At 49.4% G+C, this 66,624-nt stretch overlaps 6 protein-coding genes across 11 annotated transcripts; all 6 read left to right on the forward strand.

The window, feature by feature from the left end:
* The first annotated feature begins 4,110 nt into the window (after positions 1-4,110).
* Positions 4,111-12,383, forward strand: KLK13 (kallikrein related peptidase 13). Of its 3 annotated transcripts, none has more exons than XM_044256772.1 (6): positions 4,111-4,216; positions 4,688-4,774; positions 8,629-8,818; positions 9,021-9,289; positions 10,366-10,502; positions 12,175-12,383. In XM_044256772.1, exons 2-6 carry the CDS (start codon positions 4,723-4,725, stop codon positions 12,361-12,363), a joined length of 837 nt encoding a protein of 278 aa, XP_044112707.1. In that variant the 5' UTR covers positions 4,111-4,216; positions 4,688-4,722; the 3' UTR covers positions 12,364-12,383. The 3 variants fall into 3 exon arrangements, with proteins under 3 accessions (XP_044112707.1, XP_044112705.1, XP_044112708.1); XM_044256770.1 differs by lacking the exon at positions 4,111-4,216 and adding an exon at positions 4,297-4,409; XM_044256773.1 differs by lacking the exons at positions 4,111-4,216; positions 4,688-4,774 and adding an exon at positions 5,837-5,987 and having other exon boundaries at positions 9,121-9,289.
* A 12,666-nt stretch (positions 12,384-25,049) lies between these two features.
* On the forward strand, positions 25,050-29,453 carry KLK12 (kallikrein related peptidase 12). The gene is made up of 6 exons (XM_044256776.1): positions 25,050-25,134; positions 25,304-25,359; positions 25,812-25,971; positions 26,953-27,212; positions 28,120-28,253; positions 29,146-29,453. Exons 1-6 carry the CDS (start codon positions 25,106-25,108, stop codon positions 29,299-29,301), a joined length of 795 nt encoding a protein of 264 aa, XP_044112711.1. The 5' UTR covers positions 25,050-25,105; the 3' UTR covers positions 29,302-29,453.
* A 911-nt stretch (positions 29,454-30,364) lies between these two features.
* Positions 30,365-34,891, forward strand: LOC122911767 (kallikrein-11). Of its 2 annotated transcripts, XM_044256774.1 has the most exons (7): positions 30,365-30,442; positions 31,205-31,256; positions 32,061-32,135; positions 32,595-32,751; positions 33,121-33,386; positions 33,931-34,067; positions 34,481-34,891. In XM_044256774.1, exons 3-7 carry the CDS (start codon positions 32,096-32,098, stop codon positions 34,631-34,633), a joined length of 753 nt encoding a protein of 250 aa, XP_044112709.1. In that variant the 5' UTR covers positions 30,365-30,442; positions 31,205-31,256; positions 32,061-32,095; the 3' UTR covers positions 34,634-34,891. The 2 variants fall into 2 exon arrangements, with proteins under 2 accessions (XP_044112709.1, XP_044112710.1); XM_044256775.1 differs by lacking the exon at positions 30,365-30,442 and having other exon boundaries at positions 30,900-31,256.
* Positions 34,892-36,778: 1,887 nt separating this feature from the next.
* On the forward strand, positions 36,779-40,667 carry KLK10 (kallikrein related peptidase 10). 2 transcript variants are annotated; one of them, XM_044256777.1, is made up of 6 exons: positions 36,779-36,902; positions 37,354-37,458; positions 38,150-38,333; positions 38,943-39,217; positions 39,371-39,504; positions 40,044-40,667. In XM_044256777.1, exons 2-6 carry the CDS (start codon positions 37,368-37,370, stop codon positions 40,194-40,196), a joined length of 837 nt encoding a protein of 278 aa, XP_044112712.1. In that variant the 5' UTR covers positions 36,779-36,902; positions 37,354-37,367; the 3' UTR covers positions 40,197-40,667. The 2 variants fall into 2 exon arrangements, with proteins under 2 accessions (XP_044112712.1, XP_044112713.1); XM_044256778.1 differs by lacking the exon at positions 36,779-36,902 and adding an exon at positions 37,210-37,274.
* Positions 40,668-44,764: 4,097 nt separating this feature from the next.
* On the forward strand, positions 44,765-50,747 carry LOC122911773 (kallikrein-9). Of its 2 annotated transcripts, none has more exons than XM_044256781.1 (5): positions 44,765-45,163; positions 45,335-45,491; positions 48,335-48,600; positions 49,941-50,077; positions 50,513-50,747. In XM_044256781.1, the coding sequence occupies exons 1-5, from the start codon at positions 45,121-45,123 to the stop codon at positions 50,663-50,665; spliced, it is 756 nt and encodes a 251-aa protein (XP_044112716.1). In that variant the 5' UTR covers positions 44,765-45,120; the 3' UTR covers positions 50,666-50,747. The 2 variants fall into 2 exon arrangements, with proteins under 2 accessions (XP_044112716.1, XP_044112717.1); XM_044256782.1 differs by lacking the exon at positions 44,765-45,163 and adding an exon at positions 45,241-45,259.
* Positions 50,748-52,170: 1,423 nt separating this feature from the next.
* LOC122911770 (kallikrein-8-like) lies at positions 52,171-58,102 on the forward strand. Its single transcript, XM_044256779.1, has 6 exons — positions 52,171-52,278; positions 52,706-52,783; positions 53,276-53,435; positions 53,592-53,851; positions 56,587-56,720; positions 57,896-58,102. The coding sequence occupies exons 2-6, from the start codon at positions 52,714-52,716 to the stop codon at positions 58,049-58,051; spliced, it is 780 nt and encodes a 259-aa protein (XP_044112714.1). The 5' UTR covers positions 52,171-52,278; positions 52,706-52,713; the 3' UTR covers positions 58,052-58,102.
* Positions 58,103-66,624: the final 8,522 nt, after the last annotated feature.

Raw genomic sequence — 66,624 nt, forward strand, 5'->3', positions numbered from 1 at the left:
GATTTGGAATCTATTTTGAAGGCAGAGGTGACGGGGTTCAATAATAAGATGGATGTGTGAGAAAAGGAATCCAAAGGAGAGACGAAGGTTTTCACTTCTGAGGACTGGAACAATGGAGAGACCACCGATGGAGAAGACCAAGACTGCTAGAGGAGCCTGCTTGGGTTTGGACCTGCAGATGTGAAGCAGACAGTTGTATGTCAGATTGAGAGTTCAGGAGCAAGGTCTGGCTGGAGACTTAAATTTGGGAGTCGTCAGCATGTAGATGGTATTTAAAACCACCAGGCCTGATGAGATCACCAAGGGAGTGAGTGTAGACAGAGGAGAGAAGAGGACCAAGTGCCGAGCCCTGCGATACTCCGCCATGTAGAGACAGGACAGGAGAAAGCAGCACCAGACGCGGGTGAGGAACAGCCACTAAGCTATGAGGAAGACCAGGAGGAGGGTGAAGTGTCCCAGAAGCCGAGGAAAAATCTCTCTGAAGGAACAGGGAGTGATCCACTTGTTAAACGCTGCTGATAACTCAAGTAAGATGGGTTCAGCAACACCAAAGTTACTGGCACTCTTGACATGGGTCTGGCTGGTGGAGTCGTGGGGGAGAAAGCCTGCATGGAGTGGGCTCAAGAGAGAGCAGGAGGACAGGAGTTGCAGACAGTGAGTGTAGCCAACTTTTTAGAAAAGAATTGTAGTCATGGGGAAAACGAAATGCAGCCAAAAAAAAAAAAAATGCTGAAGGAGAGCCTGAAGGTTGAGGTTTCCTTTCTTGTTCTTAATTCCTTTCATGAAACATGGGAGCAACTGCAGCATGTTCCTATGTTAATGAGACTGCTGGCTGGGGAAGAACAAAAGGGATGCAGACAAGGGAGCTCAGAAGAGCTGGCTGGAACAGTGTTCCCAGGGAGGTGAGAGGGAAGGGAGATCAGGCACAAGTGGACAAGTGGAGGGCTCTGTCTATAGGAGAGGAGGCAGAGGATGTGGGCACAGACACAGGTAGGTGGCAAGACTGACCTTTCTAGTTTTTGCTATTCTGATGGGTGAAAAGTGGTTTGCTGTTGCTACACAGGAAAGATGGTGACTAGGGTGACATCCTTCCCAGCATGGACCCAGCTCTAGAGAAGAATTCAAGGGTTTCCACTCCGTGTGCACCTTTCGCTCCAAGAGCGCAACTCCAGTTTCTCACCTGACTTCTCCATCTCTACATCTTCATGCCTCTCTCTCCCTCTGCATTCCCTCTGTCCTCTCCCACCCACCCTTTCTTTCTGTCTCTCTGTATTTATCCCTTAGTGTCTTTCTCTGTCTCCCCCTCCCTTCAGGTTTGCATCGGGGCCTCTCCTCTGAGCCTGGGTGTGGGACCAACTTTCTCATCCCAGCCAGCACTTCCAACCAGAACTTCCAGTCCTTGCTTGACAAAGAACCCCATTTTGAAGCCAAGCAAGGGTGGGGCCTCCAGAAACCTCAGGCTACCTCCATTTCCAGCTTTACTTAACAAGCACATTTGTGGCCCTTGGTCTGTGTCAGGCTCTCACCTAAGCACCTTCAAATATTAACTCATTTAACCCTCCTCAATGAGGCATGGAGATCCTATGCTGTTGATAGCGCCATTTTGCAAATGGGGACACTGAGGCACAGAGTGGCCATATCACTTTAATTCATGCCACTTAAACAGTCTAGCTCCAGTCTCAGTTCTGAACCACTAGGGACACTGCCTCTTTTTCTAGTCCTTTCTCCAGCTCTGCCCTCTGTTGGGGGAAAGACCCTGATCTATGAGCCAGTACACCTGCATTTGGTCTAGTTGTGTGATTTGGGCAGCTCATTGCCCTCCGTGGACTCCAGCTGCCTTACTGATCCAGTGAGGGGGTGGAATGCAGCCAACTCTTGGCGGACCAATGACTTCACTTCAATGTGAGTCAGCCAACCTAAGTCCAGGCCTAATGTCATCACTGACCTCATACTCATCCCAAAACAAACGCCAAAGCCAGCCACCCCCACTCCAGGTTTCCAGACCTTCCCAGCACAAAAGGCTTTTCTGAAGTGTGGACACAGGCCACAAGAGGGCATAAGTACCCTGACTTCCCACACAAGCTTGTCAGTCACCTCACTTAACCCACATCCTCTCCTCCTGCATCTTCCCTCCACCCAACCTGAACTCAACACTACTCAAAAAGAGTGAATTCGGTGCCCACTCTGGGGCCAACCTTGAGAGGTGGGGGGAATTTCAAGGTGGGGAAAGACAATGCTCTTTCTGTCACCTTGAAAGGAACTCAGAGCTATGAACCAGCCCACTCCCACCAAAACCCTATCCCTACACAGACACTCAACCTCACACCTAGTCCTCATTATTACCATCTCCCCCCCATACCAGCTCAGTCATATTTCAACACTTCCCTTCCAAATCCTCATTCTTAGCTCCATCTCTAACCCCAACCCAATAGGACTCCATCAACATTTTTATCCTCAGATCCTTCCCATCCAGAACTCCTATCCTCAAAACCAACTCCTTACCCCATCCTCTCCCTGTGCCTCTTCTCCCCAAGCTCACTTGCATTCCAAATGCTACCATCAGACCCATCCTAAACCTGTCCACAAACTTTTGTTCCTAATGTAGGGAAAAACATGAAAGACTTTGAGATGGACCCAACAGATGTCTCTGATGGAAAATTAAATGGGTTATCTGATTTTATGGGGTCTCTGCTTCTATTATTGTCTTTGAGCTACTTTACAACTCCATAAATCATAGACAGCTGATAGCAATGCAAATCATGCTTGTCCATACTGTGCAAATGAGTTTTGGCAGGTGGAAGTATAATCAATTTCCTTCCCCCCACCGATGTAGAATAAACCAGTTTTGTATCTATTTATAAATTCATTTCAGCATTCCTTATTGCCTCTACCTGTGTGGTTCTTTGTAATATCTTACCAGCTCAATTGTTTATTAATAAATCAAAATATTTGATGTTTATCATATATATATGTATATGAGAATCATGGTTAGATGCTTTTTAAAAGTTTATCTTTAAAAAAAAAAAAAAAAAAAAAACTTACTTTTGACACTAGATTTGGTCCCTAAATCCAAACTTAAATTCCTCCAGTATGGACTACACCAATTTTGATATGAACCCTCTCTCTGCCCATCTTAATCCCTTATCCTTATGACACCACAGCTCTCTCTCCAAACTTCATCTGATGCCCATCCCTGGCTTTCTTCCAAATTCTGACCCCACCTCTGCCCTCCTTAATCTTTAATCCTGCCCCCTCCACCCCCTAGGATTAATTCATGGCCCCACCCAGTCACAGTTCCAGGAGGCACCTACTCATTCCCAAAGCGCCACCTCTTCCTCCTTCCTCTTTCCCATCATCCTGACCCCTACAGCTTTCCGATTCCTGCTTCCTGTCCACCTACATCCCCATGGACTCCCTCACCCCAACTGGCCTGTTCCTAAAAGACCATTCACCCAAAATATTGCTTTCCCCAGGCCCCATCAAGTACAGTTGACGTTCTAACCACATATCTGAAAGATTCCCTTCTTGCCCCTGATGGTGGTGGGGGTGGGGTAGGAGAAGAGGAATAGTGGGAGTAAATTGAGGCATCCCTGAGTTTTTTCAGAAGGGCTGCAACATGGCTTTGGTGCTGGAGATGAATCTGGGAACTGCAATTTGGATGTGTTGGGTTTGGTGTCTGGATAAACTTGAGATAAGGCTATTGATGGTCTTGAGTTTGGGGAACAGGCTGACCGCAGGGTGTATGGTTAAAATGAGGGAGATAGGAATAAGGTAGAAAATGGCCATCTGGGAGCTGATGGATATAAGGACACGCACAGGGGTTGGAGAGATTAGAAAGTGGGATGAAAAAACAGATTGATGTTAGGGAAGAGTCATGGGAATTTCGGGTGGGTTTGAAGAAGGAAATAGCTTTTCCCTTTCCTCTGGGTGGGTTCTACTGCCCCAAAGTTCACAGTGGGTTCAACTGGGGCCTGGGCGGGGCCAGATCTGGGTCCTAGCTCGTCCTGGAAGCTCCGCCCCAAGCGGAAGGGCCATGCCCAGGCTTGGGGGGTGTCTGGCAGCAGCCTGCTGAGCCATTGGGGGTGGAGAGGGGGAGGCCAGTAACAGGGAAATGCTGAGGGCGCTGGGGGAGGGAATTCAGGGGTTAAAAGCCATGGGTCCGGGTGAAGTTGGAGGCAGCTGGCGGCGAAGCTCCGCACCCGGGCCTCTTACCGAGGTAGGGTCCGCCTGGGGCAGGGGCGGGAGCGTCAAAGGGGAGGAGTGGGGAGAGGAAGGAGAGGTGAGGAGGGAAAGGAGAAGAGGGAGAACAGCTGAGTCAGAGATGGAGAGGGAAGCCAGAGGTTCAGTTACAGAAATCTGCAGAGCTGGCGAGGGTGAACAGCGCTGAAAGATAAGCTGTTTGAGGCCAGGTGCGCGGGACGACCCTAAGAGGGTAGCGAGGGGGCGGAGAGCTGCGGGAGAGGGTACTGAGGCACCCGCTCGCTGGAGGGCACGGGTGAACGCGGGCGCACGCTGCGCTAGCCCCTCCTACCTCTCTACTGGGGCTCCCCACGGAGGATGGAAATTAGGGAAGGGGTGCAGATTTACAGGGCCAAGGTTCTTAGTGAAGGGGAAATTACAGGAGCAGAGGTGGGGCGGTCAGAGATGGGGGTTCAGCCAGCCCTTAACCACCCCCCCAACTTCTCAGGCCCCGCCCGCCCTGCTCCCCACCCCGGAGCTGCCATGTGGCCCCTGGCCGCTGTGATCGCCTTCTTGATGGTGGCCTTGTCAGGCGGTAAGAATGCGCGGGGGTGGAGGCGGGGTGGCCGCCGGAACAATGGTAGGAGGGGTCTGGCCAGGAGGAGGGGGCCTGGGAGCCCGGAGCTCCGCCCACCGCCCACTCGGGGCCGGGTCCTGCGGGGACAGCCCCCGAGAGCTTCCTGCTTGTCCCTGCTTGACCTGGTTTTCCCGACGGGGTGAGCCCACCATCCCTGGCTCCTTCCTGGGGCGTCCCAGCTCTGCAGGGGTGGGGGGGGCTGCTATGTATAAGTCTCCTGGATCTTCCCTACCAGCCCCTTTCCTGATTGCCCGCCTCTGCACTGGGAAGCCCACTCCCACCCGCATCCCTTGGTCCCTCAGCAGCCTCCCTCACATTCAAGGCCTTCCTGAGAGCGTGAGAAGAGTGAGATTCAGGTACAAATAAGCAATGAGCAAGTAAGTTAGCTTCTCTGTTTTTTTCATCTGTGAAATGAGAACATAGACATCCCCACTACAAAAGGTTGTTGTGAATATGAAAATAAGCTAGTGCACAGCAGATAGAAGGGCTGGCAAGTTAGCCTTGTTACTTTATTAGAAGTATTCACTCTTTCATTTTCAGCCCCTTCCAGAAACTTCCAGTTTGTCCTTCCTTTAAACATCGGAGTGACCCCATACCTGATTCTACCCTAAGTCAGTCCCAAAGATTTCTCCTCAGTTTAAGCGCCTTTTTGCAGGTATATTCTCTGGAAACCCGATTCAGGCATCATCAACTGTCCATCCATCCAGCCAACCAACCAGCCACTTAACCAATAGCTGTTGAACTAGGCACTGTGCTGGGTGTTATACAAGCACACACAGTTCCTGCTCTTAATACCCAGAGCCTAGCGGGGAAGGATGCACACATTATTCAAACAATTACCCAAATAATTAGTTAATAATTAGTTACAACTGTGACAGGAGGTGATGGCTTCAAGGAGCCAAGCCAGGAGCCTAGAGATACAATAAGCTCCTGGTCTGGAAGGCCCCACCCCAAAGAACTAGACCCCTGAACTGAGACCTGAAGGAGGGAGGAGTCCTCGGGCATCTGGCACTGGGCACGGGGCACCACCCTTGGCCTGAAGGTGGGGTGGTTTCTCTCCTTTGGTACCACTCCCAGGACTTGTGCCCAGTGTCCCAAGCCCCTCCTGGGTACCACGCCCTGGGCTAGGAGCTCCACATGCATCTTCTGGAACCCTCAACAGCCTTATGAGGTAGGAGTACTATAATTAACTTCAGTTTCACAGCTAAAAACCTGGGACTCTGAGACAGCAAGTCCTGCCCCAAAGACACTGGTGACGCCTGAGTCAGGATGGGCTCCATATTACTTGCCCTGTCTCCAGCATCCTAGACCAGGTTCTGGCAACCATCTTCATTATTTTAGATCTAATCGTCTGTTTAGAATCAACTTTTTTTTTTAAACTTACAGTATATTTAAGATTTTATTTATTTATTTGAGAGAGCAAGAACGAGCAGTAGGGAGGGGCAAAGAACCCTATGTGGGCTCAGTCCCAGGACCTGGAGATCATGACCTGAGCTGAAGACAGATGCTTAACCGACTGAGCCACCTAGGTGCCCCACATAACTTACAGTATACTGTAAGTAAAAATTTTATCATTATCCTAAATGGAGAAGAACCTTTGCTATAAGTAAAAGGTAAGAGGAAAAAATGCATGCTGCACAATGTAACAAAAACAATGTTTCTTGGGTTGGACCATCTGACATTTCCAGTCGTCAGTAGTGCCCCCTTTGGGAACCTCCCCCAAAACAGTGACTATAGATGGTTTGACTTAATAAATTTTAGGTTGCTGGGTAAAGGCTTCTGCTTCCTGGTTTTAGAGAGTTCAGGGGACGCCTGGGTGGCTCAGTCAGTTAAGCCTCTGCCTTCAGCTCAACTCAGGATCCCAGGGTCCTGGGATCGAGTTCCACATCGGGCTCCTTGCCTGGCAGGGAGCCTGCGTCTCTCTCTGCCTCTGCCTGCCACTCTGCCTGCTTGGGCGCATACTCTCACTCTCTCTCTCTCCAACAAATAAATGAATGAATGAGATCTTTAAAAAAAGGAAAGAAGGAAAGAAAGTGAGCTCAGCAAGGATTAGAGAGGTGGTAAAAGCAGAGTAGCCCCATCATGAGACTTTCTCAACAGACTCATACTGGAGGAGAATTGGACAGTGACTCTTATTCCCAAGGCTGCAATTTGATGTCACTCAGCCTCATCTCTCTACCCCCTAAAATGACCTTGTGCCCACCAATGACTCTTGTCCCCATTTGTGAGAACCACTGAGCTAATCCTTATGCAGGTGGGGCAGCTGGCCTAGAGAGGAGGAGAACCTGCTAGTCACGGAGCTGAGGACCTCCTGTTGTAGCTAATAATTAATAACAGTCCCTGCTTACTGAGTGTTTGCTTTATGCCAGGTACTGTGCCCAATGAGAGATGTTTTCTTTTCCCTTTTTTTTTTTTTAAGATTTTATTTATTTAAGAGAGAGCACAAGCAGAGGGAAAGGGAGAAGTAGGCTCCCCGCTGAGCAGGAAGCCCCTTGTGGGGCTCAATCCCAGGATCCTGGGATCATGACCTGAGCCGAAGGCAGACACTTAACCAACTGTGCCAACCAGGTGCTCTGAGAGATGTTTTCCTACTTTACAGCTGAGGAAGCTAAGTCTGGTGGTTTGTACAGGAGCACCCAGCCAGAAAATGGTACCTTTAGGATTGGGCTTTCTCTCTGGTTGTCAACTTCTGTGTCTCCTCCAATGCCAGACACTGTGCTTGGTCCTGGGGATATAGCTCTGAATAAAGCAGATAAGGTGCCTGTTGCTGATGGAGCTTACAGTCAAGCTGGGGAGATTTTTAAAAAAGTAAAGAGCCCCATGAATTGTAAACAAATATAAAGAGAAATGAAATGGCTAGTGACCATGGCTCTGATGAAAATCAGCTCAGGGGGATATAACAGGGAGTATCTAGTGGGCTAGGGAGGCCAATATTAGACCAGGTGGCCAGGAATCTGGGATGGCTTCTGTCTGAGCTGAGCTGAGCTCTCTGAGTCAAGAGGGACACAGACATGTAACCTATAGATTCTGAGTGCCATCAAGTAGAATATTTCCTGTATATGATGTCTTACATCTGCCCTGTCCAATATGGTAGCTTCTGGCCACGTGGGACTCTGCTGAGCATGTCCAATGTAACAGGTGTGGTTGAAGAACTGAATTTATTTCATTTGCATTAATTTAAATTTAAATATCCACATGGAGCTAGTGGCTGTCGTATTGAGCAGCACAGAACTAGATGAGTAACTGTGTCTGGAGAATGGGTCCATGAATCTGGAACACGGTGTATGAAGGGGAGAGGTCGGAGATGGGGGCAAAGGGGGTTTCAAGGGTCAGATGATAAGAGTCCTGCAAAGTTTGAATTTGAGCGGTTAGGTTATGGGTTGTGTTTCAAGCCATAGAGCTACCCATTAAATACATACTGAAAGGATGGATGGATGGAAGGATGGATACATACTTAGTGCCTATGTAGATGTGTAGGTCAGCCTCATTCTTACCTCCTGAAATCCATACCCATGGTGGGATGAAGAAATGCAGGTGAGGAGAAAGTCAGGCTTCTGCTTACCCATCAGAAGCTTCCTTGTTCAGGGAACTCTGAACCCCCAATGGAGTTAGCACCTACCCGGAAAAGGAATAAATCATCATCTCTCTGCCCTGACTCATCTCCATTACATGGAAGACGGCAACTTCCAGAGGCTGACAAATGAATCATCAGTTCCTGGTCATCCAGAGCAAAATTCTGACCCTCTCCCCAAGCCCAGTGCCTCCTTTCCCCTCTGGATCCCAATTCTCTAACATTTTCTCTTCTTTACCAGGCATCTCACAGGAATATCCCAAGATTCTCAACGGCACCAATGGGACCAGCGGGTTTCTCCCGGGTGGCTACACCTGCCGTCCCCACTCTCAGCCCTGGCAGGCAGCCCTGCTAGTGCAGGGGCGCCTGTTCTGTGGGGGAGTCCTGGTCCACCCCAAATGGGTTCTCACTGCAGCACACTGTCTGAAGGAGTATGTGGGGGTCAAGGCAGCATGAGGGTTGGGGCGAGAACGGGACTGGGGTGGGGGGGAGTGGATCTGGATAGAGGATGAGGTCAGAGTTAATGCTGGGGTTGGGAATGGGATTGGAGTTGAGGTGTGGAAGATGTCTGGAGAGGAGAAAGGTGGTGGAGATAGGCTTATCCTCTCTAATCACCCCTTCCTGCACCCACAGAGGGTACAGAGTTTACCTGGGCAAGCATGCCCTGGGGCGCGTGGAGGCCGGAGAGCAGGTGAGGGAGGTAGTCCGCTCTATCCCCCACCCTCAATACCAGATCAGCCCCACCCACCTGAACCATGACCATGACATCATGCTTCTGGAGCTGCAGTCCCCGGTCCAGCTCACGAGCCACATCCGTGTCCTGCCTCTCTCCCACAACGACTGTCTCCCCGCTGGTACCTGCTGTCGGGTGTCTGGCTGGGGCACCACCACCAGCCCCCAGGGTAGGCAGCCTCACAGGTGGCCTGAGGGGTCAGTGGGACAGAAATGGGAGGGAAGGCTGGAGGAGGATTCCTTTATAAATATAAATAACAACAGATATACAGTTATATGTTATATATCACATATATGTGTTATCTATATATATCTATATATATAAATATCATATAAATATAAATTTATAAATATAGTTATGTTACATATATCCTTTAAACAAATGTCTATTTATAAAGTTATATGTATAGATTATATAGTTCTATATCCTTTATAAATATATATAAATTTGTAAATATGTATAAAGTTACATTATATATCCCTTATATAAATGTACAGAGTTGTAAAGTCATAGATTATATATGTCATAGATACAACTATCATATAAACCTATATATCCTTTATCTAAATATATAAATTAATAAAAATATGGCAATATAAGCCATATTTTATATGTATATATAAATATATATCGCTATGCATTTGTATATACAGATTATACAGATTTTCTAATGTATTTAAATATGTTTGCATATAAATTTTGTATTATATAAATTATACATAAATATATTTAAATAAATATGTGACTTGCAAATTTTATATATCGGCAGGTATTGATCTGTTAAATGTAAGGAAATCTAGGTTTATCCTTTGTGTAAAAAGGACACATGCATGAATAGAAGGTTGATCCTTATAGCAACAAGGGCCCTTTGCATCTCCTTATTTGTGCCCAGGCTTCCTCCTGTCTCATTCCCTCTTCCTCCCTGACTTGTCATCTTTCTCCCCTGTTCTTCCCATCCCCAGCCCTCTGTCTCACCATCTCCCACCGTCCCTCTCCTCCGCTCCTGACTTTCTATGGCTTTTCCTTCCCAGTCTGCATGCATTCTTTCCATCTTTCCTTCCACTTCCCTCCTGTTTCTCTCCATACCTGCCTCCTCCATCACTTTACCCAGACACATGCTCCATCTCTCTACCTCTTCAACACCATCCCCTTTGCATCCATTTTCTACAGACTCTCCTGTTTAACTCCCACCTCATAGTCTGTCCTAGACAGACACCCTTAGACCCTCCTTTCTCTCCTCCCCAGTGACTTACCCCCAAACCTTACAATGTGCCAACATCCAGCTACGCTCAGATGAGGAGTGTCGTCAAGTCTACCCGGGGAAGATCACACCCAACATGCTGTGTGCGGGCTCAAAGGAGGGCGGCAAGGACTCCTGCGAGGTGAGAACAAGGGGGTAGTGGGTTGCCGTGGGCCAGGAGGATGGAGGTGGGGACAGATGCTGAGGGGAAAGGACTTGCTTCTAGCCTTAGGAGAAGCAATCTTTTTATTATTTTAATTTTTTTAAGATTTTATTTAGGGGCGCCTGGGTGGCTCAGTGGGTTAAGCCGCTGCCTTCAGCTCAGGTCATGATCTCAGAGTCCTGGGATCGAGCCCCGCATCGGGCTCTCTGCTCAGCAGGGAGCCTGCTTCCCTCTCTCTCTCTGCCTGCCTCTCTGCCTACTTGTGATTTCTCTCTGTCAAATAAATAAATAAAAAATCTTTAAAAAAAAAAAAAAAGATTTTATTTATTTATTTGACAGAGAGACAGCAAGAGAGGGAACACAAGCAGGGGAAGTGGAGAGGGAGAAGCAGGCTTCCCACTGAGCAGAGATCCCAGTGTGGGGCTCAGTCCTAGGACCCTGGGATCATGACCTGAGCCAAAGGCAGACACTTAATGACTGAGCCACCCAGATGCCCAGGCAGCAATCTTTTAAAATGGCATTTCCCCTCGCACTGAGGGTCAAGATAAAAAGAGAGTACCTGTGGCGGGAGAATAGAATTCACTGTAAGCCTCAGCTTTTGATGGACAGTGGCTGTCCAGATTCCTGTGTTGAGATTCATAAAGGCTGGCATTCTTTCAGTTACAAGTGACAGAAACCCATCCAACTAGCTTAAGCAAGACACGCTGGCTTTTGTAACGGAAAACTCCAGGTGTGTCTTGTTTCAGGTACAGATGGATCCAGGTGCACAAATAATGTGTTTAGGACTCTGTCTCTTTTCAACTCTGCTCTTCTCTCTTGTTTTTGTCTTTATTCTCAATTAAGCTTTTCCCATACAATAGCAAGATGGCCCCAGCAGCTTTGGGCTTACATTCCACCCTCCTACGCTACTTGACTAAAAAGAATTTTCCAGTGGTTTACATGAGCATTTTGAGTATGAATCTCACTAGTCTGACTCAGGTCATGTGTCCTGAACCGTCACTCTAACCAGGACTGTGCGATTCTCTGATGGACCAAGTCTGTCATGGGACTATGTGGGTCAGGAAGGGGCAGGGACAAACAAGTATTGAGGTAAAGGGAGGGGCCTTTCCCCAAAACAGAAAATCAGAAGGCAGTTACCAAAATAAGGGGAAATGATACTATATGGCTGAAAACCTCCACAAACACAAGAAACAAAAACTGTGTCCAATAGAGGAGGCTCCTGAGATTGAGTTTTGGGTCAGTAGGAAAGAATGATGAATGAATGATGTGTGCCTTGACTAATCAATAATGTCTGTCTTGGGTCCAGGGTGGAGAAGTGGAAGTACACGTGTCACATACAGACCTGGATGAGTTTACTCAGTAGTAAGATGGTGCCAGGGAACCATAAAGCCACAGCAGGGTGGGGGTGGGGTGGGGTAGGAGTGCCAGAGAGCCAGGAGTGGGTATTAAAGTGACGTGTCACCACTCTAACAGACTGAGAAGCAGAGAAAAACATGGAGAGAAGCCTCTTAATCTTGGTCTCCATGCACATCCAGCTCCATTTTTGTTTCTCTTTCGGTGTTATTCCATTCCTCCGTGTTTGTCGTCTTGTCTTCCCTGTTTCTCTCTCACTCCACCAAGGACCCCACCTCTCTCTCTTCCCCCCACTCAGGGCGACTCCGGGGGCCCCCTGATCTGTAACGGAACACTCCATGGCATCATCTCCTGGGGAGACTTCCCATGCGGGCAGCCCAACCGACCTGGTGTCTACACTCGAGTCTCTCAGTATGTTCTATGGATCCGAGACACAATTCGAAAACATAGAACTCAGGAGCAGAAATGGACGAAGAGCCCACAATAAAAGCCAGGTTGGCTCACCTGTCTCCTTCCTCCCTGCGTGCCTTCCTCACTCCTCTGCCCCATTAGCCCAGCCCTTCTCGGCCCCTCCCAAAGTTTCACTTAACCAGTGATCCGTGTTCTCAATGTGTCCGATCCCAGTGGATGTTTCGTGTTTCAGAAGCATCCAGTCACTCCCAGTATCATGGTGTCCCAGGTACTGCATCCTGAAATGCCTTGGTATCCTCAACATTCCAACCTGGACAATGTTCCACGACTCCTGCTGTCAGCATAACCCCAGATGGCCATCTGAATGTTCTGTCTTTGGGACACCCTTAATGCATGCATTGGCCCATTTCAACCATATTTCATGTCCTGTGAATGGAACGTCCTTGACAACATTCTACACCCCTTCAAATATTCATTTATTGCCAACATTCTAGACACTTCTCTGTTTGGTGCTCAAGAAGGTTCTAAACTTCCGTGATAGTTCATACTGAAAATATTCTCTTGTGTCCAGAATCTGCCCCAACAATATTCTAGGTGCATCTGAATGATTAATCACATCACAGCTAATATTAAATCCTCACAGAAGTTCATTATCACATAAATTGGGGTCTTCCAAGTGTCCCATCCCCCATTTTGCCAGTATTCCCTGTCCCTGAATCCCTATGCCTACAAAAAATCAATAGTACACAAGATTGGTGTTTTAGGGTTCAGTACCCAGGGGGCCTCCATGTCTAGACCCTATTATCTGCCAAGTACCCTGTCCTTTTATCTCCCCCACCAAGCACCTTTGTTCAGTGACCCCAAATGCAGTGATTAAATGCTCAAGTCACCAAGTCCCTGCTTTGAACAAAACAGAACTCAGCGCCCCTCTATATTTTTTCATCTGTAAAAGGAGCACATCATTTCTCCTCACAGCACTGTTATGATTAATGTCAAGCATTTCCACCCTTATTATTACTTGCATGGTTCTCTATAGAATATCACCTTAGGGTGTCAACAACAACCCCTCAAATTTTCAGTGTCTAAAAAGTGTTACCTTTGGGGTGCCTGGGTGACGCAGCTGATAGAGCATATGACTCTTGATCTCAGGGTCCTGAGTTCAAACCCCATGCTGGGCACAGAACTTACTTAAAACAACAACAACAAAAAAGTTACTTTTTTCAGCATTTGTTCTGTGGTGACCATCTGTAGGCACCCTCCTGGGTGTTGGTAATACTTTATTTGTTGTATTGATGCTGGTAAATACTTTATTTACCAAATACCAGCACTTATCACAAGCCACGCACTGTTGCAGACACAGCTGCTAAACAGTTAATTAGATAAAACTTCTGCCTCATAGAGCTCATGTTCTTTGAAAGGAAACACAATTAAAACAAAAAACAAGGAGATAGACTGAAGTGGCAATGTGAACCATGGCAAAAAAGCAGAGATAAAGGATAAGGAATGTTGGATTGGGAGAGTGAGTGGAGTTATTTTATTTTTTATAAGTTCCATGCCCGCATGATGCTTGCAATCACAACCCTGAGATCAAGTCACATGCTCTACTGACTGAGTCAGCCAGATACCCAGAATTGCTATTTTTAAATAGGTTGGTCTGGGGAAGAGACCTTACGTGGTAACATTAAAAAGCAAAAAATAAAACAAACAAAAACACGGAAGGATGAAGGGAGAGAAGCAAGTGCACATCTGGGGAGCAGCACCCCATGCAGAGAACACGCATGCAAAGGCCCTGAGGCAGGAGCCAGCCTGGCACATCTGATTTGGGAAGATGGTGAAAAGGTTTGGTGTGGAGGTGACTGCACTTCAGGAGCTCAGGCAGGAGGTGAAGTTTCTTGGACCAGGTGATGTTCTCAGGGAAGTTAAGGGGGGGGCAGATTCTGGATCTGCTTGAAGAGATTGTTGGACAGTGCTGACATTAGATGAGGAATGTGAGAGAAAAGACAGTCAAGGAAACCTCAATGCTTCAGCCTGAGCAACCGCATACTGAACAGAACTGCCGTTTACTGAAACTGGGGAAATTTTGTTAGGAAGAGATGCAGAGAAATACTGGGAGTTTTTGTTTTGAACTGTTTATCAGTCAAGTGGCAATAAACTCTGCCCTCGAGGCACCTGGGTGGCTCAGTCCTTAAGCGGCTGCCATCGGTTCAGGTCATGATCCTGGGGTCCTGGGATGGAGCCCCACATAGGGCTGCCTGCTCCTGGGAAGCCTGCTTCTCCCTCTCCCACTCCCCCTGCTTGTGTTCCCTCTCTTGCTGTGCCTGTCTCTGTCAAATAAATAAATAAAATCTTATAAGTAAATAAATAAATAAGCAAACAAACAAACTCTGCCCTCAGGGGATTTACAGAAAATCAACAACTAAACTAAATAACTGCGAATTGTGAGGATTTCTATGTGATAATAAATGTTATCCATGAAGGATCTAAAGGGGTTTCCTGTTAGACAATTAAGAGGGTAGGCTGTTTCCCACAGGCAGTCAGCAAGGGCTTCTCGGAGGAGGGGGCATTTGGCTGAAGACCTAAAAAGTCAGAGGGACCCACTTGTGCAAAGAACAGAAGTAATCTCTCCGAAGGAGGAAGCCATCATCCTTTGGTGTCCACGGTCCTCTGTTCCTATAGGGGAGACCGTAGTTTAGTGTTTAAAAGCACACACAGGCTGGGGACTCCTGGCTGGCTCAGTTGGTTGAGCATAAGATTCTTGATGTTGGGGTTGTGAGTTCAAGCCCCACACTGGATATAGAGATTACTTAAAAATAAAATAAATAAATAAAAGCACAGAGAATGGAGTCTGAAGGATCTGGTTTTGGATGGGAAGAAACTAGCTTTTGGGGAGTCTGTTTCCTTCTCTGGTACTAACAGGACCTACTGCTCTGGGTTGTTAGGAGGATGATTGGCATTTAAAGCCTGCCCACATCAACTTCTCATTCTGTGGGAAAGCAGCATGAAGTAGCAGCTGAGAACAGAGTTTCTGAGGCCAGGCTGCCTGGATGTGAACTCCAGCTCTGCCACTTACTTAACCCCATGACTTACTTTCTCCATGCCTCAGTTTTCCTATCACTCAAATGGGTATAACACTGGTACTTAACAGCACATTGCATAAAGACCCAAAAGCTAAGGATCAAACCATTAAGCTAATGAAGATAATGGAAGAGAACATTTCTGTGCCTCCGGGGTGAAGAAAGACTTTAAAACTTCAGATGGACTAATCATAAGGCAAAAATTGTTTAATTTGATGAAGGATTTTCTGTTCAACAAAAGACAACAAGGACAAAGTAAATCAATGGATGGAGATACTTGCAAAGTGTAATACTGACCTGGCATTGGTATCTAAAATGTGCAAGGACAGTGCCTGGGTAGCTCAGTTGGTTAAGCGACTGTCTTCAGCGCAGGTCATAATACTGGAATTCCAGGATCCAGTCCTGCATCAGGCTCCCTACTCAGTGGGGAGTCTGATGCTCCCTCTGACCCTCCCTCCTATCATGCTCTCTCTCTCTCTCTCTCATTCTCTCTCTCAAATAAATAAATAAAATCTTTAAATAAAATAAAATGTACAAGGAAATCCTGCACATAAACAAGAAGGACACTCAAAGCTGTGAATAGATTTGCAGAGGAAACAAACAGGAAGGTAAGATGAAAGGTGTACGTACTCATTAGTCATCTAAGAAACACAAAAGCAAGTAACAATCCCTTTATGTTTATTAGATGGATTAGAAATCTTTATAGTGAAGTAACTCACGTATTGGCAGGGATGCAGAAACAATACTTGAGCGCACAGCTGGTATGAACAGACACTGTCCAGTTATCTTGGAAGGTAATTTGGCACTCCTTGGCTGAATTAAGTCTATGTACACCCTCGGACCCAGAAGTGCCACTCCTGAGGTCTGTCCTAGGGCAATGATCATGCAGATCACAAAGAGGCAAACATGAAGTGTCTGTCACTCATCTCTTTGTTGCGCTGGGAATTAGAGGAAAACTAAGCACCCACTCGTGGTGGGGCAGGGAGGGGGGTAGATGTCAGGAGAAGGTGGAGAGCCCTATGGATGGCCACGACACAGCACTTGGCAAGCAACAAATTAGATGCACATGTGATCGGAATCTTAAAGGTACAGTGCTTGATACCAATCAATGGTGAAAATTAAAAAGACTGACAATATTAAGTGTTGACAAAGATAGGCAGCACTGGAAGGCTTAAACACTGCTGGTGGCAATGCACAGTGGGTTAACCACTTCCGAAAACATTGGGCAATTTCTTATAGAGTTAAACATACACATCGTATGAGTTAAACATACACATCGTATGAATCCTGCAGTGCCACTCCTAGGTGTCTGGCTAAGAGAAATGAAAACACATGCCCACACAATGATGTGTACATGCATGTTTACATCAACATTATTTGGAATAACCCGGAAACTGGAAGCAACCCAGATATCCAACAACTAGTGAATGGATGTGGGCTGTTGTACATCAGCACCGTGGGATACTGCACAGCAGTAAAAAGCAATGAACTCTTGTCAGGAAAATGCAAAAACATGGGTGATTCTGATATGCATTATATTAGTGAGAGAAGCCAAACATTTATGTGATGGTCTAAAAAAGGCAAAACCATAGTGGCAGAATGTAGATCAGTGGTAGCCTGGGGATAGAGGAGGGAGGGAGAACTTTTGCAGAAGGAGTGCAGGGCAGCCTAAGGATGGGCAGGAAGTTGAGAGGTACTGTTCTATGTTTTGATTATAGTGGAGGTTGCTTGATAGTGTCCAGTTTTTGAAATTCATCAAATGGAATGCCTAATATGAATGGATTTTAATTTATGTAAATAATGCCTTCTTTAAAAATGAAAACAAAAGCATAGTTCTGAACTTAAAAATGAAAACCTGTATACCACAATACTGCTGACATAAATTCAAACTACACAGAACTCTACACAGCACTTTTCACATAAAATATACTTGGTAAGAATGCATGCTAATAGAAAAAACATACAACATCGTGAATGTATTAAGTGCTACTAAACTATGCACCTTAAATTGTGAACTTTACTTATGTGTATTTAACTTTACCTTTTTAATTTTTAAAAATGTAACATTTTATGTGACTCACATCATAGTGTTTAAAAAGTTGTGCAATACGGGGTGCCTGGGTGGCTCAGTGGGTTAAGGCCTCTGCTTTCAGCTCAGGTCATGGTCCCAGAGTCCTCGGATTGAGCCCCGCATCGGGCTCTCTGCTCAGCAGGGAGCCTGCTTCCCCCATCTCTCTGCCTGCCTCTGTGCCTACTTGTGATCTCTGTCTGTCAGATAAATAAAATCTTAAAAAAAAAAAAAAAAAAGCTGTGCAGTAAAAAACCCAAGAGCAGAAGGTACGCATTAATTAAGGGTATGTAACAAAGGATACATAGTATGTATACTATATATACTATGTATCCTTAACAAAGGATATACACAAAGAATGTATACCATACATACTATGTATCCTTTGTTACATTACTATGTAATACACAGTATGTGTAGTATACATACTATGTATCAAAGGATACATAGCAACAATGATGAGAGCAAAGATACAGTAACAAGAAACAATAGCAAAGGATAGTAACAAAGACAACAGCAATGATGTAGTTTTAGAGTACAGGTGAGGTTCAGTGGCGTGGAGTCTGGAACCGACCACCAGGAAAGAATTCTTGAGACATCCTTGGTGCAAAATGGTGGTTTATTAAAGCATGGGACAGGACCCGTGGGCAAAGAGCTGCTGCACTGGGGTTGTGAGGGGTTATGTACAGTGGGGTTGGGGGAGGTAAGGAAAAAGGGAGGTTTCAAAAGAACTTTCATTGCTAAAGAGGACCTACAAGATACCAAGAGACCTTGAGGCCCTGTCATTGTCAAGGTCTTTCCCTCTAGCAAGGTATTAATTAACATTTAGTTGGGAGATTCCTAAAGAAGGTCACATATGTCCCACCCAGGAGTGGGGGTGGGGGAAGGTAGCTGGGTGTCAGTTTGTGCTTTGTCCTAATACAGCCTCCTGTTCCCTCATTGGCAGGAACACACAGTACCAAAGAAACAGCAAAGACACACAATGGTGAGGACAATAGCTGAAGGGGAAGGAGACAAAGGGAATAAGGGAATAAGGAAAACAAAGAGGGACTTGCACATATCACTCACAACAATGTGCCACCAGCGAATTCCTCTCTCCACTCCCGAGGCTTTAGATCTAAATATATTCTTTTTTTAAATAGCACCTACATAGTGAGAGGGGTTTCGGGAGGACTAATTGCATTAATATGTGATAAGCACACAGAGCACCTGGCACTGAGTGATGACTGAGCGGTGCTCCCATTAGTGCAGTCATTGTTCTCACGGACAAAACTGTTATGATGATTTGTCTCCAAGGCCCCCGAGCCAGAGCTGCCAGCCTTGGATGGCTTGGGAGCAGCCAGCTGGGGATTTGGGAAAATGGGAGGAGGCCGCCCAAATCTTTCCTGCGGAACAAAAAATAATGACATACCTGAGTTGGAGATTCTGCCTGCCAACAACACCTTCCTTAATCCGGGAAGGCTAGCCAGGTGGCCAGGCTTCTCACTCGACCCTCCGCCTCCCTCCCTCTCCTGGGATTTTGCAGCCACTTGCCCTCCTCTTCCTGTTTTTGCTCAGGGGAATTTTAATAACAATGGGATCCCGCAAGGGAGGGATTAGGAAAACCGGTGGTTGTTGAGGGAGGGGCTGGAAAAGTCTTTTGGAAAAGACTGGAGAAGGGACTGAAATCCCCGGGAGTGTGTCAGAGGTGTAACCATGCTTACCAGCATTGGCCTGGCAGGCCAACCCCCTGGTTTTGTTTTGTTTTTTTTTTTCCTCCCAAGGTGCCAGGTGGGGAAATGTCAGCTCCTAGTCTAGACTTAGGCTAAGGAGTTCTTCCCCTCTTGTCTGAAGGCCAACCTCAGCCACTTCCCCTACTGGGATTCCTTTTATGAGGGGCTGGGCTGGACTTTTGAGCCTAATAGAGATATTGCTCTCATACCTAATCCCAGTGTGTGGGGGTGGGGTTCTCCAACACCATCAAGCAGTTGTCCCACAATTCATAGTAACTACACTATCTACCAGGAGGTAGTGTCAGATTGCACGTGTAGATGATGGGCTCAGTCAGGCAAGGCTGCCCACACCCCTTGCCTTCAGATGCCAGTCTCAAATCCAAGTTCTTTACCTGTCCTGGCCAAGTGCTATACAGACTTGTATAAGGAGGGTTCCATGACCTCCTCCTTGAGTTTAATTAATTTGCCAGAGTGCCTCACAGAACTCAGAGAAATATTTTACTGACTTGATTATTGGTTTCTGTAGAAGGATAAAACTCAGAGCAGCCAGGTGGAAAGAGATGCGTAGAGCAAGATCTGTCAAGGAGCTTCCTTGACCTGTCTAGTGTGCCATTCTCTCCGCACCTTCAACCACCTGAAAACTCTGCAGCCCCCTCCTTTTGAGTGCTTGTGGGGGCATCCCTGCATAGGCACAATTAATTAACTCATTGTCTATTGGTGATTGAGTCCACCTGCAGCCCCCATCCCCTCCCATTCTTAGGTGCATTCACATGACAAAAGACACTTTTTTTTCTTTCTCAGGAAATTCCAAGAGTTTTAGACTTTGCCGGGAATGAGGACTTAGACCAAAAACAAACTTAAACAAAAAAAAAAAAAAAAAAAAAAAAAGATTTTATTTATCTATTTGACGCAGAGAGAGAGAGAGACCACAAGCAGGCAGAGAGGCAGAGAGAGGGGGGAAGCAGGTTCCCCACTAAGCAGAGAGCCCAATGCGGGACTCTCTGAGTCCTGGGAATCTCAGAGTCTCTCAATCCCAGGAACCTGAGATCATGACCTGAGCCGAAGGCAGAGGCTTAATCCACTGAGCCACCCATGCGCCCCCAAAAACATACTTCTTATCCTGAATCACATTATCACGGGGGCAATGAGCATACAAACCCAAATTCAATGACAAGACAAAAGAAGCAGACAGACTGTTGGTGGGTAGACAGGGAGGGAGGCCCAGATCAGGATTTTTGGAGAAGAGATGGTGAAGGATAATGTTGTAGGCACCCCACAGAAAGAGGATGGACTCCTCCATCTGAAGTTTGGCCCACATGTCAAGACTGACATACTCCACACACACCACAGGGTCCCTCCTGACTCTGTGAGGTGACCACAGTTGGCACTGTGGACAGGCATCTAGATGACCACCACAGGGTCTTTCTCATCATACTGTCCTGCTCACTGGCCCTGTTGTCTGCTGGCAAACATGCATTTGGAGTCATGCTGCTTGGCACTATATTTGCTGAGATCTGCATCTGCTGTAGACATAACTGACCCAAGTCAGAAGCTTCCATAGTTGGCCTTCAAGAACAGAGGTATGAGGCTGGGGGCTTCCATCAGGTGGCCCTGGGTAGCATGTCTACACCCAGACCCATCTGTGTGTCTCTTCCCAGCTCAGGAGTTCTGAGCTGGGGGTTGGGGGGTGCGGGGAGAGACCTGAAAATTACAACACTCTAATCATACTGTTGCTTCTCTTGGCAACTAGACTGCTTTTTCTCCAAGAGTGACCAAAGCAGCATAAATTCTGGTAGGGTTAAAAGAGGATTTCGACTCAGGTCACGATCTCAGGGTCTTGAGATGGAGCCCTGGCAGGCTCTGGGCTCAGCGTGGAGTCTGCTAATGTCTTTCCCTCCCCTTGCCATTCAAGACACCAATGGCTGCAGAGGGCCAGACCTCTGGACGCAGATTTTGGGGCCAGGAGCCAGGGAGCAGTTAGTGGCGGTGGCAGTGTTGGGATGGGATGTCTCAGAAGAAGGAAGGGACACTGAATCCTAGGGAGAATCAGTATCCCAAGGATCCAGAGCAGAGGACCAGATGAGTGGTAAAGATACAAGATGGAGTGAGTAGGGTCTGAGAACAGGTTGGTGGGACAGTTGGGGAGCTGTTGGATGCACAGACCTGAAGCCGGGAGAGACTAAGAACCACCCCATCCCAGGTGACATGTGAAACTGTCCTATGTATGCAGTCAGTGCCAAGAAGAAGGCTTAGGACAGGCCCCGGGCAACGCCCTTGTTTGTAAAGTCACTGGGGGAGGAAAAAAGGCCTATTCATAACTGAGAGGCAAAAAGTGGGAGGGAAACCAGAAATGCATGAAGGAGGAAGGAGCAGGCCACGTGGAAGGCTGCCTGAAGGCTGAGTAAGGTGAAGACCAGGAGACCACGGGATTGCCCAACATGGAAGTCTCCAGAGACCCAAAAGACCACAAGCCATGGGGGCAGACGGTGAGTAGATTTCCATGGATAAGTTTGGCTGGAAAGGATGGAAGAGAAAGGAAGGCAGGCTCTGAGAGGGGTGGGGGCCACTGGTTTTTATGTGACTCTGTGGTCCCAGTGTCACCCAGTAGAAAGGCACACAGGCCATCTCGAAACGTTTGTTGAGTGAATGCATGAGTGAATGAATGGGACAGAGAAAGAGGAGAGAGAGAGGTATAGAGATAGAGACAGAAGACAAAGCACAGCACCAAAGCCATAACTGAGAAAAAAAAGTTCTTCACAGCTGAGAACAAAAGATTCTGTCATCTAAGTGAGCTTTGAAAATTCCTTCTTCAGAAAGAAAATGGGAAAGGTAATTTTGAGACTATCTCCAGTTAATGTACCTGATATCCTCACCCATGTTTTGCTGCCTTGTTTGATAATCCCAAGAGGAAGTGGTGTGTGGACAGGGAGCTGCCTCCCAGCCCCATCTTTCAGATGAACAAACTGACATCGCGCCAAAGCCTGATGGTCCCCCAGTGAACCATGGCATGAACTGAAGTTTCAGCCCAGTCTGTAGGATTCCAAAAGCTATCCTAATTTGGAAACTCTAGGAACATTCCTACATTCCTCTCTTCACCCCTGTACTTAGTCAGTTAGCCATTCATCTGTCCATCCACATCTTTGGACAATGATTAATGATATAGGCTCTGGAGACAGCCTGTTTGAGTTCAAACTCTGGCTCTGGCACTTACCAGCTGTGTGACTGTGGGCGAGTGATTTTAATCTAATCCTGCCTCAGTTTTCACATGGTGATGGTCTCCATGCTGTGGGCCCTCGCCCCAGGTGTCAGCATAGCTGAGTTCTCTCTTGGGAACAGGCTGCATGTCAAGCTTACAATGATGTCCAGGAGTCAAGTACGGAGCTCAGCACTTGAGAGCTCTGGGAGGGGGGGGCTTCCCAGGGAAGGTGGCGAAGGTGCTCGGGGCTTGCCCTGAGCGCGGGAGGTGTGAGTGTGAGGCTGTGAGCCAGTCCATACCCCCTTGAAGCCTCCAGCTACAAAAGAAGGGATTGGCTTTTTCCAGAAGCCACAAGCTGCAACTATGTGTCAAAAGAGAACCACTAAGTAGCCACTCCCCACTCCCTAGAGCCCCAACACCACCAACCTGCCTTTTATACCGTGAATGTGCCTGTTCTGGACATTTCACATCCATGGGATCATACGAGATGTGGCCTTTGTGACTGACCTCTTTCACTGGGTGCGCAGTTTTCAAAGTTCATCCACATTGTGGCAGCTACCAGTGCTTCACTCCTTTTTCCAGCTGAATAATATCTCATGGTCCGGAACGACCACATTTTTTTTTTAAGATTTTTTATTTGACAGACAGAGATCACAAGTAGGCAGAGGCAGACAGAGAGAGAGAGAGAAAGGAAAGCAGGTTCCCCACTGAGCAGAGAGCCCGATGCAGGACTCAATCCCAGGACCCTGAGATAATGACCTGAGCCAAAGGCAGAGGCTTTAACCCACTGAGCCACCCAGGCACCCCAGGAAAAGAAAGAACACATTTTGTTTACCATTCATCATGGGATAGACATCAGCCTAATGGGTATGGAGTCTCTTCTCGGGGGTGGGGGAAGAAGATGTCCTGGAATTAGGTTGTGGTGATGTTGGCACAGTGTGTCAAATGCGCTGGAATTCACTGAGTTGTGAACTTGAAAATGGTTGAAGGGACTCCTGGGTGGCTCAGTGGGTTAAAGCCTCTGCCTTCGGCTCAGGTCATGATTCCAGGGTCCTGGGATCGAGCCCCACATCGGGCTCTCTGCTTGGCAAAAAGCCTGCTTCCCTCTCTCTCTGCATTCCTCTCTGCCTACTTGTGATCTCTGTGTGTGAAATAAATAAATAAAATCTTTAAAAAAAAAAGAAAGAAAGAAAGAAAGAAAGAAAAGAAAATGGTTCAAGTGCTAAGTCTTATGTGAGTTTTACTTTAAAAAAGTAGAGGCTCGGGGTGCCTGGGTGGCTCAGGGGGTTAAGCCTCTGTCTTCCACCCAGGTCATGATCTCAGAGTCCTGGGATGGAGCCCTGCAACGGGTTCCCTGCTCAGTGGGGAGCCTGCTTCTCCCTCTCCCACTTCCCCTACTTGTGTTCCCTCTCCCACTGAGTCTTTCAAATAAATAATCTAGTCAAATAAATAAATAAAATCTTTAAAAAAAAAAGTAGAGGCAGAAATAGTAGATGAGAAAGTGGGAGAGAGAGAGAATAAGAGGGAGAGATCTGTATGGGAGCCATAGGTTTGGGGGTTTTTGCCAATATTTTATTTTAGAGATTTCTTATTATTTGTAAGTAATTTCTATACCCAACATGGGGTTTGCACTTCAAACCCTAAGATCAAGAGTTGGCATGCTCTACTGACTGAGCCAGTTAGGCGCCCCTGCCAGTATTTTAGAATCAGGAAATGTCTTACCATAAATTTGTATTTCCAGCTTCTCTTGAAACCTGGCAGTGCTGGTGTGTGTCCAGAGGGTAGCTCCAGACTAGACTGAGGGTGAATTTTATTACATGTAAATTGCTTCTTAGTAAACACACAGAGTCCCAGACATCCAGAAGTAGAGAGGGTTTGAGTTAGACGGTGTCTCAAAGCAAATCAAAAGCAGAAGACAGCACAGACTGTCTTGTCCCTGGTTCTCCCTTGGTCCCCTGTCCCTTTCTTTCTCAGTGGAAGCCTTCATGCAGGGGGAGAAAAAAAAACAGCAACAGAAACTTTCATGGAATGAGATAAATCGACCCCATGGGGATAGTGGGATTCTCTGTAGGCAACAGGGTGGAAGGACTCTGTGTTGAGAAAATTCAATTAGAATCAACACCAGTTTGGAAACCTCTTCAGTCTCTTCCTGATCTCCGATTTCGAAATCTCTTCCTTCTCTTTCCTGTCTGGGCTCTCTCTGTTCTTGATCTCCCTGTCTCTCTCTTCCAGGGTTCTGAGCTCTTAGCCACTCACCCTCCTGCATATTCCCTGCACCAGGTGGGGAGGGGCCTGGGTGTTGGCCTTCCTCACCGGGAATGGGGATTTCTGAACCCAGCTTCCAGATCACCTTGAGTCATGGGTCTCTGGTGCTGGCTTGGACAGGAGGGTAGAAGAAGTGCAGTCGGGTCTCCCCCCTACACACACAACCATCCTGGGCCCTTACCCCGCTCTCCCCCATTTAGTTTTAAAGCTCAATTAGGTGCCATTAACTGAGAAGAGTTTCTATAGGATTAGAAGGTGCCCCACCCCTGGTCCCCTTCCCTCAACCCGGAAATTGCATGGGCTGGGACAAAGAGAGTTAAAAGCTGTGTCAGCTGCCGGTCCGGGACAGACAGACAGAAGGAGGGGGACAGGTGGGGCAGCATGACAGCTGGCTGAGAAGCCAGGTGGACAGTGGGAGAGTTGACTGGCAGTGTGGCAGGTGGATGACAGGACAGGCAGGTAGTGGACAGACAGCAGAGACAGGCTGAAACTGTGACAGCTACATGGAGGACTCAGCATGCAGATGGACAAGGTGAGGAGGGGGCAGGTGATCACCAACGGGGTGACACCCAAGACAGACAGAGAGACAGACAGGCAGGCATCCTGTCCTCTTGGCAGTTTGCTGGTGGGAGGGGTGGGCAAAGCATGGGGTGGGTTGACAGGGACAGGGCCATCTCTGAGTTTCCACCCACATTTCCCAGGACCTGGAGGCAGGCCATCCTGGGTTCCAGCATCCTATTGCTCCTTTCTGTTACTGGTGAGTTCCCCAGGGGGACAGGGGCCCCATCTCCCCTTCCAGGTCTGGTTCCCTCCACCCCCCCGCCTGGCACAGAGGAGGGCAGGGGGTTACCTCTGTGCCTCCTATCAACTCCAGTTTTCCAGGTCCTGTCACCACTATCTTTTGATCCGTCTCTCCTGTGTCTTCCTGTCACTATGCTTCTGTCCTTTTTCTGTGTATCTCTGTCTCTGTCTTCCTCTTAACTTTAAGTAACTCTCTTTTTCTTTTTCTCTTTCTTTCTGTGTGTCTGGGCATTGCTGGGTCTTTTCATATTTGTCACTGGGTCTGTGTCTCCCTGTCCCTAACACCCTCAGAGGATCTGTCTTTCTCTCACCTCTCTGTGTCTTCATCTCTGTATCTCTCTTCCTATCTCTGATTCCCAGTCTCTAGATCTCTGACCCCATCTCTCTGGTCCACACCTCTGTCCTCAGGGCTCAGTCAACCAGCCAAAGAGAAGATTACCGAAGGCAAGGAGTGTGTCCGTCACTCACAGCCTTGGCAGGTGGGGCTGTTTGAGGGCACCAACCTGCGCTGTGGGGGGGTCCTCATTGATCGCAGGTGGGTCCTCACAGCGGCTCACTGCAGTGGAAGGTAAGCCCCTGTCTGGGTGGTCCCTTCCAGGGGTAGGCAATGGAAAGATGGTGGGAAGGGTAGCCCTCAGGGTTGGGATCAGGAGAAGGGAGAGCCAAGGAGTAAGGAGATGGTCCTGCAACAAGAAGGTCTGAGGTCAGACAAAGAGTAGGACTTCCTCAACAATGGGCCTGGGGTAGGGCTAGGCAGGTTGGGTGGATGGAGGGCAAGAAGTGTCCTGGAGCCTACCCACCCACATGCTCCCATTCCCTTGTGTTCCCTTTCCTTTCCAGATAATCTCTGTCACCATCCCAGCCATGCCCAGTCTGGGCAACCTCTCTGGGACTCAGTGGTCCCATCTGTAAATGAGGGGATTGGGCTTTCTAGGTCAGAAACTCTGAGGTTTTTTTTTTCTTTTTCTTTTTTTTTTTAAGAATTTATTTATTTATTTGACAGAGAGAGAGATCACAAGTAAGCAGAGAGGCAGGCAGAGAGAGAGGAGGAAGCAGGCTCCCCGCTGAGCAGAGAGTCCCATGTGGGACTCGATCCCAGGACCCTGAGATCATGACATGAGCCAAAGGCAGAGGCTTAACCCACTGAGCCACCCAGGTGCCCCTGAGGTTTTTTCGAAAAGGGAAGTCTCAGACATGAAGAGATGGATTGATTCGGGGACAGAACAGAGAGAGTCCCCTCGTTACGCACTCACTCCTTCCTCTGAAGTTGCTGACAGCCCAGGCAGCCTCTAGGTGGTGGGAACAGAGCAGTGAGCATGACAGTTGGATGTCTCTGCCTCAGCTAAGAGAATCAGGAAGGGACAGAGAGGCACGGGCTCAGGGAGCACAAGTAGGCAAATGGGAAATGGAAAGATGGTGACAGAGATGGGAGATAGAGCAAGCTTGTGAGGGAGTAAGGACAGACACTGAGGGGCAGAGCAGTGGCGAGAGGTTGGAGGGCCTGGGCGCCAAGGCCAGCCCACCCTCACTGAGCCATCTTGACCCCCAGCAGGTACTGGGTGCGCCTGGGGGAGCACAGCCTCAGCAGGCTGGACTGGACAGAGCAGATACGGCGCAGCGGCTTCTCCGTGACCCACCCCGGCTACCAGAGAGCCCAGCATAACCATGACAATGACCTCCGGCTCCTGCGACTGGGCACCCCCGTCCGCTTGACTCGCAGTGTCCAGCCCCTGCCCCTGCCCACCACCTGTGCAGCAGCTGGCACCAAGTGCCAGATCTCAGGCTGGGGCATCACCAATCAACCATGGAGTAAGGGGGCATCAGGGTTAGGGCTCAGGATGGGCAAAGTCTGGGGTGTAGGGCCTCATGCTATTTCAGCAGAAGGATCCATGAGGGCCAAACATGAGGATTGTGGTTTGGGATCAGAGATCATGGTGCACCAGGGGTCCTGGGAGTCAAAATGGTTAAGGGGTTGGGTATAGAGTCAGAAGTCATGGGTCGGGATGTGGCTGGAGGCCAGAGTGATGGCAGGGGTCATCAGACTGGAGCAAAAGACATTTATAAATAAGATCTTGGGGTCATGGGTCATGGACTGTAGTGTTAGAGGTCACTGTAGAGTTGAGGACTTGGGATCCAGATGTTGCACAAGCTGGCCATAATCTGAGGGTGGAAACTGGGATTCAGTTGGGGATCATTGGCCTGGGATTGGAAGCCCTAGAGGTTAGGAGTCATGAGGTCTAGGGTCAAATAAACAGGGATCATAATTCACTTTGGAGTTGGGACCAATGGCTTATTGCTTGAGTCTGAAAGTTTAAGAGAAGACAAGGAATGTGGGGTCTGGACACAGAGAGGGAACATGAGGTTAAGTTGGGATCTAAGGATAACAAGATTGAAGGTAAAAGGTCACAGCATCTGTAATTTAAGGAGAAAAGTGGATCTGGATTCATTGCTTCTGAGGTTGGAGGGACAAAGGGTGACTTGAGTTAAAGCACTCAGAGTCATAGGTTAAAGGTCGGGAGACTGGGTCAATGATCTGAAGCAAGGGTCACTATTAAATGAAGTCATAAATCTGAAATTTAGACGTTTGCAGATTGTAGTGGGGGGTCACAGGAAAAGGGCAGGGTATAGACTGATATTTGGCTTCCTTGAGTAGAGGGAGGTGGCCCCCAAGTGGGGAACTTTGGGAAACCCTATGGGTTCTATCTTCCACCCCCAGACCCATTCCCGGACCTGCTCCAATGCCTCAATGTCTCCATCGTTTCCAGTGCGACCTGCCGGACTGTGTTCCCCGGGAGAATCACGGACAACATGGTGTGTGCCATAGGCACGGAAGGGGCGGACGCCTGCCAGGTGAGTGAATGTAGGCAATGCGTGGTCACTCAAGGGAGGACATTTGGGACAGAGCAGGGAGGATGGGGGGCAGACAGAGGTGGTCAGAAAGGGGAGGCGCAGGATAAGGCAGGGAGAGCAAGGAGATGGAGGTCAGAGAGGAGGGGTGGGTGGTGGAAAACGGAGGGAGGGAACAGAGAAGGAAAGATGGGAGGGGCACCAGGAGAGGGAGAGGAAGAGAAGACGAGGGAAGGCCAAAGGTGGCAGGGACTTGGAACTGAGGTGTGTAACCAGTTGTCTCTCCCCATACCGTCCTCTAACTAATGTTGGCCCAGGCGAAAGTGAGAGGATCTAGGATGGAGGCCGGAAAGGAGGCTGGTGGACTCTTCTGCGCTCAAATTCTGCTACTTTGCTCCCTGGGGTCCTCCAAGTTGGAGGCTGCCCCACCCTACTGGCTAAGGCTCCAGCCTTTGTGCCTGAGAGAACATTTATAGCTCCCGACTTCCTTTGCTGGGATTGGTCACTGATGGCGGTACTCTTTCCCTCATTGGTCAGGACACCAGCCAGTCGTCCTCTACAGAACTCCTGTTCCTCACCTCTTTTGCTGGGATTGGTCACTGAAAATAGTGTCTTCACTCATTGGCCAGAGCTCTAGGCATTGTCCTTGAGAGACCCCCTCCCCCACCTTTCTTGGAGTCCTGCTTTCCCTGGGTTTGGCCACCTGGGGAGGTGTGCAGTGCGTTCTTCCCGGTTGCTCAGTCATTGCTGTGGAGGGAACATTGTTGTGGAGGGGAGCACAGCAGTGCTCTTCTCTGCTAACCAGCCTTGGAACGGGTGTGGGGTCGGGGAAAGGACAATGGGCACAGGATTTCTCCCTTATTCATTGGGTGTTTCTTCTCTTTCTGCATTCCAGGGCGACTCTGGGGGCCCCCTGGTGTGCGGGGGAGTCCTTCAGGGTCTGGTGTCCTGGGGGACTGTGGAGCCTTGTGGGCAAAAAGGCATCCCAGGGGTCTACACCAATATTTGCAAATATGTGGACTGGATCCGGATGGTCCTGAGGAACAACTAACCTCCCTCCATCTCCACCGCTCAGCTTGGGGGCCACACTGACTGATCCTCAGAGCACCAATGCCGCCTCCGTTATCATGCCTGGCTCCCACTCTTCTTGGGCTGTGGATCTTCTTCCAAGAACTCCAACTCCAGCCAGCCCTTCTAAGTCCCATGGTTGGGGGAGGAAGGAATTAAATTCTTCCTGGAATAAATGTAACTATAGCTCTGTCTTGTCTCTTTGGTATCCCGCTGCTGGTGGACGCAGGAGGGAGGCTCATGGGTTCCCCTGCCCACAGGTGTAGGAATAGAGACCACAGGTCGAGAGTTTTCCCTTAGGGGTCACACAGGAATGGAGTAGAAAAGGTTACTTATAACAAAAATAGGTCCCATTTTTTTCTTCAACCAGCAGTTTGGGAACAGTGTCCATGAAGGTCCCAAGGGGGGAATTATTGGCCCCAAAATACCAAATGAAAATTGCAAAATAAAAATTCATGACCATTTAATTAAATGTCTATAAAATGTAACATTCTTCCACCTTCCCAATTTCAACTTGGCTTTGCTGGAGTTGTTGAGCACACATTATATTTAATGTGGGATGTGGGTTCGTTTTAATATGTCTGTGATGATGGAAGGCGGGGTGTAGCCTTGGAAAGCAAGAGGACCCAGCCTAGGTCTTAAAATAGTCCTGCCCACCCCTTGGGTTCTGTCTTCACCGCCATCCAGAAGATGCCAAGGGAGCTTCTCCCCAGTGAATGGAAGGGAAATTTGGGATGGGAGAGTGACAGATGATGGTGACAGCGTGGGAATTCTTGGGTGCCTGCTGTGCTGGGCTCTCCTGGAGTCTTCATCCCAAACACCTCAAGGCAGGGCTGTCCCCCCCATCTCGCAGATGAAGAAACTGAGCCTCACGGGGTGGAGTTCCTCGGCTCACGTCACTGTGGTAGGAAGAGCCAGAGCCGGGGTTTGAGGCCAGGGTGGCTGCCTGAGGAACCCATACCTGGTCGTCTTGCCCCACTTCTGGTTAGGGGAGAGAGGAGGGCCAGACAGAGAGGCAGGAGATCTCTCTGATAACAAGCAGGCCTGCAGATAGAGGGATCGGCAGACAGGAAATTGAGGTGGCTCTCAGATTTGGAAGTCATCGGACCTGAGTCTCACAGCGAGTAAGTGCCACAGCTGGGTTTGGGGGTGCCCCAGGTTTCCCCGGGGAGGCAGAGGCAGGAGAAGGGAGTGGAGGGAAGGGGGACAGAGGCGAAGCCCCAGAGGAGCGCAAGGGATTGGGGCCTTGCTGAGGGCTGACTCCCTTTCCCGGGCCTTGACTCCCACAGGCCCCGACCTGCCTCCCCCACCCTCTGGTCCTGCCCCTTCAGCTGGCAGCAGCCCCACCTCTGTGACGCCCCAGTTTTCCCCCTCCTTGGAATGGAGAAGGGAGGGCCCAGAGGAAGCCAGGGGCCCACCTGGGCTTGGGCTGTGAGGAGGGAGGAGGAGGGACAGGAGGAGAGACACAGAGCCTGGAGAACAAGGCGGAGGGAGAGAGAGAGAGAAGGAGGTGGAGGGAGGCAGAGACAGAGAGACACAAAGAAAGATAAAGAATTAAAAAGAGTCCTTCAGAGAGAGACTGAGAGAGACACAGACAGAAAGACAGAAAGGCATAAGCACAGAGAGGCAAGGAGAAATATGGCCACAGAGTTACAGAAAGGAAGCAACCTCCAAAGATGAAGAGAGACAGACCCAGAAGGATGCAGGCGAGAGGAGAAACAGAGAGAAGAGGGGCTTGGAGAGGTGACAGAGGCAGGCGGGCAGGCGCACACACCCCACCCCCAGGGCAGTAAGGCAGGGCGAGGAGGCCCAGTCATCCGGGCCACCCGCACCTGCCTTCCTCCTGATGCTCTGACCCAATCTGCCTCTGACCCAAACCGCCGCAGCTGCCACCGCCGCCGCCACCAGCCGGCACCCAGAGCCCCAGTCCCAGAGCCTGTGAGTCGGGGAGGGAAGGGAAGACCCTCTTGCAGGGGCCTGCGCTCCCAGAGCCGGCCAGGCCTCCTCTGCCTCTGCGCCATTTCTTCCTCTGCTCTCTCCTTCCTGGCTTGGGCGGGTGCTCTCTGCTTCTCTGTCTCTCCTACTGGCTGCCCTGCCCCCAACTTCAGTGACCTCCGATCCCTGCTTTGATAGCTGACTCCAGCCCTCTACCCCACTCCCCTGCAGGCCAGGGCAGCTGAGGGCACTAGCTCTTCCCTGGACTAGCCCCACCCAGTTCCATCTGTCTGTCCTTCAAAGGGGCAGGGTTTCAGAAGGACAGGGCCCGAGCACTGTCCTTAGTAGGCTGAGCCCCCTACTGCACACCCTGGCAGCTCTCAAAGGGCCTATAGCACCCTGGGGTGGATGCGGAATGGAGCTGGGGGGTGCTGGCTAGGTCTCAGGTGGGCAAGAAGGAAAACATTCTCCCAGATGCATCTCACAGGTACCATGGCTGACTTAAAATAGGGCCAGCCAAACCCTTGCCCCAGCTAAAGACCCTCCCAGCATCAGCCACATCCTCCCTGGCTATGGCTACAGAGAAGCTTTTAGCTGAGATCGGCCCCTCCAAGGCCACCTTGATACCAGATTTTTTTTTAAAGCTTTGGAGGCTGGGACATGGTGAGACCTTGGGCGTTCCTCCAACCCTGTTTTTTCTCCCTGGGGAAAGCCAGAGCAGGCAGGGGAGGGAGGAGAGGGCATGAACCAGTCCCTCCCCAGTCTCCCCATAAAGTGATTGGGCCCCTTGTCCCTTCTTGTTCCCAGAAGAACCTGGGGCCTGCCCTTCCCCTCTCCAGGCCATGATGATTCTTCAGTTAATCATGCTTGCTCTGGTGACAGGTATGATGGGGGATGCGGGAGGGCAAAGGCCTCCCTCTCTGGTGTCTAAGGTCCCTCAACCCTCTATGTCTGGATGGTGACCGAGCCAATGCTGAAGATACAGAATAACCCACAGGGCATCCAAATGGATATAGGAGCCATGATAAGGTCCTGAATGCCCCTCGCTGGGCCAAGCATAATCCCTTTAGATGCTAGAACCGAGAGAGGTCAAGAAGGGTCCCAAGGGAGGGGCTGGGGCAACTGTTATGCGGCAGAATACAGACAGCACAGAACGGTCGCTACTGACCAACCAGCAGCGAAGGATCTTAGTCATTTAATACCTGGTCCAGCCAGATGATGCATTTCAGCGGGACACCAGGCTGGGGCCCAGGCCACCCACCCCTTCTCTGTTCTCCCCACCCCCACTTCTGGGAGTTGTCTCATGCCTGAGCCCCCTCTTTTGCCCTCACTCCCCTCCAGGGCATGTAGGGGGAGAGACCAGGATCATCAAGGGGTACCAGTGCTCTCCTCATTCCCAGCCCTGGCAGGTGGCTCTGTTCCAGAAGACGCGACTGCTCTGTGGGGCAACCCTCATCGCTCCCAAATGGCTCCTGACAGCAGCTCACTGCCGCAAGCCGTGGGTGCGGGGGCTGGGGCGGGCCAGCAGGGGGCTTCAGATGGAGAGATGGATGGAGAGGGGTTTGGGGATGGGGAGGACGTGGTGGGGTCCAACATGGTCATGGATGATGGACACTGAGCTGGGATGGAAGGACGGAAGGCGTCAGACCTGGGATGGCTCTGGGAAGGGGGTCGGGTGCTGGGATGGGGATACGGTTCGGAAGGAGGCTTCTGTGGGAAGTGGGAATGAGTGAGGTCAGAAGTGAAGCTATGTTGCTTTGTTCTCTTAGATGCTCTCATCCATTGCCCCTCCCCCATGTCTCGCCCCTCCTCCCCTCTCCTGCCTCTCCCCTCCTTCCATCTCTGACCGCCATCTCTCCCACCTCAGCCGATATGTAGTTCATCTGGGGGAACACAACCTCCAGCGGCGGGATGGCTGTGAGCAGACCCGAACGGCCACCGAGTCCTTCCCCCACCCAGACTTCAACAACAGCCTCCCCAACAAAGACCACCGCAATGACATCATGCTGGTGAAGATGGCAACTGCAGCCTTCATCACTAGGGCCGTGCGACCACTCACCCTGTCATCGCGCTGTGTCACTGCGGGCACCCGCTGCCTCATTTCTGGCTGGGGCACCACGTCCAGCCCCCAGTGTAGGGGCTCCAGATGGGGGACATGGAGGGCAGGGGTGGGTGATCCCGATTGTGGAAGGACAGAGGGAACCAGAGGAGACTTCAGAGGGGAGATTCCCAGAGTACAAGAGTACGAGAGGGGGTTCCCTGGGGGTGTCAGTGCTGGGATAAGTCAAAAAGAAGAGGGAAAGCGTAAGAGCCAGGTAGGGTAGAGACTAAAGTCTTAGCCTGGGGGTCAGACAGATATGATGTGCCAGGCATGTGCTCATTGCAGGACCTCAGGCACGTGGCTTTGCATCTCTGAACCCTGGTTTTCTTCTCTGTAAAATGAGGATGATCTCACCCACCTACCAGGGCTGGATCAGAGATAGTGTATATAGAACGACTGCCATAATACATTTACTCACTAGCATTACCCGTGCTGTTGCTAGGAGCACAGAGATGAGTTGGGTGCAAGCAAGAAGGACGGGGACTGGCTGTAGTGTGTGGGCAGAGCAGGCACTGCAGCGTGGGGAACAGGGCCAGGGTCCCTCGTTTTCCACATCCCTTCATGCCGTTTCCACAGTGCACTTACCCCATACGTTAAGATGCGCCAACATCACCATCATTAAGCACGAGGAGTGTGAGAAGGCCTACCCCGGCAACATCACAGACACCATGGTGTGTGCCAGTGTTCGGGAAGAGGGCAAGGACTCCTGCCAGGTCAGGGGACAGGGCCAGGGTCTCCAGCCGCTTCCCCGTTCCCATCTCCTACCTCAGCCATCTCTTCATCTGCAGCCACAACCTTATTCCCAACCCTGACCCTGTCTTACCCTGCCACCCCAACTCCGTGTCCACCCCTAGTTCCCATTCCTAACCTCCACAGGATCCCCAGCTCCATCCCCATTCCCACCCCTATTTCCAGCCCCAACATCCCCTAATCAACCCTAACCCCATCTTTATTGCCACCATTGCTTCAGCCTCATCCCCCAGCATCACGCAAACCCCACCCTCAATCTCCACCCCACTCCTAACACCATCCCAGCACCTCCTCCTCCCTAACACAATGCCCAACCCTGACCCCCTCCCATGACCAAGCCACTTTTCTGACCGGTTTTCTCTCTCTCCGTACCTAGGGTGACTCTGGGGGCCCTCTGGTGTGTGACGGGTCTCTTCAAGGCATTATCTCCTGGGGCCAGGATCCATGTGCTGTCACCAGAAAGCCTGGTGTCTATACAAAGGTCTGCAAATATGTAGACTGGATCCAGAAGACTATGGATAATAACTAGCCAGGACCAGCCCAACACCCCTGATCTCTACTTGGCGATGTGGCTCTTACTCATTCTGTTAATAGTCAAGCCTGAGCGAGGACATTTTTATGTATTTTCTTTTCAGCTTCCTGAACTATGAAAGAGGCTGTGGCTTAATAATCTGCTTGGGGTTTGGAATCAGTGAGGCCCGGGTTCAAATCTTGTCTTGTATTAATTTGTGATCTGGAAGAGATAATAGTTGTTTCATTCACTGTTGTGTCCTTGAGCCCCAAAGACAACTTCTGGCATGCACCAAGGTTTCAATAAATACTTAGTGAACAAACGAATCTTTGGAGTGCTTTATATGCCAGACCCTGATCTAAGGGCTTTTAAACATATCAACTAACTTAATCTTCACAAAGATTCAGTGCCATTATTATGCCCATTTTGCAGATGAGGAAACTGAGCACAGAGAAACTAGCCACTTGCTCATAGTCACACAGCCAGTAAGAAGAAAAGCAAGGAATCTAAAGCAACGTCTCCTCTTTTCATTCTTTTCTTTCTTTCTTCCTTTTCTTTTTTCTTTTATTCTTTTTATTTTTTTGAAGATTTTATTTGTTTATTTGACAGACAGAGGTCACAAGTAGGCAGAGAGGCAGGCAGAAAGAGAGGGGGAAGCAGGCTCCCTGTTGCACAGAGAGCCGGATGTGGGGCTCGACCCCAGGACCCTGGGATCATGACCTGATCCAAAGGCAGAGGCTTAACCCACTGAGCCACCCAGGCGCTCAGACTTTTTTCTTTTTTTAAAGCAAAGTGATTTCTTAACTACCAAGCGAAACTGCCTTGACTGAGGCTCAGTTTTCTTATTTGTAAAATTGTGCACTTAAAGGAATGATAGCACAATAGGTAAGTCAGCCTGCCCATAATTAAGAAAAGGAGCTCCCAACTGTTTTTCTTTCCAACCTCCTGGTGAGGTAGTTTCCCCAGACTTGTGCTGGTCTGTAGGACAGCCACTGTTAACCACGTGGGGCCTTCTAAATTAAAATGACCTAAAATACAAAACAAAACAAAAAAAACCACCTAAAATCAGAAAAGGAATTCTTTGGTCACGCTTGCCACATATCAGATGCTCTGTAGCCATATCTGGCTGCTGTACTGAATAGCACATAGAGGGCACTTCCCCTGTCGTAGAGAGTTCACCTGAATAGCACAGAGCTGGACAACCTCTGCAGTGAACTCAGTTCCCACTAGAGAAGATGCCCCACAACTAGTCCAGAACTCAGGATCTTTTTTTGACGCCCTGCGCGCCTTTCACGGAAGGTTGCTGCCATGAGGAGTAAGAGCCCGGAGCTGGAACTGGGGCCTCCTGGTTGTTAGGTAGACTTGCTGTGTGACCTTCTGTGAGTCACTGCCTTTTCTGAGCCTCAATTCCTCACCTGAAAGGAGGGAGTTGGTCCAGGTGATACTGACGCTCCTCTGTGGCCTTGGCCTCCTGTGATTCACGGCCCGTGTGTCATATGAAGGCACACGGATGGCAGGAAGGATCTGATGGGACCACACTTGGGTGTGATCCACTGCCCTCCCCCCCCCTCCGCCCCCTGCAGGAGAAGGAAGAGGGGCGCTAGTCACTGGGACCCACAGTGACCCCACTGCTCAGGGACCCCGCCCAGAACCCTGGGATCATGACCTGAGCCAAAGGCAGAGGTTTTAACCCACTGAGCTGCCCGGGTACCCCTCTGTGATTTCTTCTTTTCCTTGTCTCTGTGTGTCTCAGTCTTTAAGTCTTCTACCCTTTCCTTCCATCTCTCTTATCTCTGGCCTCCCTCTTTCCTGGCCGGCATTCTGCTTTTCTCAGTCATTAGGTAGGCATTTCCTTGTTTATTTTCCTCTCTCTTGGTGGTAATCACCTCTCTCCAATGCTATCTCTGAGACCCTGAGGCTACCCAGGGACAAGGCATCCTCTCTCCCCACCTGAGAAGGCATTTTGGAACCGGAGACCTGGGGAATCCCCATGCAGTCTAGCTCCAAAAAGGGTGTTTGCGGCTCTAGAAGAAGCCTGTATTCCCGGGGCCCCTCCCAGAGCAGGAATCTGGGGCCCAGGTTGGGTGCCAGTCCCACCCACAGTATAATTAGGGAGAGGGAAAGGAGGGAGTGAATCCCTGGGGGGAGGGTGGAGAAATTTCCGGGCTCTTTGAGGTTAAAAGGGAAGGCCAGGCCAGGGGTCCCAGGCCACAGGATTTCAGCAGCCCACTCGGCAGGGCAGAGCCACTTCTGGGTCTCCTCCTTTCTTCCCAGCATCGACTCCCAGGTGAGGTGGGATGCACCTCACCTTAGTAGAGGAGTGTTATGAGAGCATGGGTGGGGACCTTCGGGTCGCGGGCAGCCCTGGTTGAGCCTCAGTTTCCCTATCTATGGCATGCGCCTCTGAACCTCGGACCCCCGTCCACCTGTGAAGGAGGGCGGACCCAAGAGGCTGCTGGGCAGACAGTCCGGGAAAGCTCGGGCTGGGACCTCGCTCCCCCTTCAGGCGTAGGGAGGTCAGGAGGACGCCACAAGAGGCGTCATTAGGGTAATTGTGCCTGTATTGGGTGTTCCGGGCCCCAATCGCCTGTCTGTCGGTCCGCCCCTGAGGTTGTGGGCCGAAGTTTTCAGCGGGTCCGCGAGGGCTGGCTTGGCCCAGGTCGGGCAAATGGGCGAGGTGGGGTGGGTGTGGGGTGTCTCTGAAGAGGCATCTGTTTTAATTCGTCCTGCCCCCCCAGTCTCAGTCCTGGCCATGGGACTCCCGCACCGCCACCTGTGCACCGCCTCTAGAGCCCGGGCCCTGTCGAGGCTGCTGTTGCCGCTGCTCGTGACGCAACTGTGGGGTGAGGCGGGGAACAGGGCTTGGCGGGAGGTCCCCGGGAGAGTGCGCTCTCATCACCAGCCCTCGCGCACCGCGCCTCCTCTGGGGACCCCAGCGCCCACCCGCCCATCCAGAGGAGGCTCGGGCCTAATTCCGCCCTGCTCCTCTCCGAGCTTCTCGCCAGGGGATCCCGACCCCAGCCCTCAGCCTGGATCCCGACTCCTTTCTCCCCGCGGCTTACTTTCCCGGCCCCTTACTAATCCCGGCCCCTCTCTCAGTCCCATTCTGTCCCCACCCCTTCATACTCCTCCCGTTTCTCCCCAGTCTTGCTCTACTGCTCTGCCCTCGCCCCTCTCTCCACCTGCTGCGCACATCCGGCCCCTGCTCCGCAAGCTCCGTCGCGTTCTGTCGTCGCCCCCTGGTGGCCCCGTCGCGTTCCATTCCCGCTCTGCTCCGGGTGCTGCCCTCTGTCCCTGTCCCTGTCCCTCTCCCTCCAGACCCACCCAGTTCGCTCTCCAAACCCTAGTCCGCTCTAATCCTGCCTCCTTCCCCTTTCCCGCTGTTCTTCTCCTGCCACTTCCATTCGGTTCCTGCAGGACCCCCAGTTTGCACGCCCCCCGCTTCCCTGGTTTTGGCTCCGGGCCCCCCAGCTCCGGCCCTAAACCCAGCCCTTGTCCTGCCTGCTCTGATCTCCACCCCCTTTCTTTCTCCAGCCGCGGAGGCGGTGCTGCTCCCCAGAAACGACACTGGCGTGGACCTTGTGGCCTCTGGCGCTCCTTGCGCACGCGGTTCGCAGCCCTGGCAGGTCTCCCTCTTCAGTGGCCTCTCGTTCCACTGCGCGGGCGTCCTGGTGGACAAGAGTTGGGTGCTCACAGCCGCGCACTGCCGGAACAACAAGTAAGGGGAGATCCTCGGGGCAGCTACGGAAGGGCTGTGGAGGCAGGTCCCTGGGAGGGGGCGGGAAGGTCTGGGGCACTTGAGTCCCTGTGCGAGTCAGTGCTGGAGGACTTCCCGTAGGAGGAGAGGTGGGGTTGTGCTGTGGCCGCCAGGGGGCGGTGTGGTCCTTCTGAGCGTTTCTGGGCCTTCGGCCACCCCTGTCTTCCTAAAACTCCTTGGGTTCTGTTGAAGTGTAGATAGTTGTACGTCACAGACAGAAGTCAGGATCTGGTGTGGTTAGTAATTTCGAACTAAAGAAATTATTCACCTCATGAGCTGCCACTGAGGGAGGAAGGAAGAGAGGCTTACCCCAGCACTCAATTCTTGCTGCGCTCAGAGACCTAAATGCCTAATCATTCTTCTCTGTTTCCCAAGAACTCAAGCCTCCAGCTCCACCCCCAAACACCCCCTCCTCCCTCAGACCCAGAGTCCTCACCCTCAAACCCCTCCTCCCTCAGAACCCAGAGTCCAGACTCCTACCCTGCTACTAGTACCCTCCTTCCCAGGGACTCAGAGTCTGGTCCCAGTTCCTAACAAGGCTTTGCCCCCATATATCTCTTCCCTCCCTAGTCCTCTATGGGCTCGCGTTGGGGACGACCACCTGCTCCTCCTCCAGGGCGAGCAGCTCCGCCGGACCACTCGCCATGTCATCCACCCCAAGTACCACCAGGGCTCAGGCCCCATCCTGCCAAGGCGGACAGACGAGCATGACCTCATGCTGCTGAAGCTGGCCAGGCCCGCTGTGCTGGGGCCTCGCATCCAGACCCTGCGCCTGCCCTACCGCTGTGCCCAGCCTGGAGACGAATGCCAGGTTGCTGGCTGGGGTACCACGGCTACCCGGAGAGGCAAGAGCGGGGGTCCCTGAGGCCTGTATCCCGGGGAATACCTTGAGGGCCAGTACGATGGGTCTGAGGGAGGAGGGGGTTGGGGGCGTGAACTCCTGGGTCCTGGAGGATTAAGGGCTGGCCGCTGGTTTACCTACTGTTTCCTCCCATCAGTGAAGTACAACAAGGGCCTGAGTTGCCTCAGGGTCACTGTCCTGAGCCCTAAAGAGTGCGAGGTCTTCTACCCTGGTGTCGTCACCAATAACATGATGTGTGCAGGACTGGACCAGGGTCAGGACCCCTGCCAGGTAGGGACTGGCTGGGGCGGGTCTCTGACGCATGGGAGCTAGGATAGGGAAGTTATGAGAAATCAGAAGGCCCCATCGCTGTCCCCAACCCCAGCCCAGAGTCATCCCCGTGTCCAACACTATCCCGTCCCTACCCCAACTTCATTCCCATCTCTGACTCTATCTGCTCTGCTCACCTGTTTGTGCCTGGCCCTACCTACTTCCCACCCCATCCTCAACTGCATTTCCACCTTCTGGCTATTCCTAAACCCCGACCCCATCCCTACCTCTCCATCTGTCTTCATCCCCTCACTTGTCACAAGCTGTAATCCCAGTGGCATCACACTTCCATTCTCATCCCCCATCCGATATCCACAGCCTCCAGTCCAGCCCCATCCCAACCCAGCTCATACTTAATTCCAACCCCACCCCAAGCTCATCTTTACCCAAACGTAACTCCAACCCTGCTCAAACCCCTTCCTTCCCTATCACTATCCCAGACCCCCAAGTGACAGCCCTTGGATCGCTGTATTTAATGGATCTCTCCCCCCACCCCCCAGAGTGACTCCGGTGGCCCTCTGGTCTGTGACGAGACCCTGCAGGGCATCCTTTCATGGGGCGTTTACCCCTGTGGCTCAGCTCAGCATCCAGCTGTCTACACCCAGATCTGCAAATACAGCTCCTGGATAGAGAAAACCATACGCTCCAACTGACCCAGAGGCCCTTCCACTCCACCAGCTGCCATCTTGCTCCTTCCTTCACAGTTGTGGGGGCTGAATTCTCCCCCTGTTCTGTTCGAACCTCTGCTGCCCAACACCTGCTCACATCTCTCCTCATCTCCCCCTGCCTACTGCTGCTCTTTCCGCACTTTGAAGCCAAAGTGTCAATAGAGGTGGTCAAGTTTAATTCAAGAAAAGCAAGGAAGCTGGTGGTCACCCAGCATCTGAGAGAAGTTGTCACTCACTCAGCCTGCCTCCCTCTGCTACTCCCTGCTGTATGACCTCGGGCAATCAGAGTAACCTGTCTGGGCCTCTGTTTCTTCATCTGGAAGATGGGGACAATGGAGTGCCTGCCTCAGAGGCATTGTGAAGAGACGATCATACAACACGATCATATAGCACAAGTGCATAGGTTGCTATGGTAACTGTCAGTAAAGCATTAACATAGGGGGTGGCGAGCCCTGACTGAATGTTCCCTGTTGTCATGATCTGTGAGCAGGTCCTGGTGAGGATGAACGTATGTAACTTCGTGTCCTGGGAGAGAAGCACAGGAGTAGCACCCCCGTCCCAAGCCCCTGAGCCCCATCCTCTGCATCCCCATCCCTCAGGGCTGATGGGAGAATCACACTCCCCACCCTCCCCTCAAGGTCCATGAAGCACCCCTTAACCACTTCCTTCCTCCCTCCCACTGTTACCCATGTCTGGGTCCACCCAGCACCAGTTCCTCCTGTCCCAGCAGGAGCTGGGCCACCTCTGAGTCATCTGGTCCCTTCTCTGCCTTCCTGGGGCCACTCACCTTCCAAGGGACCTCACCACAGATCCACCTCAGCCTCCAAGACCAGAGGAACCCGCCCTGCCTTAGTTGCTAAGTTCAAGGAAAGAAGTCCTCTGAGATTTAGGGGAAGTTTTTTGTTGAGATCCCTCTCCATTCTCTCACCAACCACAAGCCCCAGTCCCAGCTCCACCATATCCCAGTTCTCTTATCCAACACTTAAAACCCCCAGTCCACCGCCATCCCCACCCTATCCCAAATTGGCTTGGAAATTTCGCCCTGGAAATATGGAAGGAGAAGGGTTCTTTACCTTTCTCGGAAAGTGTCGCCATGTAAATATTCCTACGCTGGGGTGTATTCTACACAGAATCCAGGCAGAGCTAACCGATGTTTGGGTACCTCCATTTAGCCTGAACTCTGGAGATGTAACATCAGCTGAACATATGCACAACAGAGATGTTCCATTTCTGAGCATCTGTTATATGGCAGGCAGGATGCTGGGCACTGAGAACATAGTGGTGACCACCACCACGAGGTCTTTGCCCCTACAGAGCCAATGGAAGACTGGCACATAGTCTCCAGCTCCCTTCCTCTGCCCCCATTAGCACACCCAGGAAACGCCAATCAGACATATCAGTTAAGTTTGTCATGCAACACTCGAAGAGGTGGGAACTTGACTCGTTTTTAAAGGCACATCACCCGTCCTTTTAGTCATCATACTACAAGTGTTTACTGAGCTGTGTCCTACTCTAGGTCCTGGAGATGAATCAGCCCGAGTTCTACCCTCAAGGAGCTGCTAGTCAGGTCAGGGAGACAGGCAAGACCTCCATTCTTGTCATTCAGGTTTCTACGCAAATATCACCTCCTCAGGCCTTCCAGGATTGCCATGGCTAAAGGGGTCCCCTGTGTCACCAGGAAAACAGTCCATTGCTGGGCTTATTTCTTTTGCAGCACTTGTTAGAGCTGGAATGACTCATTTGTTTGTTTACTGCATAAGGTCTGTCACCTGTCTCTCCCAACTCAGTCCATGAAAGCAGGGACTCTGATTTATTCACTAGTGATTTTTCTTTTTTAAAAAAAATTATTTAAATTATTTACTTCTCAGAGAGAGAGAGAGAGAGCCAGCACAAGCAGGGGGAGTGGCAGACAGAGGAAGCAGCAGGCTCCGCCAAGCAAGGACCCGGACATGGGGCCCAATCCCAGGACCCTGAGATCACAACCCGAGCCGAAGGAAGAAGCTTAACTGACGGAGCCACCCAGGTGCCCCACTAGTGATTGTTCTTTAAATACCTGGTACAGTGCCTGGCACACAGAACCCACTCAATGCATCAATGGATTAACAACACAAATTGATCAGTGCTGTACCAGGAGGAGGCATGGGGTGCCCTAAGGAGAGGCCATGGGCTCTTTCTGAAGGACTCAGGGAAGGGTTCTCAGATCAGGAGACATTTGCATGGGGTTTAAAAGGATAAGTAGGAGTGTACTGGGTAGAGAAGGAAATGTATTTCTGTCACTTTGTGACCTTGAGAAAATTACTGGAATGTTCTCTTGATCTCAGTTTTCCCCTCTGTGGAGTAGGGTTGAAGAGTGAGAATTAAATGAGATAGTATATATTAAAACTGCCAGGCACAGAGTATGGTCAATAAATGTAGCTATGGGGCACGTGGGTGGCTCAGTGGGTTAAGCCTCTGTCTTCCGCCCAGGTCATGATCTCAGGGTCCTGGGATCAAGCCCCTCGTTGGGCTCTCTGATCAGCAGGGAGCCTGCTTCTCCTCTCTGCCTGCTTCTCTGCCTACTTGTGATCTTTCTTTCTGTCAATTAAATAAACAAAAAAAAATTTTTTTAAAAAGATTTTATTCATCCATTTGACAGACAGAGATCACAAGTAGGCAGAGAGGCAGGCAGAGAGAGAGGAGGAAGCAGGCTCCCCGCTGAGCAGGGAGCCCGACGAGGGACTCGATCCCAGGACCCTGAGATCACGACCAGAGCCGAAAGCAGCGGCTCAACCCACTGAGCCACCCAGGCACCCCTAAATAAACAAAATCTTTAAGAAAAAATAAATGTAGCTATCAAGGGTCACCTGGGTGGCTCAGTGGGGGGCATCAGACTCTTGGTCTCAACTCAGATCTTGCTCTCAGAGTCCTGAGTTTGAGCCTGGCGTTGATATGGAGCCTACTTTAAAAAATAAATAATTTTTTAAAAAAAGGTAGCTATGGAGATGTTATCAGAAGCAGTTAGTATGACACATAGTGTCTCTTCAGTTTCAGTCTCTACTCTTCCATCCCTGTCCGGAGAGAGAACAAGACGCTGTATAACCACGAGTGATGTGTATTGTAATTGAGGCAGTGCAGGGCTCTAGAGGAGAGGGATAGACTTAATACATGTGTTGAATTCTGGCTATGTGCTGGGTGCTGTTGTAAGTACTTCATGTGGGTTATTTCACTCAATCACCGCCCCCCACCCCAACCTGGATTACTATTACTTCTTAATATATAGGTCAACTGAGAGAGGTCCAGTGACTTGCCCAAAGTCACATACTTCATAATTGCCAGCACTGAGATCTGGACCCACGTGGTCCAGTTTCAGAGTCCATGCTCTAAACCAAGTGACACATTCCAGGGGAGCCCAGACCCAGAGTGATAATCAGGTTTACATCAATAGAAAGTGGAGGAGCCTGTGAGTGTCCAGGGGAGGAAAAGATGCATTCTTCCTCGAGAAATCAGAGGAGACCTCCTGGACGAGGGCGCATTTAGGTTGAATCTTGAAGGACAAGTAGGCGTGTACCAGGAAAAGAATATGGAGAAAGACATTCACTCATTTAATTAACATCTCCTGAGGCTTCCTGAGAGCTCAGCTCCAAATGGGTGATCTGGGGACATAGAGTTGAATCATATCTGGGCTTGGCCCTGCAGGGCTGCCTACCTGATGAGGAGGAGGGATGGGGAGAGAGGCAGGTGGGATGGACTGATGGAGAGGACAGTGGAGGCGAGGAGATGAAAAAACAGGGCAATATTCTCAGAACTTGGTCCAGATCTCGTGGTGTTAAGAAAAAAGGAAAGTGCTTAGTTCCAGGCAGGCTGAGCATGTGGGTCTTGGGTGATAAGGATATGAAGAAAGGCGTAGGGTAGTTTATGACAAGAGTGAGTCAATCTGGTTTGGACCATATTTCCTCAACCTTCTAGGAGAGGCCTTTGTCCTTACAGGAAGGGGCCCAAATGCCCAGAACAGGGAGGGCTCTGTAGGGGGTGCACACGTGCGTGGTTTCTTGTGGTCTCTGGCTTGCTCAGTCTGTGTCTCTCCCTCTCTCTCCTTCCCTCACCCTGAATCCTTCTGTACCTCTGTCCTTTTCTCTTTTCTTAATTTGCTCTCTTTCCCTGTCTTGCCCAATCTGGCCTGCCTTCCTACTGAGTCTCTGTTCTTTCTCCCAATCCTCACCTGCTTTTGTGGGGGTGGGGGTGGGGGGGTCCTCCTACGTATCCCCAGGCACAGGTCCTAGCTCACCACAGCTTCATTCAAGATAAATCTGCTTCCGTTTCAGGACCCAGCCTTAGGGATCACCTTTCTCTCCCTTTTCTTTCCTTCCTTCCTTCCTTTTTTTTTTTTTCTTTTAAAGATTTCATTCATTTATTTGGCAGACAGAGATCACAAGTAGGCAGAGAGGTAGGCAGAGAGAGAGGGGGAAGCAGGCTCCCTGCTGAGCAGAGAGCCCCATGTGGGGCTCAATCCTAGGACCCTGGGATCATGACTTGAGCCAAAGGCAGAGGCTTAACCCACTGAGCCACCCAGGCACCACTCTCTCCCTCTTCCTCCTCCAGACCCCAGAATATCTTGCATCCAGGTCCTGCTTTCCCCTCTCTGGAGATCTCAGGAAGACACCACATCCCAGGGCTCCTCCCTCATTCAGCTCATCCCTGGCCCAGCAGGCCACCAGCTCATCCGACTGGTGGGGAGGGTTCCCCTGCATTGCCTCCATTTCCAAGGCCCCCAGTCAAGGCCCCAGGGCTTCCCCCTCCCCCTGGGACGTTTCCCAACCCAGATTAATCACTGGGGCGGCCCCAGAGAGGAGGAAGGAGATGGCATGGCTTACCTTCAAGAAGCACGGCCGGCAGCCTGAACACATGCTCAAGACCCAGGCGCCCCAAGGTCATGAGGCTGGGATTCGTCTGTGTTCTGTTTTCTCTCCTGGCAGGTGAGGCTCCAGCCATCCATCCTGCTGCCTCTCCACGGTCCCTGTACCCCCGCCAGCCAGCTTGCCCTTGACCCGCCAGACTTCAGGTCCTTCCTGGTAGGCATCTAGCAGGTCTCCCCCAGCCCTCCTACCATGCTTGTCATTGACCCCTTTGCCTCCACCCCACCCCAGGGCATGGCTGGGCAGACACCCGAGCCATCGGGGCTGAGGAATGCCGCCCCAACTCGCAGCCCTGGCAGGCCGGGCTCTTCTACCTCACCCACCTCTTCTGCGGGGCTTCCCTCATCAGTGACCGCTGGCTGCTCACAGCTGCCCACTGCCACAAGCCGTGAGTGACCTGGGCACCACTGGGGTGAGGGAGAGGGACAGTGCTGAAGGTAAGGGAGGGGTGGGGGGGGCAAGGGGCCTTCAGTAGAGGAGGGAGGGAGCTGTGGTTGGGAAGGATTTGGCCTTCATTTCTGTTCCCAAAAGTTCAACTCTTAGAATTAGAGTTGACCCTCCAAATTCCAAAGTCCCAAATAATCTGATTATTAGAATCTAAAATTCAAAATTCTTAGAAACCTAGGCTCAGACCCAGAAAAATCCAGAGTCACGAACTCCTAAAATTTCAGATCTGTGAGATTCGACATCAGTTTCAGTGAATTCTAGAACTGAGACTCAGACTGGTAGAATCTTAGGAGTCTAGAGCAGGGCAGCTCCGTGGGTATATATCTCCAGCCACATAGTTAAATTTAAATTTTCTTTTTTTTTCTAAGATTTTGTTTATTTATTTGAGAGAGCAGAGTGATGGAGAGAGAGAGAGAATGTGTGTCCACGAGTGGGGGGGAGGGCAGAGGTAGAAGCAGACTCCTAACCCAAGCAGGGAACCCTGGGCAAACCCAGGACCCTGGGAAATCCCAGGACCCTGGGATCATGACCTGAGCCAAAGGCAGACGCTTAACCCAGTGAGCCACCCAGACGCCCCAAGTTTAAATTTTCTAATAGACATATTACAATAGTTAAAAAAAAAGAATTAACATTAATTTTAATAATAGATTTAATTTGACATGCTCAAACCATTATTTTTATTTTAATTTTTTAAATTTAAATTCAATTAGCCAACATATAGTACATCATTCGTTTTTGATGTAATGTTCAATGATTCATTGGTTGCGTATAACACCCAGTGCTCATCAGCTCATGTGCCCTCCTCAATGCCCATCACCCAGTTACCCCATCCCCCAACTCCCACCCTCGTTTCCATAACCCTCAGTCTGTTTCCCAGAGTCAAGAGTCTGTCATGGTCAAACCATTATTTTAGTATGCAATCCATTTTTAAATACTTATTAATGATAAAGATCAGTCTTTTTGTTTAATACTACACTTCTGAAATCAGATGTGCATTTTACACATATTGCATGTCTCAATGTCAAATGCTCAATAGTTGTATGGGAGAGCACAATCCTAGAATTTAGGCTCTGTATCCTAGCTAGGTCCGTTGAATATAGAAGCTCATGGTTCTAGAATTTTTGATTCACAGTATCCTAGAATACTGTCACTTGCAGAATTCTAGAATCTTGAATCAATAGAATTCTAGAAGTTTATATGCATAAATGTCTTGAATCTGGTGAATTAAACAAATCTTAGAATCTTAAATCTTAGAAAGCTATCATTTCAGAGTCTTAAAATCACTAAAATTTAAATTGAGAGAATTCTAGAATCTCAAACTATTTGAACCTAGATTCTTAAATTTCCAAAATCATAGAATTACAGAATTCTAAGGATAGTTGAGTGCCTCAGTTGATTGAGCATCTGCCTTTGGCTCAGGTCATGATTCTGGGGTCCTGGGATAGAGTCCCGTGTCAGGGTTCTTGCTAGGCAGGGAGCCTGCTTCTCCCTCTGCCTGTCACTCTCCCTCTCTCTCTCTGACAAATAAATGAGTAAATAAAATCTTCAATAAAAAATTTTTAAAAAGAACTATAGAATTCTAGATTGATGAAATCCATTTTATAGTCTCAGAATACTAGGATTCCAGGCTCTTTAGGTCCTTGATTTCATTCAGATAATTTTAAAACCCCAGGCTTTTGACCTAGAGAAATCTAGAATGTTAGAATGTTGGATTTATACCTGCCTCCTTAGTGCAGTAGGCAGCACATCAGTCTCATAGAATATTGGGTTCATAACATTCTAGGACGTAGAATTCTAGAATCGTGGATTCCTAGGGTGTTAGAATCTTAGAATCTATCTGATGCAGAAATCCTGAATTTCTATATTACCTCTGGAAAGGGGTAGCCCATCTTGCTGTGATGTTTTTCCCTCCAGGAATGAAGCCCAGAATGCTGTGTGGGAATTTCCCATCATGCATTGCTCCATGACAGGCCCTCTTTCAGCTCAGGTCTGTACAGAAGGCTAGAATACTCAGATTTCAGCTCCAAAGACTAAGGAGAGAAGCAGAGATATAGAGGTAGAAAAGATTCGGGCTTGAGAACAAGTTGAGGAAGACTGTTTTCCAGATATGGAGCCTAGGCAATGAGGAGACAGAGATAGAAATAATGTCTCATACTCTTCAAATCCCGAATTCTTAGTTGTAAGTTGGGTTTCCAAGGTCAGAGATCAGAAGCTAAGGAATGGACATGCACATCCCCAGAGAGCCCCCAGCTGTCCAGGGCAGGGACCCAGAGCAGAACAAGTGGACTGAGAGCTTGAGTCGGGTCTCAGGAAGACATGCATTGAGGGTGAGGGATATGGCTGACAAGAAAAGCCTGAGGCCGTGGATGACCCCAAACTTGGGGATTTTCCATTTCTCATCCCCCTCCATGCACACACAAACATGCACACACACACAGAGCCACTCCCCACAGAAGCCACCAGACCTGTAGGGGTGGGGGGGTGGGGCTGTTCTTGGGTGGTAGGTGGAGCCCCCATGTGCTTGCATCGTTCCAGGGGACCCAGGTCACCATCAAGGCCCCAGGTGGAGCAGGTGTGAGCCTTTAGGGGAAAGCTACAAAGGTAGAGGCACACAAAGTGTTGGAGTGAGAAGCTGAAGCCCAGAGAGGGTGTGTGCCTTGCTTAAAATCACACAGCACTCTGGGTCATACAGAAATGACAGGGCCCCAGAGAGAACGTGTGACTTGTGGAACACCTATCATCCTGGTGGACACCCAGCTTGATCTCTGAGGCCTGTCCCAACAGGTATCTGTGGGTCCGCCTTGGGGAGCACCACCTCTGGCAATGGGAGGGTCCAGAGCAACTGTTCCGGGCCACAGACTTCTTCCCCCACCCTGGGTTCAACAAGGACCTCAGGGCTCACGACCACAGTGATGACATCATGCTGATCCGTCTGCCCAGGAAGGCACACCTGGGACCTGCTGTGCAACCCCTCAACCTCAGCCAGACCTGCGTCTCCCCAGGCACCCAGTGCCTCATCTCAGGCTGGGGGGCTGTGTCCAGCCCTAAGGGTACAACCTTGCCCAGAACTCAGTCCCTTGTGGCTCATGCTGAGGGTCTGAATCCCCCCTATTTCTCTGTCTCTGTCTTTTCATCTGATAGATAAGGAAAAAATCCAAGATGCTATAAGTTACAAGATGCATTATTTACAACCACTAAGAATAGGGGATACAGTTCCTGTGAATCCTTGTATGACACCTTTTGCTGGAAGACACGCCCTGATTTCAGAGATGTTTAAATATGAAAATATAGACTTCATAGAATTGAAATGAGGCCTGAGTCTCTCAGAGTCACAAATCAGCCACCCATTAGCCACACTGAGCCTCCCACATCAGTCCTGGCTTTCAAAATGCCTTGAAAAAATAGTTTGAGCTTGAGAGATTTTACATAAAAGCCAAATTTCTGCAGTTACTGGGAAAATCCAAAGAGCTGACAATGCAGGACCCACATTCCCCAAACACCGACCATCCGGCAGAATCAGTGGTGGTTGCCGCCTCCAGACCAGATGTGGGTTTTCTGGGCCGCTACAGTGCCCCCTACTGGCTGCTGTGTCTGTCTGGTCCCCTTCACCCACTTTTTTTTTTTTTTTTTTTAAAGATTTTATTTATTTATTTGACAGACTGAGAGAGGGAGTGAGCGCAAGCATGGGGAGCAGCAGGCAGAGGCAAAGGGAGAAGCAGGCTCCCCGCAGAGCAGGGAGCCCGATGTGGGACTCCATCCTAGGACCCCGGGATCATGACCTGAGTCTAAGGGAGCATTTAACTGACTGAGCCACCTAGGTTCCCCCTCTCCACTTATTTCTATTTGCCGGTCAAGCCCACCTGAATCTGTGCCCCTGGATTATACACGTGGGTCTGTGCCTATCTATGTCCATATCTATTTTCTACATGTTGCTTCTCCCTGTCTGTTTCTCGTATCTCTTAAGTCTTTATCTCTATCTCTGTCAATGACCATGAATGTCTCCTGTCTTTCTCACTGCCTTCTCCCTTGGCATCTCGGGGCCTGTTTCTTTCTCTTTTCTCTTTCTTCATGTTTCCTCTGAGAATCTCTTTCCCCTTAAGAGGTCTATCTGCTGCCATGGTCTCTATTTCTCTCTGTACGTCATGTATGTATCTCTTCTTGGCTCTTGGCTCTCTGCATCTTTCTGTTTCCCTGTTTCTCTCTTTGGCTCTGCCCCTCTCCTCAACCATCTGTTTCTCTTTCACAGTATGATTCTCTGTGTCGCTGTGTCTTGTTTCTATCTTTGAGAGTCTTTTGCTGTGACTCTGTGGGTCCGAGGGTCTGGGTGGAGGGACTCTGAGTGTGATGGTCACAACTGTTGATACTATGGGTGGATCTCTTTTGCTAACAGTGCAGTACCCATTGACGCTACAGTGTGCCAACATCAGCATCCTGGATCACAACCTCTGCCGTTGGGCATATCCGGGCCACATCTCGGACAGTATGCTCTGTGCCGGCCTCTGGGAGGGGGGCCGGGGCTCCTGCCAGGTGAGAGCTACTCTGGGAAGGAGTGGAATGGATATCCTGCCGGATTCCTGGGTCCTAGGGAATTAGGGAGTTGGGGGCCCCTAGAATTCATGGATGAAAGCACGGAGGGACCCAGGACACCTGGGTTCTGGGAGAGGATGGGACTGGGGCCAGGATTCCTGGAGGCCCAGACTCCAGAATCTAAAGGAGAGGACTGGGAATACAGACTTTAAGTTCTTGGGGAGAAGAGGGGACTAGGATCCCAGAGTGCTAAGTGCAGGGGTGAAGTGAGGGCTATGAGCTCATACTCCTGGGTATGAGGGAGGAGGGACTAGTCCCCTAGATGTCTAGAGGCCAAGGTATCGGGAGAGGAGGACACGGGGCCTCCTGAGAGGAAGTGGCCAGTGTAATATGAACACCTGCTTAACAGTTTCTTTCCTCTTCTGCCGCTCACAGGGTGACTCTGGGGGCCCCCTGGTTTGCGACGGGACCCTGGCGGGTGTGGTATCTGGGGGTGCCGAGCCCTGCTCCAGACCCTGGCGCCCCGCGGTGTACACCAGCGTGTGCCACTACGTGGACTGGATCCGCAAAACCATGGAGGACAACTGAGCCCTCATGCCTTGGGCGACCAAGAGAGGAGGGTGGGCTCAGGGTAGCGGGAAACAACCGGACTCCAGCCGCAGAGGTCTCAGCGGCCCCGAGACGCCTCGGATCTTGAGGCTCCGCGCCCTCAGGGCCCGCCCCGTCGGAAAGCAGCGGGGAGACACTTCCGGCCCTGTAGCCCCGCCTGTGTGATGTCACCGGAGCGGGCATCAACCCCGTGGAACAGCTTCACCTGCGGCTCCGCGCCAGGAGCACCTCCAGCAGACTGCTCCTCCCCTCGGAACATTGCCCAATGAGACTTCCCCTCTGGGCCCCACCTCTTGTAACCCCGCCTCCTCCGTGGGAGAGCCCGCCCCCGTGACGTCAGGGGCGCTGTAGCGTCCGGTACAAGGCTCCGAGGCGTGGTCGGACTCCGCCCCTTGTGCCCGCGCCCCTGGGCGTTTGAATCCTGGCGGGGACCCGACTGAGAGAAATTGAGGGAGGGTCTCAATTCATCCAGAGTCAATGGATGATTTTACAATAAACGCGCGGAGCCGCGCCTTCCGTCTGCCTACGTTGTGGGATGAAGGAAGAACGGGTGGGCGGCGGTGGGTAGACAGGGAACCGCCACCGTACAGCAAATCCCCCTTTAGCCCTTGTAGGTCCTGCCTAAAGTCTGTCTCCATCAGCTTCTATTGCAGCAAGGCCGCTGGGTTCTGCTTGGGCTGGTCCCGTCGCCCCCAGGGGAAGGGGAAACCAGGTCACGGTGCCTCCCAAACCTGCCTTCCCAGATCCCGAACCTCTCAGGGGGCAGCGGGCGGGGCCCGATCCGCCCTCAGAAGACTCGCCTTTTTTCCACTTCCAGTTAGTGGCAGCAACCCCCTGCTCCCACAAAAAGCCAGGCTCCAAGTCACTCCTAAAAAGACTTAAGAATTTAGCCCCTAGCCTCCTTCTTCCTCAGACCAAAAATTCAGGCCTATTCTCCCTCCACCCCAGACGCAAAAGTTCAGGTCCCAACCCCATCCACCGTCGGACTCAGGAGCCCAGAACCCCATTCCTTCCCATCCCAGGTCCAGGAGTCCAGACTTAACCTCCCTTCCCTCAATTCAGGGCTCTGGGACCCCAGTTTCTCTTCCCCCAGCCCCCTCCTCCAGACCCAGAGTGCAGGTCCCCAGCCCCCCCTTCTCTCTCAGACCCAGGATTCCGGGTTCCAGCTCCCTACTCCCTCAGACCCAGGAGTTCAGACCCCCCAACCCCTACCTCCCCTGGACCCTGAATTCAGGTCCCCAGTCCCCTCTTCCCTTGGATCCAGCTGTCCGGGTCCCTGGCCCTTTCTGTTTCAGGCCCAGAAGTCACAGCACTGATGTCCTTCTTTCCCAGGCCTGAGGAGTTCCAGATCCTAGCCACCACTCCCCACCTCAGTGTTTCCCTTTCAGCGCCTCAGCCCCTCCTCACTCTTACACAGGGTTCCAGTGCCCTGATGCTCTGTCGGCTCCAGAGCAGGAGGAGGCGGAGCAGGAGGCGGGGATTCCCAGTTAAAAGCCTCCAGAACCTAGTACCAGGCAGACAGAGCTGAAGTATTGGGGCCTCTTCCTTTGGGTCTGAATCAGTCGGTGACCCCGCCCCCTGGATTCTGCAAGGTGAGATGCCAAAGTTCCTAGACACAGGCATCAGGCCCCGGGACCCCTGCTCCTCCAGGGCTCAGGACCCCCAATCTCAGACCCCTTCCTTCCTCAAGGTTTAGGAATCTAGCCCCTGGCCCCCTCCTCCCCAAGGCTTAGGAATCTTATCTCCAAGTTCCTTCTTCCTTCAGATCCAGGGGTCTGGGACTCTTTACTCTCCCATTCCTGGGAATATAGGAATCCAGCCCCCACCACCTTTCCTCAGATTCAGAAACCTGGGGTCTGTCCCTTTTCCCTCAGACCTAAGAAGCTGGGTCCCCAGTCCCCTCCACCTGCAGGACGCAGAAGAACGGCTCCAGATGCTCTGCTCCCTTACTTCAAGTTTCTCCTAGGATTTAGGGCTCCTCCCTCCTCATTTCTCAGGCCTGACTTCTCCCTCTGCCAGATCCCACCATGGGACATCCCTCACCTGCTGCGGTCTGGACCTGGATGTTCCTGCTCTTGCTGTTGGAAGCCTGGGCAGGTGAGGGGGGCCTGGAGGGAGCCTGTAAGAATGCCGTGGTAGGTGCTGGTGATGGCATGCGGGGAGATGTGAAACATGCTATCATATGTGGGAACTCCTTTGGGCTTTCCTGGGTGGATGGAGGCATGCACACATGGCAGTGGGCAGGAGTGTGTCAGGTTATGCTGCATATTGCAGGAGCACACCAAGCCGGCAGGGCTGCTTGCTGAGGGGTGCAGATATGCACAGTATACAGGACATGCAGACGCATGTGGTAACATGTGGAAGCGTGCTCGGGTGTGTGACTCAGTGTGACTCATGGGCATCAATGAGTGGACGTGTGCCTCTGTGTGTGACAGCCTGTGCAAGCTGGGGGCCTCACAGTCCCAGTGTGGACATATGAGGAGGCAGGTGGAGAACTTGCTCAATGTCCTTTGGAACCCACAATGGGTTTTCCTGGCCTCTGCCCTGTCCCAGGGGGTGACGATCCAAACCCTCTCCCTCCTGCTGCAGGACACTTGAGGGCACAGGAATCCAAGGTGCTGGGCGGCCAGGAGTGTAAGCCCCATTCGCAGCCTTGGCAGACAGCCTTGTTCCAGGGTATCCGGCTGCTATGCGGGGGTGTCCTCATCGATGACAACTGGGTCCTTACAGCAGCCCACTGTAAAAAACAGTGAGTGGATGCCTGGGGCAGAGGTGGGCTGGGACCTGGGGATAGGGGGAAAGAAGAGAGCTGGAGACTGCGCCTCTGAATGCAGAGGGCCAAGGGAGGAGGGGACTGGGGTCCCAGACTCCTGCCTGGGTCCCAAATTACTCTCCACCATTACAGGAAGTACACAGTACGCCTGGGGGATCACAGCCTGAAGAATAAGGACAGATCAGAGCAAGAAATGGCTGTGGCTCAGTCCATCCAACACCCCTGCTACAACGGCAGCAATGAGGACCACAGCCATGATCTCATGCTCATCCGACTACGTGGTCGGGCATCATTGGGGCCCACAGTGAAGCCCATCAGCCTGACGGATCACTGCCCTGAAGTTGGCCAGAAGTGCACCATCTCAGGCTGGGGCACTGTCACCAGCCCCCGAGGTAGTAGGAGGGAGCAGAGGAGCTGGCCGGCCCAGTGGACCTCAAGCCATTGGCAAAGCTTTGCCTCCAGAAGGAGATAGAGAAGGGACAGTCATTGTGTGGTTGAGATGCACAAGTGGTCCATGTTGGAAACCTGGAAGGCCAAAATATTAACAGGAGTGGTGGGAGAAAGGAAGCAAAATAGCAGATCATTAAACCAGGTTCCCCTAAAAATGGATGCGTGAATGAGTGGGTAAAGGATGCATGCCTCCTTGGGGTGCCTGCATGGCTCCATTGGTTCAGTGTCTGACTCTTGATCTCAGTTCAGGTCTATCTCAACAGCCTGACTTCAGGCTTCAACTTGGGCTCCACACCCAGCTTAAAAAAAAAAAAAAAAAAAAAAGAATGCATGCCTCCTTCATGGTGGAGACTACCGTGTTCTTTTTCTTTCTTTTTTTTTTTAAGATTTTATTTATTTATTTGATAGAGAGAGAGAGATCACAAGTAGGCAGAGAGACAGGCAGAGAGAGGGGGAAGCAGGGTCACCACTGAGCAGAGAGCCCGATGTGGGGCTCAATCCCAGGACCCTGAGATCATGACCTGAGCCGAAGGCAGAGCCTTAACCCACTGAGCCACCCAGGCGTCCCCTTTTTCTTTTTTTTAAAGATTTTATTTATTTGAGAGACAACAAGAGAGAGAGTATGAGATCAGGGGGGAGAAGCAGAGGAAGAGAGAGAAGGAGACTCCTCACTGAGCAGGGATTCCCAACTCAGGGCTCAGTTCCAGAACCCTGGGATCATGGCCTGAGCCGAAAGAAGATGCTTAACCAACTGAGCCACCCAGGCATCCCATGGAGAGAGCCATGTTATGAAATCTTTCCTTGCACAGGATTTTCTATAATCTTCTTAACAGACTTAGGATGTGTGGGCTCCTCAGTGGCCCAAGAAAACAAGCTCCTAAGCATCTTCTCCCTTTTGAACCTATGATTCCTGGTGCCAGAGACTCTCTTCCTTCACAACCAGAAATCCAGTCCCTTCCCCTCCCAAGACCCAGAGTCTAGGTCTCCAGCCCCCTCCTCACTCTGAACCCAAAGTCTTGACCTCCGTTGAGGTCCTCCTTTTGGGGCTTCGGAGTCCAGGAGACCCTCACCCTTCTTCACAGCAAGAACTGAGGCTCAGCTCAGAGAAGTATGTGATTCACCAGGAAATCCAGGATTTTCCAAGCAAAGACAGGATTCAGATCCCTAGCTGTCAGAACCTACTTCTAAGGGGACAATGGAATGCTGTGGAAACCCAACTGCTCATAAATCAGTCAGGTCAGTTCAAACCATGGCTCTGCCCTTTCCTCTGGGCAAGCCCCTTCCCATCTCTTGTCCCATTTGCCTCATCTGCAAAATGATAGATTTTTAAGGTTTGATCATAGACTTTAGGTAATAGATAGATCATAGATTTTTAAGCTCCAAAAGGGCTCTTAAATCTATTTTCTTCGTTGTGTGTTCCTAGTGCTCAGGATGGTTCCTGGTACATAGTAGGTGCTTTATAAATATTTTTTGAATGAATGCATGGATGAATGAATGATGGAGCAAATGAACATACCCCTCTTTCTTAAAAAAAATTTCTCAATTTATTTGAGAAAGAGCAGGGGGAGGGGCAGCAGGAGAGGGAGAAAGAGAATATCAAGCAGGATCCCACTCAGCTCAGAGCCCAATGTGGGGTTCGATCCTATGACCCTGAGACCATGACCATGAGTCAAAACCAACAGTCAGATGCTTCACCAACTGAGCCACCCAGGTGTCTCTGCATCACTCTTTCAAAAAGCTATTGTGAGTTCAGTCTTCTCACAATCAATGAGATTGTGAGTATACAGCTTCTGGAACATAGAGATGCTAGATAGAAGTTTTCCCCCCTCAAGTCTATTGCTCAAAGTTTAATAAGAAAGATTAATTCCATTTTCTTTCTTTTTTTAATTGAAGTATAGTTGCCACAACATTCTATTAGTTTTGTGTGTAAATATAATCATTGGACATTTGTATACACTGCAAACTGATCACCACAATAAGTCTAGTTCCCAATTGTCACCATACAAAGTTGTAACAATATTATTGACTATATTCCCTGTGGTGTACCTTACATGATTAATTCCATGTTTAGTCATTAATTCAACATTTATTTGTGAGCATCTGGTATGCCCCAGCTGCTTTACAGTTTGAAGTCTCTATCTTATGGAGTTGCATGCTAGGTGGGAAAATAAACAATAAACAAATATGTATAAAATGAATTATTAGGTAGAGTTAAGTGCTATAATGAAATATCATGGAGAGTAAGAGGATAGGCAGTGATGGAGGGATGGTGTCTTCATTAGAGTGGTCATGGAAGGCTTCTATGATGAGGTGAATTTGGAAGAAGGCTTTAGCTGAAATTGGGGACCTAGTGGTCTGGGTTTGGGAAGATTGGAGAGACAAGGTCAAAACTGTTGTAAGGGGGCACCTCCATGTCTCCCAATCACCCGATACTTAATTTGAAAATGACAGGACAAGAAATAGAAGGTAGGGTCCAACAGCCTTTCTTTAGATGTTGGAAAGAAAACAGCAGGGGCCATGGCTTTGTTTAATGTGGTGAGAAGTGATGTGTCCTGTGAAATGTGTCAGAAAACTCTCCTGGGCAGCCATGGATATACAGAAAGGAGATTAGATCCAGACAGGGATTGAGGGGAAAATGGTTGCCCTCTCTGGGAACTTACAACCTCTACCCCCTCAGAGAATTTTCCTGACACCCTCAACTGCGCAGAAGTAGAAATCTTTCCCCAGAAGAAGTGTAAGGATGTCTACCCCGGGGAAGTCACAGATGCTATGATTTGTGCAGGCGACAGCAATGGGGCCGACTCATGCCAGGTGAGTGACTTCTGAAACCCCCTTTTTCCCTTGTCCCTCACCCCCCAGTAGAAGCTCAAGGTTTGGCAGCAGGGTGACCTCAAATAGTTAGTACCCAGAGAGGTTACTCCTATTTCTAGAGTGGGGAGCAAGTTCAGAGAAGGCCACACTCTCTCTGCAGGGTGTGCAGCACAGGATTCAGGAATGTTGAATTGTTGCTATCATTTTCCTGGGAACCCTTGTCTTCAGGATTGGGGGCAGAAAGGGGAGGAAATAAGGGGGTAAGATGAGTTATCCATGAGGGAAAGACTGAGGCTAGAGGGTATGCAAGCTCCCCTGCTTCCTTCCTCAGCCCTTTGTACGAATTCTACCACTGACTAGGTAGTCCGCCACTTTTCTTTAGGACCTGACTGGGTTCCCTAGCATGGCTGCCTTCTCCTATGACTGATCCCTTGGGGAGCAATGTTCTCTTGCCAGCTGGCTAGGGAATGGGGCCATTGACTTTAATGGTCCCTCAAAGAGCTCCCCATACTCAAGATAACAAATCTTGGGATTTGCCATAGATATAACACTCTTGTTCATATTGACTGCAGTTTGGGTCTACAGGGCTCCCCCAGGTTTGCCCTCTGCCCCATGGAAGCCCCACCCCTTTGCTAATGATTGGTCTCTGAAGACAATGCTTCAGTGCTTTCTTCCCATTGATCAGGAATGAAGTCATTTCCATCAGTGTCCTTCCATGAAATCTAATCTTTCGGGATGGTTTTGGTTCCATAGAGACAATGATCTCTTCTCAAAAGACTCCTGCTTTTGTCCCTTGCCAGCGCATGCGTGCATCCACAAGAATTCTGCTCCTTCCTCCTTTGTTTCCTAACTGGATGCAAAGATCTTTTCACCATTGACTAGCAATGGAGATATCAGCTCAGTTCCTTCCATGCAATCATCACTATCTTCTTTCTGGATTGGATCTTTGAAACACCATTCTGTTCCCTCCTTGGTCAGGATGTCCCCCATTGCCCTAGGACATCTGGTCCATGTCCCTGTACATGAAGCCCTACCCCTCTCTCTCACAACTAGGCCCAGGGCACAATGCTCTTATCCCTATTGGCTAGAGGGAACCAATCATGCTACAGAACTAGTACTAACTGCTAGGTTCCACAAGGCATCTTAGGTAAAAGTATTCTACTCTCCCCATCCAGGGAGATTCCGGGGGTCCGCTGGTGTGTGGTGGTGTTCTTCAGGGCATCACATCCTGGGGATCAGACCCCTGTGGGCGGCCCGAGAGACCTGGTGTCTACACCAACATTTGCCGCTACTTGGACTGGATCAAGAAGACCATAGGCAGAAGGGGTTGATTCTAGGACAAACTTTATTGGACCCTCTTCAATAAAACACAACCCACTCTGGTTCCTTGCCTGTCTGTGCTTTGGCCCTGTGGGGAGGAATGGGAGGACAGGGGTCTGCGCCTTGCTGGGAGGTCTATATAGACCAGGGCCCCTATGGCCACTCTGGCTATCACCACTGCCTGCAGTGATCCATTTTTTCTAGAAGGGCTTGGAGGAATGGGAGGTTAATTTCAGGGGAGAAGACACACAAGGATTTCCAAGTGTCCAATGGGCTGGCCTGCAAAAGACAGATTTGAAAGAACTTCTGTTTCATTTTTCTGAGCAGCCGAAGTGCTTCTGAGTTTTGAGGGGGAGTTCCCCTCCCCCGTTATGAAATATGCAGGGGGGGGCAGGAAATACAGGAGCAGCCTAAATATGCACCCGTGGAACCACCACCCAGATGAAGAAATGGAACATTGGCTGCCCGCAAAACTCTTAGCGACAGATTCCTTTTCGTAGGAGCAACAGAAATCTTTCTCACAGCTCAGAGCTTTTCTGGTCTGGTGGAAGGAAATGAGTCACTTCATTGCAGGTGTCCAAACTGAAGTGTGGAGAAAAAGAGGTTTGGGAGCGTTTTCAACAGAACAGAGGCTTGAAGTCTGGGGGAAGATGCGTGTGGAGGGGGCAGTTATTGTAAGGATATTAATGAATCACAACAGGATGGATCCTGGCTCCCCTCTGTCTGTCTCTTTTCTTTCCACCTATGTTTCAATCCTTTCTTGCTACCAAACTTCTAACTCATTTATTTGACTCTTTGACGCCCTTCTCTCTTCCATGCTTCTGCATTTTCGAGGTGTTGGCTCCCTCTTGCACTATTCCAGTCTCTCTCCTTACTTCACCACCTCCGAACTTCACCTTCAACTACCACCAACTACGTCACTGTCCCAGGATTTCCCAGATTATACTGTCATGCAAGAGAACCCAATTGGTCCAGGTCAATGGTTCTCCTTCAGCCGACCACACAATAGGTTATTGAATGGCCAGTGGTTTGACTGCATTCTGGTCAGGTGACCAGTCCCATCCAATCAGTAGCTAGTTAGAGTCACCTGACAGGAGACCTCTCTTGGTCCTGGGCTGTGGGCGGTGGCAGTTCACCAGCTGTGTGGGTGTGCAAGAGGCGTCTCATGCATCAGTCTCTGTCCTCAGTGAAAGTCCCTGAATACTAGAAATCCTAAGGAAGTCTTTCATGTCTGATAGTAAACTCCTGGAACTTTGGAAGCTTTTCTGGAGATATACTCAAGGGTCATCTCACTCCAAAGAATTGTTCTAGAATTTTTACTACAAACAATTTCAACATAGGTTAAATAGTATGGGAACCCTCCTATACCACCATCCAACTCAATTAAAACCAATCCTTTCCAACCTATACTACACACTTCTCTAATGTCAGAATATTTTGAAAAAGATGTTGACCATTCTATTGTTCCTAAATATTTTGTTTTATGTGTCTAAAACAGGGTATGTCAAATTAAAGCCAAGGGGCCAACTCCCAAGAGCTAAAAATAGATTTTACTACTTGATTTGATGATAGGGAGCATAAGTTTTGAACTCTAATTAAGCAAGATGTTATCCCTCAAAAATAATTCCATTCTGTCATTAATAGACCTGTAGGACAAAAATTGGTAACAAACAATTATTACTGTATTTTAGGTTTCATCAATTAAAATTGGAAATTTATTTTCCAGTTTTTCTCTCTTGTTGTAAGTACATAATATCCTCAATTTTATCTCATGGTCTGCAAAGCCTAAAGTATATGCTATTTGGCTCTTTTTTTCCTGATTTTTAAATGTTTTTCAATTATTTTATTTTTAAGTAATCTTTACATCCAACATGGGGCTTGAACCCACAACTCTGAGATCAAGAGTTCCTTGCTCCACCTATTGAGCCAACCAGGTACCCATGAATTATTTGATTTTTCTTTTTCTTTTTTTCTTTTTTTTAAATTTCTTTTCAGTGTTCCAGAATTCATTGTTTATGCACCACACCCAGTGCTCCATGCAATATGTGCCCTCCTATTTGGCTCTTCTTTCAGAAAATTTTGCCAACTCCAGTTCTAAAATATAGGTTATTTTAAGACATAAACACCTTACATCTTCAGCACCTTACAGAGTTAGCAATAATTCCTTAATATCATTCAATATCCAGGTGATATTTAAATGTACCCAACTGAAAAAAAAAAACAGAGAACACTTGAAGATTGAGTTATAGTATTAAGGATGGATGTGGCTGAGGTCAAGGTGGGGGAAGAGACTGGTTCAAAGTCAGCCAGAAATTCAGGGATAGGATTGTTGTCTGTGGAATCTGGGAGGAAATCACAACACCAGGCATGGACAAAAGCTGGAAGAATCTACTTAGGGAACTTTTGGACAGCAATGTCAGAGCCCCAGTTAGAGCTGGCTTATATGCAAGAGGGGATGGCTGGCTTAGGTGCCTAGGAAGGTTATGGGGATGGTTCCTGATGTCAGGATATGACACAGGTACCAGAGTCTCAAGTACTTGAAATGGTGACTTAAGCCAATCAGCTCTCACACATGCTCTTGCTCTCTCTCTGCTGACACTTTCTGTCACTCTGCCTACTTCTCTCTGCCTCTGTTTTTCTTTTTGATGTGTGTGAATTATTTCTCATTTTGCTTGTTTCTTTCCCGCTTCTATGGATCTCATTCTAGCCTCTGTAAACAGACTTTTTCAGATGGAAGGAACATAGCAGCTACTGACACACCCAATTAAACAAACACAGCAGAAACAAAGATCTTCATTCTCCTGGCATCTTGATATTACTCCCAGAGAAGAACTGTGATTGGTTCAGTGTGAACTGAGCCCCGCCCCCTGCTTGGATCAATCTTTGTTGTCAAGGAGGAAGCAATGCTTTTGTTGGCTTGGCCTGGGTCAGTCCCAATGGTTGGGTGTCCAGGTGGGAGGGGCTGGAGAAGTATGATTGACATTTTCACCAGAACTATGCAAAATGAAAGAGCAACTTCCCAGAAGTGGAGAGCTGTTCTTGAAAGAAGAGGGAAGGGAATCCAGGAAGTCAGAAACAATGGGCCTTCAGAACCCAAGGGGCAGAGTCAGGAGGTTCCAGGGTCAGAGTGTCCAGGATCCCTCAGGGCAAGGCACAGCTGGCAGGATAACCAGATGCCAGTTCTCAGGTGTGATCATGAGGTGGAGGATGAGTCATCAGGCAATGGTTCAGGACACAGGTTTGAGGGCGAGGGAGGTATGAGGCTGGGTATCTGTGTGGGACTTCAGAACAGGTGCTGGTGCTAAACTCAAAGGGCACAGGAGGGCTGATGTTTGGCAGTCTCACCAATATGGGGGTATGCATCATTAATAGGCCCAGAAGGTTCCAAGTCCATTCTGAGTCATATGAGACTTCAAGGATGTATGGCAGTGTCCCTGGGAAATTTTCTTCTCAGGGTGTGAATCTGTAAAACCATGATAACAAGGGCAATCATCAGCATTTGAATTTTGCCTCTTCTGATTCCTTAGCTATATGACTTTACTCAAGTGATTGCACCTCTTTTATTTTTTTTTAAGATTTTATTTATTTATTTGACAGAGAAAGATTACAAGTAGGCAGAGAGGCAGGCAGAGAGAGAGGAGGAAGCAGGCTCCCTGCCGAGCAGAGAGCCCGATGTGGGGACTCGATTCCAGGACCCTGAGATCATGACCTGAGCCAAAGGTAGCGGCTTAACCCACTGAGCCACCCAGGCGCCCCGATCGCACCTCTTTTAAAACTCCATTTTCTTATCTATGTAATGGGGAAGACAGTCCTTACTTGGACCCATATGAGGAAAAGAGATGAGTTCTGAGAAGCGCCTTACACATAACACAGCAGCCATACAAGAAATGGAAGCTGCTTCATTCTGGATGATGGGGTAAGGGAGCTAATATTAATTCAGTGTATGCTATGTGTACATTCACTTTATTTTCATATTTTTTATATTTTTTATTAATTTATTTGACAGAGAGAGATCACAAGTAGGCAGAGAGGCAGGCAGAGAGAGAGAGAGAGGAGGAAGCAGGCTCCCCGCTGAGCAGAGAGCCGGATGCAGGACTCAATCCCAGGATGCGAGATCACGACCTGAGCTGAAGGCAGCGGCTTTAACCCACTGAGCTACCCAGGTGCCCCTATTTTCATAATTTTATTTTATCTCCCATTTACCTTCAGGAGTAAATTTTTCTCTTCCCCACTTTATTTTTTTAAAGACTTTATTTATTAGAGGGAGAGAGAGAGAGCACGTACACAAGTTGGGGGAAGTGGCAGAGGGCGAGGAAGAAGCAGATTCCCCCCCAAGCAGGAATATCAATGTGGTGTCTGCTCCCAGAACCTCAAGATCATGACCTGAGCCAAAGGCAGACACCCAACCAACTGAGCCACCAAGATGCCCCATTACTCACTTTAAAGAGGGGCAAAATGAAGCTCAGAAAAATGAAGTCACTTACCTGAAATCACAGGGTGAGCAATTAGGATTCACACCTGGGTTGGTCTGACTTGTGAGACCAAGTTCTTTTGCTCACACCCCATGGCTGATTGGTGCAGAGATCAAGGAAAGACCGAGTCTAAGGTTGGCAAATCTGTGGATGACAGTGGTTTGCAAACTAGTATTTATTTAAGTACCTCCTGTGTTCCCTGGCTTGGGCTGGGTGTTAAAGAAAACACCAATGAACACCAGACTCGTTCCTTCTGCTCATGAAGAAGTGTTTAGCAACAAAATCAGATTAAATAATTAAGAACACAGAGAGATAGATATGCAGAACACATCAGAGGAGAAGTTCTGGGTTTGTTAGAATGAACAACAAGGCTCCCGAGAAGTGTAGCTCCCTTCCTCTTTCTGATAGAAGGCTGATGAGGCAGGGGGCTGAAGAGGGAGTCCAGGGATAGAGATTCAGGCAGAAGATAACAAACTGGAAGTCTTGCTAAAATTCCTCTCTTTAGGAAGCTGAGAGGGAAAGATACAGATTACTGACTCGTGGGGCTATGAAGTCAGGTATACTGGGGTCTACCTCTACTTTATTTGGGAGTCCAAGTCAGGAAGATTGACACCCCTCAAGGCCAGGGTCTTCCTGTGGAATTGGTGCAGTCAGGAGTCTGAGTTCTGGGGTCTCATTTTGGATTTAATGAGAGTAATTTTCTCAGAAATTTTGGAAACTTAGCTTGAATTTAGTCAGTATGCAGTCAATGTTAGTATGGTGTCATTTGGTAGAATTTACTTTAGAGTTTGTGTGAACTGAAGGGTCAAGGTGGGGTGTGGAGTTGGGAAAATGAAGATGGGATGGGGAAAGAGTAGGACATAGAAGTGAATATGAAATTTCAGGTAGAAATTGGGTTGGAGATGAGATAGAGCTGGAACTGGAGTCAGAATGTTAGGATTGGGGTGAGTTGTGGAGAACTCATAGGGAGGATGTCAGTGTGGGCTTCCTGGAATATTATTATAGTTTGTGATGGACACTATGGTTTGAGTTGTGCATAGGTCAAGTTTGGGATTGAGGCTATGGTGACATTCACTTTTGGGTCAAGAATGAGTTTGATTTATATTTAGGGATTCAGGGTTTGGGTCAAGGTTTAAGGTTGGTTGAGGTGTGAGTTATAGCTCGAGCTGACATTTGGAGTCAAAGACTTAGTCAAGAAATAGGTTCCAGGCTGAGGTATAAATTAGACTTGGGCAAGGATAAAGCAGAGTTAAGAGTTAGGTCTGGGTATGAATTGAGGTTTCAGATTAAGACTTGGACTTGTGTCAAGATTGGTGTTGAGAACTGTGTCACAGTAAGGACTAGAGTTAGAATTATGCTTGAAGCCAGAGACTGAGGTCTTTCTCACCCCCTCACAAGCACTTGATCATACCTGAACAGGTCTTCTCAATGAATGGCACCACCATCCTCAACAGACCTTGAAGTCTTTTAACATCTGACTCCCTCACCACATCCTACATTTAATCCATCCCAAGGCCTGTTGATTCTCTTTCCTAAGCACATACTGAATCCATCCACTTACTGCTATCTCCACATCCTAAATGGCCTTTTCTAAGTGACCTAGCAATGGTCTCCTTATGGGTCCAAAACCCCTTAAAATCTACCCTTCATATAGCATGTAGAGTTACATTTTGCAGATACAAATCTTGTTATGTCACTCTTTTGAGTCCAAGTGGTTCACCATCATCCACAGGATAAAGTCAAACTCACCACGACATAGTTCTTCATTGTCTGGTTCTAGTCAACCCTCAGTCTCTGAGCTCTATCCATAAGCCCCATTTCAGGACTTTTGTACATGCTATTTCTTCTAAAAGATATACTCTCCAGTCCCTTCCCATTTTGTTCTAGTTAATATTTACTGCTCTTTCAACTCTTATCCTATTGTCAACTCCTGGGTCCAACTCTCCGGGAAGTGCTTTCATAATACCCTGTGCCTATCCTTACAGCACACATTATATTGTAATTTTAAATTTGCTTATGAATTATTTACCTATCTTTTGCCCTGCACTGTCAGTGCCCTGAGAGAAGGGATTCTGTCCAGGTTTGTGTACCATTGTATCCTCAGCATCTAGCCCAGCCTGGCATATACCTGGTGCTCAATATGTATTTCTTAAGTATATAAAGGATTGGATCTGAAAGACGGTGTGGAAGGGAGTCTGGGGAGAGTAGTTCTCTAGTTGGATTGGAGCCAGGAGTGGTTTGTTGATTACTGTGGTTTCAAGATACAGATTCAAGTTAGAATTGGTTTGGATTCATGGTTTAGGATCAGATTTGAATTTAACTATTGAGGTCTTAGTAAGGAAGATTTTGGCTCTAGGAACCAGATACTCTGAATCAGATAGGAAACCCAAAGAAGTCTCAAGATGAATAGGCACCTATAGTTGGTTAATTCGCTAGCTCAGAGACCTCACCAAAGACCCCAATTACCTCCATGTCTCTGGCCACCTTCACTGTTTTGGCTTCGTCTGCCAGCCACTTTGCTCCATGGTTCCTGGAGGGTTGCCACAGCTCCATAATTTACATCGGGGACATCATCGGACAGAAGAAAAGAGAATTCTTCAGGTGTCTCTTTTGAAAACAAGACAGTATTTCCCATAAGTGCCCCAGTGATCTTCCTCTCACTCCTTATTGTCTCTCATGTCCATTTCTAAACCAATCACTGGCAAGAAGAATATGGGTTTCCTGTTTGGTGCAATAAAATTTATCATCATGATAAGGACAAAAGATCATCCAAGCAAAACCAGGGTGTTCACAGAAAGTCAGAAGGAGTGAATGCCTGGGCAAGCAACAATAATAATGCCTATTATGGGTCAGATAATGGAACAAAGGTAGAACTGGGTTTGGGTCAGCCTTGAGATAAGATTTGGGCTGATAGCTGAGGAACCTATTACATTTTGGAGATCTGATTTAGAAGTGGGGGTCAATTCCACTTTTAGGAATTTGCCTCCAAATAATAATCAGACAATGTCCCATCTTACTAAAAGCTAAAGTCCTACATTGATCTTCAAGACTCTTTGTTCTAGGAGTCCTGTTATGTCTCTGATCTCATGGCCCGCCTTTGTTTCCCTTGCTCATTCAGCTCCACTCAAATTTCCTCCCTGTTAGAACATTCTAGTCACACCCCTTGCCTAATTTACCTGCCGTTTGCTTTGCCTGGAACTCACGACCCAGATAATTACATGGATCCATTTGCCACCTCCTTCAAGATTTTGCTCAAATGTTACCTTCATGTGGAGTCCTTCCAGGCATCATTCCAAATATTATAACCTCAGGGATCTCTGAGAGTGGAAGGACCCAATAACTCCCTATCTCTATTCCCGCTTTTATTTTTCTCCATAGCACTTCCCACCACCTAACAAACAATATATTTTATGTACTTATTTTTGTATTTCATGGCCTCCACCCAGTAGGAGAGCCTCTGTGAAGGAATTTTTGTCTGCTTTATTGACTGCTTGCTGTGTCCCCAGGAGTAGAACAGTTTCTGGCAGAGTAAATGCCCAATGAATACTCGAAAAAAGCAGAGGAGCAAAGAGGAATGTACAAAGACGTTCATTCCAGCTTTATTATAATGAAAACTATCCAAAATACACCAGTTTGAAACACAGTACACAAAGCATGGTTCAACCATAGAATGGAATACTATGTAATCCTTGGGAAGGAAGGGGAAATTTTCTAAAGATACTAGGGGGAAAAATTGTCAAAGGTATTTTACAGAGAAAAAAAGTTCTGTTACATAATGCTTAAGTAGAGAGTTCTTTGTTATAACATGGTAGAAATCTGTGCATAATATGAGAACGCAGACTAAATTGATAATAGTGAGCGTTTGGTACAGTGGGATTAGGAAAAGCGCTCTCTTTTTAATTCATGTCCCTATATTAGGGCTGGGAGTGGGTTCAGGCTCAAAGACACTGTGGGGATCCAGCCTGGACAAATTCCCACAGGCCGGTCTGAATTAGGGTATAGGGTGTAGGCCACCCCTGAGAGGGAATGAGGACAAGAAAATGGCCCCAGAGGAGGCCATTCCCTGAGCTCTGCAGTTCCTTGACTCCTGCTCCCACGGCCCCCCTAGGAGC

Source organism: Neovison vison, chromosome 7 (genome assembly GCF_020171115.1).
Source record: "Neovison vison isolate M4711 chromosome 7, ASM_NN_V1, whole genome shotgun sequence".
NCBI classification, from domain to species: domain Eukaryota; kingdom Metazoa; phylum Chordata; class Mammalia; order Carnivora; family Mustelidae; genus Neogale; species Neogale vison.

What these genes read in the sequence shown, in the direction of transcription:
- KLK13 (XM_044256772.1), top strand. Translation starts at nt 4,723, where the DNA reads ATGTGGCCCCTGGCCGCTGTGATCGCCTTCTTGATGGTGGCCTTGTCA. An exon ending in GATGGTGGCCTTGTCAGGCG is followed by an intron (nt 4,775 to 8,628) that starts GTAAGAATGCGC and finishes CTTCTTTACCAG; the next exon opens with GCATCTCACAGGAATATCCC. An exon ending in GCGGCAAGGACTCCTGCGAG is followed by an intron (nt 10,503 to 12,174) that starts GTGAGAACAAGG and finishes CCCCCCACTCAG; the next exon opens with GGCGACTCCGGGGGCCCCCT.
- KLK12 (XM_044256776.1), top strand. Translation starts at nt 25,106, where the DNA reads ATGGAGGACTCAGCATGCAGATGGACAAG. An exon ending in TCAGCATGCAGATGGACAAG is followed by an intron (nt 25,135 to 25,303) that starts GTGAGGAGGGGG and finishes CACATTTCCCAG; the next exon opens with GACCTGGAGGCAGGCCATCC. An exon ending in GCGGCTCACTGCAGTGGAAG is followed by an intron (nt 25,972 to 26,952) that starts GTAAGCCCCTGT and finishes CTTGACCCCCAG; the next exon opens with CAGGTACTGGGTGCGCCTGG.
- LOC122911767 (XM_044256774.1), top strand. Translation starts at nt 32,096, where the DNA reads ATGATGATTCTTCAGTTAATCATGCTTGCTCTGGTGACAG. An exon ending in CATGCTTGCTCTGGTGACAG is followed by an intron (nt 32,136 to 32,594) that starts GTATGATGGGGG and finishes ACTCCCCTCCAG; the next exon opens with GGCATGTAGGGGGAGAGACC. An exon ending in CACCACGTCCAGCCCCCAGT is followed by an intron (nt 33,387 to 33,930) that starts GTAGGGGCTCCA and finishes CCGTTTCCACAG; the next exon opens with TGCACTTACCCCATACGTTA.
- KLK10 (XM_044256777.1), top strand. Translation starts at nt 37,368, where the DNA reads ATGGGACTCCCGCACCGCCACCTGTGCACCGCCTCTAGAGCCCGGGCC. An exon ending in GCGCACTGCCGGAACAACAA is followed by an intron (nt 38,334 to 38,942) that starts GTAAGGGGAGAT and finishes TTCCCTCCCTAG; the next exon opens with TCCTCTATGGGCTCGCGTTG. An exon ending in TACCACGGCTACCCGGAGAG is followed by an intron (nt 39,218 to 39,370) that starts GCAAGAGCGGGG and finishes TCCTCCCATCAG; the next exon opens with TGAAGTACAACAAGGGCCTG.
- LOC122911773 (XM_044256781.1), top strand. Translation starts at nt 45,121, where the DNA reads ATGAGGCTGGGATTCGTCTGTGTTCTGTTTTCTCTCCTGGCAG. An exon ending in GGCTGTGTCCAGCCCTAAGG is followed by an intron (nt 48,601 to 49,940) that starts GTACAACCTTGC and finishes TTTTGCTAACAG; the next exon opens with TGCAGTACCCATTGACGCTA. An exon ending in GGGGCCGGGGCTCCTGCCAG is followed by an intron (nt 50,078 to 50,512) that starts GTGAGAGCTACT and finishes TGCCGCTCACAG; the next exon opens with GGTGACTCTGGGGGCCCCCT.
- LOC122911770 (XM_044256779.1), top strand. Translation starts at nt 52,714, where the DNA reads ATGGGACATCCCTCACCTGCTGCGGTCTGGACCTGGATGTTCCTGCTC. An exon ending in GCTGTTGGAAGCCTGGGCAG is followed by an intron (nt 52,784 to 53,275) that starts GTGAGGGGGGCC and finishes CTCCTGCTGCAG; the next exon opens with GACACTTGAGGGCACAGGAA. An exon ending in ATGGGGCCGACTCATGCCAG is followed by an intron (nt 56,721 to 57,895) that starts GTGAGTGACTTC and finishes CTCCCCATCCAG; the next exon opens with GGAGATTCCGGGGGTCCGCT.